The 69,090-nt window shown below is 44.2% G+C and overlaps 2 protein-coding genes across 3 annotated transcripts in view; both read right to left on the bottom strand.

Annotated features, from left to right (window-relative positions):
* The window catches only part of LOC308677960 (integrin alpha-D-like), a 57,845-nt gene extending 46,440 nt beyond the window's left edge, over positions 1 to 11,405 (bottom strand). Inside the window, exon 1 of the mRNA XM_081344688.1 lies at positions 11,345 to 11,405. Coding sequence (XP_081200814.1) covers positions 11,345 to 11,387 — 43 coding nt within the window. The 5' untranslated portion in view covers positions 11,388 to 11,405. The remainder of the gene's footprint in view (positions 1 to 11,344) is intronic.
* A 17,688-nt stretch (positions 11,406 to 29,093) lies between these two features.
* On the bottom strand, positions 29,094 to 51,411 carry LOC308677895 (tripartite motif-containing protein 72-like). 2 transcript variants are annotated; one of them, XM_081344591.1, is made up of 7 exons: positions 51,306 to 51,411; positions 38,456 to 38,883; positions 37,154 to 37,249; positions 35,324 to 35,554; positions 34,215 to 34,237; positions 31,713 to 31,831; positions 29,097 to 30,799 (listed from the first exon to the last, which is right to left on the bottom strand). In XM_081344591.1, the coding sequence occupies exons 2-7, from the start codon at positions 38,858 to 38,860 to the stop codon at positions 30,231 to 30,233; spliced, it is 1,443 nt and encodes a 480-aa protein (XP_081200717.1). In that variant the 5' UTR covers positions 38,861 to 38,883; positions 51,306 to 51,411; the 3' UTR covers positions 29,097 to 30,230. The 2 variants fall into 2 exon arrangements, with proteins under 2 accessions (XP_081200718.1, XP_081200717.1); XM_081344592.1 differs by lacking the exon at positions 35,324 to 35,554 and having other exon boundaries at positions 29,094 to 30,799.
* Positions 51,412 to 69,090: the final 17,679 nt, after the last annotated feature.

Genomic DNA, 69,090 nt, shown 5'->3' with positions numbered 1-69,090 from the left:
TGGATCTCCTTCTAAAGCTTTGTCAAGAAGGGAAAAAGAACATCAAGGAATTCTCTGGGGGGGAAAAATGCTATCACGAGAACCACCGCAAAGATGCCTTGATTGGGGTTTTTTTAATGTTTTTGTTTGGGGTAGTTTGAAGTGTGGGAAGCTATCTTTGTGGGAAGAAAAATCATTTCTGGGAGTGTTAAAAAAAGGAAGAAAATGACTCTCAGTATGTGGCAACACCAACTTTTAAATTCGCTTTAACCGTGTCATCATTGTGACAGTAGGTAAATAGAGCTGGCTTCTTCTTCCTCATTTATGGAGGGGAGGGTGTTATGTCTTTTTTAAAAAAAATACAGCTTTAATGTTTTAAATAACAAGGTATGGTTATTGGGTAGATCAGAAAAAATACAGACTACAGTCCTCATTTAGCGACTGCCTCATACAACGACTATTCACAGTTAACGATAGTGATGAAAACGTAACTTTGAGACCAATCCTGGAACGCCTGTAAAGTCTGTAAAGCAAAAGAAAGCTGAAATAAGATTGTAAGTGTTGTTGTGATTTCATTTAGCTCTCTTTCACTTAACTATCAAGATGCTTGTTCCAACTGTGGTGTCTAAACTGCAGTAAATATACCCGTGTTTGCCTGAAAATAAGACCCAATCTTATACTTTTTTGCCTCCAAAAGAGGCAGGAGGAGGCCGAGTGGCCTGACAACACCATGCTGCCACCACAAGGCCCCAAGTGTCCCATAGGCACCCAAACACTTTCCCCCCGAATAGAGATCTGACGGAGATGGGAAGCTCCTTCTGCTTGTGAATAGGGTGCTTTGAAATGGAGTTATTACCTCTGTCTCTACGCCAGGGCTTTTCAACCAGTGGTACAGGTACCACCTGTGGCACATTGGCACCTGGCAGGTGGTACATGACCATCCTAGAAAAGTGGTAGCAGGGGAGGGGAATGAGCTGAACCAGTGGCAGCACCGCCCAAGCCTGAGCGAGAGATGGCTGGAGCTGCAGGGCTGTCAGGGCTCAGTGGAAGCGCCAGGATCAGCGTTTCTTCAGGGCTGTCAGGGCTCAGCGGAAGCACCAGGATCAGCGCCAGGCTCCAGCTGGAGCTCAGCGCTGATCCTGGCGCTTCTGCTGAGCCCAGAAGTGCCGATCAGCTGGAATGTTGCAGCATCTCCAGGGTCTTGTGATTTACATTCAGATGTTTGGCAACTGATTCATATTTATGATGGTCACAGTGTCCCAGGGTCATGTGAAGTGACTAAAACCTGCTGCAACCACCCAGCAGACAGGGGGAATAAAAACCAAACACCCACCTCACCCAATCCTGCCAATCCTCAACAGAAATGCTCACAACAATGAAAACCTCGGACAGGAGGAAGAGCACCGCTGGGCAGGTAGGTAGGTGTCTTGCTCGGCTGTGGCTTGGGGGGCACTTTTTTCAGTGCCATTGTAACTTCAAACAGTCACTAATCGAACTGTTGTAAGTCGAGGACTATCTGTACTTCATCACTTTTTTCCTCTTTTTGTTTTTTGGGTCATCAGGTTTTTGACACCTTGCTAGGCGATTGGTGGTACTTGGATGTTGCCATATCCTAAAAGTGGTACAATGGGTGAAAAGGTTGAAAAGCCCTGCTCTATATGTCCCATTCACAAGCAGACAAAGCTTCCACCAGATCTCCTTTCAGGGGGAAAATAAGCACCCATGGGACGCTTGGGAACTGAGCGAATCGCTTTGTTCCCAAGTGCCCCATAGGTGCCCAAACTTCCCCCCCACCCTGCGCATGCAGACTTACCTGCTCTGCGCCAAGGGGCCAGCGGACTGCGACTGCTGCCAGACACCATTGGCCCCCACGCGCTTGCTGCCACTTGTGCTGGCCACGCCCACTCCCCGGCTTATTTTGGGGGCAGGGCTTATATTAGCCCCACCCCAAAAATATCAGGCTACGGCTTATTTTCAGGGTGGGTCTTACTTTCATGGAAACATGGTAGATGTGTTTGACTCCTCAGTCTAGGGTTGAGAGAGAAAGACTAGCCCAAAGTCGGCTAGGTCAGGGGTCCCCAACTCCAGCCTGTAGGCCACTACCAGGCCGCAGCCTGTTGGGAACCAGGCCACTGAAGTGGTGGGCAAGTGCCTGAAGCTTCATTTGCACATGTGCGGGATATAGGTTATGTGCATAAAATCATTCCCCTACACACTGCCATCACCTGTCATTGAAGCAAAAAAGGTTGGGGACTTAGCTACCCTACCTGGCTTCCATGCCTAAAGGAGAACTATACCCTGGTTCTCTATCCTTATATATATATAGATACAGTGCGTTTTTTGTAAAAGAAAAAGGTGCCGGAACTCACACATGTCATACAACCCACCTTGCCTACCCTACAAGGTTCCATTCCAAAAAGGTGCCGGAACTCCGTTCTGAGCGTTCTATGAGAAAAAAAGCCCTGTATACACACACACACACACACACACACACACACACACACACACACACAAACACCAATCTCTATTTCTGTATTTTCATATTCCCCCATCACCCATCGTTGTTGCGCTGTAGGTTTTGACCATCAGGGATGCAATGTCCAGTTTGGTTGCTGTGTGTATAGACTTTTAGCCACTCTTGTTATGACAGACAGAACTTTGCCCAGGGTGCGCCATGGCGGAAGTAGTCTATACTTCACACCTTGAATGACCTCTGTAGATGCCATATGCTAAATGAAATAAACAGAATTACCCATCATCTGCTATGCTCAGGTTAACCATTCAATTGCCCTCAGGAGTTCTGGAGAGGCGCAAGAGACCAATGAGATCACAGTTACACTCTTTCCTATGTAAAGTGTTAGTATTGCTTTATACTGCACTAGTAAGACCACACTTGGAATACTGCATCCTGTTCTGGTCACCACAATACAAAAAAAGACGCTGAGACCCTAGAAATAATGCAGAGAAAAGCCACAAAGATGATTAAGGGACTGGAGGCTAAACCGGAAGGTGAACTGTGACAGGAACTAGGTATCTAATCTAACAAGGAAAAGGACTAGAGGTGACAGGATAGCCATCTTCCAGTGTTTGAGGGGTTGTCATAGAGAAGGGTGGGGGGGGGGGTTGACCTATTCTCCAAAGCACCTGAGGGCAGGACAAGTAGTAACAGATGGAAGATTTGAATTTGAATTTGAATTTTATTGAATTTATATACCGCCCTTTCCCGAAGGACTCAGGGCGGTTTACAGGGTACTTAAAACATCGGTACAAAAATTAAAAACAATTAAAAATTAAATCCCTGAAAAAATATAAAAACCCCAATTAATCAAAGAGAGAAACAACTTAGAATTAAGAAGAAAATTTCCTCACAGTGAAAGCAATTAATCAATGGGAGGCTTGCCTCTGGAAGCTGTGAGTGTCCTCCATGGCTAGAGGTTTTCTAGAAGAGACTGGATAGCCATTTGACTGGAGTGATAGAGTGTCTCCTGCTTAAGCAGGGGGTTGGACTAGAAGACCTCCAAGGCCCCTTCCAACTCTGTTATTCTGAATGCTGATCAGAGACTCAAAGATGGGCTGGCAAAATCTCTCATTACCCCTTTGGTGTAGGACTGATGCGAACTACCAGACATGCAATGAATGCAACCATCACCCTCACCAAAACTGCAATTGGTTTGTCATTTTTGCTGTTACAGGAATGAAAAAAAAAGAGAGAGTAAGGCCTGGGGACTGGTTTTATCAAGGGTATTTAATTAAAATTATATCATTGAAACTGAAGCACAAGTTAATGATAAAATGCTTTCCACCCCTGCTTCTTATTGATGAAATGACTCCTTGGGAGTTGCCAGATGTGTCAATGAACATATGCTGCTGGCACGTCACAGCTTACACTGACAGATTGTTTACAAGAGGTTTGAAATTGAACTCAGCATGAATGTCATGTCTTAATAGAATGCAGAACATAGAATTACAGTGTTGAAAGGGACCTTAGAGGTCATTTAGTCCAACTCCCGGATTACCTACGGCAACACCTGCGGCCGGCGTCAACTTCCCTCCGTCCAGTGCGCTCCCACAGAGAGGGCCTCCTCAGGGTGCCTCCAATCAAAGAATGCCGATTGGTGACCCCCAGGGGGAGAGCGTTCTCTGTGGGCACGCCAGACCTGTGGAACCGCTTGCCGGTTGAGCTCCGGATGGCCCCCGACCTTCGCTCCTTCCGGCGCGATCTAAAAACTTATTTATTTGAGCAATCTGACCTGGTTTGATGGGTTAGGGTTGGGGTTTTAATATGTTTTTAATTACTGTTTTAAACTTGGGCATAATATTTAATCGTTTTTTAACTTTTGTATTCTGTTTTTATATTTATTGCCCTGTACACCGCCCTCAGTCCTTCGGGAGAAGGGCGGTATTAAAATATAATAAATATAAATATAATACAAACAGGAGAAACTATACCATTCCAGATAAGTGGCTGTCCGGTCTCTTCTTGAAAGCACTCACAACTTCTGGAGGCAGGTTGTTCCACTGGTTAATTGTTCTCACTCTCAAGGAAATTTCTCCCTAGTTGTAAGTTGCCTCTCTCCTTAATTAGTTTCCATCCATTGTTTCTTATCCTGCCTTCTGGTGCTTTGGAAAATAGTTTTAACCCCACCCCCCCAACTTTGTGGCAGCCCCTCAGATAGTGGAACTCTGCTATCTTATCTCCTCCAGTAATTGTAATATACGTTCCATGTTCAATAAAGCAGAATGGCCACAGCCTATTATTGGCCATCACCGGGGCTTTTCAACCAGTGGTATGCGTACCACTGGTGATACTTTGGCACCTGGCAGGTGGTTACGTGACCTAGACAAGTATAGCAGGGGGATGAGCTGAAATGGCGGCTGTGCCTCACAGGCCTGGGAGAGAGTCATCTGGAGCTGCAATGTTCCTGGGGCTCTGCTGAGGGTCCAAGATTGGCATGCGCAATTCTAGTTGATCGGCACTTCCAGTGGCCTTGGGGGTGGCCGGCAGCTGCATGCAGTCTTTGGGCGGAGAGTCAGTTGGAGCTGCGGTGTTGCTGAGACTCGCCAGAGGCCCCAGGATTGGCGCACGCAGCTCTAGCTGATCGGTACTGTGTGCAGTGGCCAGCTGGGGAGTGGGTGACTGCGTGGGGGAGTGAGACCGGGGTAGCGACTGATGCTGGTGCTCTTCCTGAGCCCCAGAGAATGGCACACCCGGAAGAGAAAAGGAGGAGGAGGGGGGGAAAGGGGAGAGGCTGGAAAAGCAGGAGATTTTGGGGGGAGAGGGAGAGGAAAAAAAGACGACGGGGAAAGAGAAAGGGATGGAGAAAGAGAGAGGGACAAGAGGAGAGGCTTCTGTGAGACAAGCACAGGGGTGAACTAAGGAGTAAAGGCTGTGAAAGAAAGAGAAAGAGGAGAGGGAGAGAGGAAGAAGAGCCGACCAGCCACCTGACCACCAAGGCAGTGGTGCATAATTAATAAACATGGATAAATTCGTCATACATTGGTCCATACAAAGGGAAAGTGATTCAGCAAAGGAACCGCCACCGAAGAAATTAAAACCAGTACTTATCCCCCCTTTTTTTTGTCATCAAGTTTTTGAGACCTTGCTAAGCACTGATGGTAGTCAAATATTGTCATGTCGTAAAAGTGGTACTAGGGACGCGGTGGCTCAGTGGGTTAGGATGCTGAGCTAGTCAATCAGAAGGTTGGCAGTTTGGCGGGTCGAATCCCGAGTGCCGTGTAACAGAGTGAGCGCCTGTTACTCGTCCCAGCTTCTGCCAACCTAGCAATTCAAAAGCACGTAAAAATGCAAGTAGAAAAATAGGGACCACTCCGGTGGGAAGGTAACAGCGTTCCGTGCGCCTTTGGTGTCTAGTCATGCCGGCCACATGACCACGGAGACGTCCTCGGACAAGCGCTGGCTCTTCGGCTTTGAAACGGAGATGAGCACCGGCCCCTAGAGGTGGAAATGACTAGCACACATGTGCGTAGGAACCTTTACCTTTACCTTTAAAAGTGGTACAATCTGTGCAAAGGTTGAAAAGGGCTGATCTAGACAACACTCTATAGCCTCTTTTCTATTTAAATTGCTTGGATGTTTAAGAATGTTACTGCTCTCTAATAATTTGCAGGGATTTTCAGAATGCTGCTTCAGATAGAGGGTTTGTTGGGTTGTGGGTTGTTGTTTTTTGGGCATTTCTTTATGTGTTTGTCAAATTTATACAGCCAACTATCTCACACACAAGTGATTCAAGCCAAGGATGACTTGAATTTTACATTTGAACCTAATTGTGTTTTAATTCCATTCTTCTTCTTTTTTAAAGTTGGCTCTGCTTACATTTTAGATCCAGCACACCACTTAAAGGTGTGTTCTTGCCTCCCCCCCCAAAAAAAGTTGCATACCTTTGAGCAAGAAAAGGAATCTTTGTGAGATCTTGCTGAAGAGGATGTTTCATGGAAATTAAAAAGTGTGATGAATCGGTGGAAAAATACTGAGTGATTGCATTGCACAAGCCTCCTCTTGAACACTTCACCATGATAAATACCGTACAACATACCCTCCCTTTTTCTGGTATAAAAAATTTGCAAAAGCAAACAAAATTGTAAAAAAAAAGTATAGAACATTAAAATATCAAAAGAAAGGCAACAGCATGCATTGTGAAGACCTACAAAGAGTCCCGGGGGGGTGCAGAGTTAAATTGCAGTATTGCAGTCAGACTCTGCCCAAAGCCTGGAGTTCAATCCTGACAGGGTTTAAGGTTGACTCAGCCTTCCATCCTTCCAGTAAAATGAGGACCCAAGTTATTGGGAGGCAATATGCAAATAATGATTACACTGTAAACTACCCAAAGAGTGCTATAAAGCCTGTCTAAATGCTATTGTTATAAAACCCTTCCTTCCTTCCTTCCTTCCTTCCTTCCTTCCTTCCTCCCTCCCTCCCTCCCTCCCTCCCTCCTGATTCTCCATTGCTTCCATGGTATTTTCTTGGCAACATTTTTTTAAAGCAGTTTGCCATTATTTTCATTCTTAGACTGGCCAAAGGATGTGTCTTTGTCTGACTCTCACTCCTAAAACTAAACTAAGCACTAGATGCAGCTTGAAATAAGATTGCTTGACCTACTTTTGAAAACCATCTTTTGTCTGAACGATATTGCAATGCAACTATGTTGGCTAGGGATTGGAAAAGAATATACCTTTCTGAAAGCATCAATTTAGAGCAAGAGGATCTTCCCTTCCCATTGTCTTCCCAGTGTCTTCGGACCTTACGTAATTCAGACAAGAGCATGTAACGGCCATAGCTTAGACAGCCATAAAAGGAAATTAGACATGCTCACCTAGGAGAGACTCATTAATGGCTCATACACATGGCTGACCAATGGACCTAGAGAGCCATATCTGTCCTACTTTAGATAGGTTAATCCTCTATTGTATATCATATACACTATACAAACCAGGGGTGTCCAACTTTGGCAACTTTAAGACCTATGGACAGCCATGCAAGATTTTGTCTATAGTGTGTAAGCAAATAAACAACTGGACTTTGGCTGAATTGTTCCACATTGTTCTAAATTGTTCCTTATATGTTATTTGGAGAAAAGATCTGAGATTACAGATTATAGAATAATGAAGTTGGAAGGGACCTTGGAGGTCTTTTAGTCCAATCCCCTACTCAAGCAGGAGATCCTATGCCGTTTCAGGCTAATGGTTGTCCAGTCTCTTCTTAAAAAACTTTCAGTGTTGGAGCGTTCACAGCTTCTGCAGACAAGCCGTTCCACTGATTAATTGTTCTCACTGTCAGGAAGTTTCTCCTTAGTTCTAGGTTGCTTCTCTCCTTGACTAGTTTCCATCCGTTGCTTCTTGTCCTGCTTCCAGGTGCTTTGGAGAATAGCTTGACTCCCTCTTCTTTGTGACACCCCCTCAAATGTTTGAACATTGCTATCATGTCACCTCTAGTCCTTTTTTACTAGACTAGACATACCCAATTCCCGTAACCATTTTTCATACGTTTTTGCCTCTAGTCCCCTAATCATCTTTTTTGCTCTTCTTTGCACCCTTTCTGGAGTCTGTACAGGAGTCGGGAAACAAATCTACAGTTGGTTTTCCACATCATTTTAAAACAAGGTTCGCTTAAACTTTGTTCATTGATTCAACTACCATTGATCAGGTTTGCAAAGCTCTAAGACATGGCTTACAAATCATTTGTAATGGGAGAACACTGCCGTAGGTATCTGCTAGAAGCCACAGTGACACCATAGAAACCACAGTGTTCTGATGCAAATCATGCGAATTATACAATTTCCTCCAGTTCTATCCTGTCTTTCCTTTTTAGTCAAAGCAACAGTATTTGTAAGCTGGGTTCCAACGTTGGGAGGTCTAAAGACATATAGCAACTTCCATATTGGTACACAATACACACACACCCTGGCCCGGTTCCCTATTTGTAATAAATACAAATTACTCCAATAAATAAATGATGAAAATCATAAATGCATATTTTATGGTACAAACCATATGTGCATGTGAGTAAACCCCTCAGGACTCAATTATACTAATCTTTGCATAATTTGCTGAATCAAGTCCCAATTCTGTATTAAATAACTGCACTGTTGTACGGATAGTCCTTGGCCCATGGCCATAATTGGGACCAAAATTTTCATTGCTAAAAAAAAGGTTAACTGAGTTACACCTGATTTGAAACCCTTTTTTTTACAGATTAGGCAATATCTGGCTCAAAAACAGTAACTGTGAGAGGGAGTCCTAGTGAACGATCGCTTAAATGTGAGCCGGCAGTGTGGTGCAGTGTGGTGCAGTAGCCAAAAAAGCTACTACAACCCTTGGTTATATAAATAGAGGCACAGAATCAAAATCGCGTGAAGTATTAGTGCCGCTTTTTATAAAGCCTTAGTAAGACCACACCTGGAATCCAGTTTTGTTCACCACATTACAAAAAGATGTTGAGAAGAGCAACTAAGATGATTAAAGGCCTAGAGACTAAAACATATGAAGAACGGTTGCAGGATTTGGGTTTGGCTAGTCTAGAGAAAAGAAGGACTTGGGGTAACATGATAGCAATATTCCAGTATTTGAGGGGCTGCCACAAAGAGGGGGGGTCCACCTATTTTCCAAAGCACATGAAGGCAAGACAAGAAACAATGGGTGGAAACAGTGATGGGATTCAGCTAGTTTGCACCGGTTCAGTAGAAGTGGTAGCTAATTTTTTGTTCAGTTCAGCAAACCGGCTGATGTCCTAGCCCTTTTTGCAAGGCCCAGAATGGGCTGCTGGAAGTGCATGGATGCCACTTCCAGAAAGACCATTCTGAGCCTGGGAAGCCTCCCCCAGATCTCCAAGGGTCAAAATGGACTTCCGGAAATGGCATCCAGGCACTTCCGGTGGGGAGTTCTGAGCCTGGGAAGCCTCACCCAGATCTCCAAGGGTCAAAACGGACTTCCAGAAGTGGCGTCCAGGCACTTCCAGTGGGGTGTTCTGGGCCTGGGAAGCCTCCCCGACTCAGAACGGATTTCCAGAAGTGGCATCCACGCAGAGAACTGGTTGCTCAGGTATTTGAATCCCACCCCTGGGTGGAAACTAATCAAAGAGAGAAGCAACCTGGAATTAAGGAGAAACTTCCTAACAGCGAGAACAACTAACCAGTGGAACAGCTTGCTTTCAGACATTGTGGGTACGTCATCACTGGAGGTTTTAAGAAGAGACTGGACTGTCACTTGTCTGAAATGGTATAGGATCTGCCTGAGCAGGGGGATGGACTAGAAGACCTCCAAGGTCCCTTCCAGCTCTATTCTGATTCTTGATTCTAGAATTTTTGCCTCACTTGTCAAGTGAATCATTGCACTTATTAAGTTAATCATGTAATCAGTAAGTGAATCCAGCTTCCTCCGTTGAGTTTGCTTGTCAAGAAGCCGGCTGGGAAAGTCACAAACAGTTATAACATGATCCTGGATGCTGCAACCATCCACAATACATGCTGATTGCCAAGTGCCTGAATTCTGATGGCCTGATCGTTGGGATGCTGTGATGATCGTAAAGGCAATGACCCATCATGTCACTTTTTTCAGTGCTGTCGTAATTTTGAATGGTCGCTAAATAAATGAACGGGAAGACTACCTGCATTTTAGGTAGTTTTCCCAAAACATTGTCTCCTGCACCCCCAGACCTTGTTTCTCTATACTTTCTTTGAGTTTCTCTTTATAAGCGAGACCACGAACTGTTCTCCTCTGAGTTTCCCTCTAGTCTGCCTCAGAATTCCCGTCTTTGCCAAATATTTGGGAAAACTTCAATTTGTTTTTCGTGCAAAACATCCAAAGTTTGCCAGCAACAGTGTAAGGCAAGAGAAGCGGATTAGAGAGAAAATAGAGAGAGAGAAACAAATAACGAAGCAGTCTAGAAAGCCAGTTGGGTCTAGTGCAGGAATCTCCACACACGGCTGGCTGAGGAATTCTGGGAGTTGAAGTCCAGAAGTCTTAAAGTTGCCAAGTTTGGAGAGCCCCCTGGTCTAGTGGTTAAGGCATCTGGTTAGAAACCACAAGAGGTGAGTTCAAATCCCTCCTTAGCCATGAAAGCCGGCTAGCTGACGTTGAACCAGTCATTTTCTTTCTCAGCCCAACCCTCCTCACAAGAAAATAGGAGAAGGAAGGATTGGTAGATATATTCACTGCCTTGAGCTACCTGGATAAAAAAAAGCTAATAAATTAATTAACTAATGAACAACTGCACCTAATAAATGCAAGAGAATAATAATAATAACTGCACCTAATAAATGCAAGAGAATAAGAATCATAAACTCCACAATAATCCCGACATATGTGTGTGTATATACACAGACATACACACACACACATATATAAATATATATATATATGTGTGTGTGTGTGTGTGTGTGTGTATATATATATATATATATATATATATATATATATATATATATATATATATATATATATATATATATATATATATATATATATATATATATATATATATATATATATATATATATATATATATATATATATATATATATATATATATATATATATATATATATATATATATATATATATATACATACACACACACATATATACATATACATATACGTCAAATGTTAACTATTTAGATTACCTTGCTAGGCCCCAAACATGGGGCAAATCTTTATTTCCTGTTTTCAGCCTATCTTGAAGGCCATCGAACAGGCAGTAGTCATACCGGACAGTTCATATATATTTGTGTAAATTACTAACAAAGAATTAGTTAGTCTCCCTTAATTCTTTGTTAGTAATTTACACAAATATACATATACATATACATATACATATACACATATACACATATAAAAAAGAAGGCACTTGCCAGCGACGGCTGAGAAATAGAAAAACAGCTGCGCAGACTCCATCCTCTGGTGTTGATGGCCGGCTGCATCCAAGCCTTGTAAAGGTCAGTGAATGGGGGGGAACCTTTTGCTTTCCAGAAGTGGGTGTTTCAGCCATGGCTTAACGTCGCTGATTCGCACAGGGCAGCTGCGATAAACGGGAAGCTGCCTCAAGAATCAGAGGGGGGAAGTGTGTGGGGAGGTGTAGAGGCCAAAATAGAAGATTAAAGCATCAATGGTAATTTCTCGAGGAAATGCCTCATCATCTTCACGTCTGCTTTTATCGTTTTTGCACATGCCATATGTACTCTTGGAAAAAGTAAACTTGGTATCGGATAGATGCTAGACTTTGGGATGCTTTGCGTCTTCGGTCTACAGAGTCCTTCTCTCATCATCTGGGATGAAGTACAAATTGGATGTTGCACCTAGCTTAAGGTGCACAGAGGCAGTCCTCAACTTACAACAGTTTGTTTAGTGACAGTTGTGTAGTGACCTACAACCATCTTTCACACTTACAGCCATTGCAGCATCCCCCGTGGTCACGTGATCAAAATTCAGATGCTTGGCAACTGACTCACACTTATGACGCTCGCAGTGTCCCGACCTTCTGACAAGCAATGGGAAAGCCAGCTTCACTTAAAAGACCATGTTACTAACTTAATGGCAGTTACTAATTTAACAACTGTGGCAAGCAAGGTCGTAAACTGGGGCAAAACTCCCTTAACGACTGTCTTGTTTAGCAACAGAAATTTTGGACTATGTTGTGGTCATACGTCGAGGACTTTGTTCCAAACAAAAATACCAAATGAGGAAACGGTGGCCGATTCATTCATTCATTCATTTTTATTTTATTTTATTTATTTAATTGATTAATTATTTTATTTATTCGTTCATTTATTTATTTATTTTCAATTTCTATAGGTGCCCCTCTCTGTCAATCATTCTGGGTGGCTTACAATTAAAAAAAAATATTTTTAAAAAAATTATTGTTAGTGGCCTGATCTGTGTTGTATATCAGGGCTTTTCAACCAGTGGTATGGGTACCACCTGTGGTACACTGGCACCTGGCAGGTGGTACGCGACCATCCTAGAAAAGTGGTAGCGAGGGAGGGGAATGGCACCACCACACAAGCCTGAGCGAGAGACGGCTGGAGCTGCAGGGCTGTCAGGGCTCAGCAGAAGCACCAGTATCAGTGCTTCTTCAGGGCTGTCAGGGCTCAGCGGAAGCAGCAGGTGGTTCTGCTGAGCCCAGAAGAAGCACCGATCAGCTGGAATGTTGCAGCATCTCCAGGGTCTTGTGATTTATATTCAGATGCTTTGCAACATATTTATGACGGTCACAGTGTCCCAGGGTCATGTGTGTTCTGTACCAGCCTGCTACTGGCCCTGCAGCAAAAGCAGGGACAACCCCTTTACAAACGGCAAGAGGCTGGAATAAAGCCTGCCAAATTTATTAACATAAAACAGAGCAAGACAAGACACCAACCATGAAACAGGAGCTATGAAACAGGAACTATCCAAGCGGTTGCCTTCAGCAAACCAGCCCTCCCACACATTCCCCTTAAATACAGTTCAGGGCGTGGCCTCTCTCTGCCTCCTTCCGAGGTGCCCCATTGCCTTCCTCTGTTTACTCCTGATTGACTGCCTCCTGCGTCGGGCATCCTTGAACAGGGCCAGCTGTGGGTCATCTTCATCCACGCTGTCAGGCTCACACAGCTGGGTCTGCGTCGTGACCAGATGAGAGGGGCCTGGCTGGGGGCTCTCATCAAGCTCTTCAACACCCCCCTCCTCCTCCTCCTCTGAGTCGTCCGACCCAACTGCCGAACCCACAGGCTGACCCTGAATCACAACAATGTGAAGTGACCAAAACCTGCTGCAATCACCCAGCAGACGGGGGGAATAAAAACCAAACACCCTACGTCACCCCACCCCCACTGCCAATCCTCAACAGAAATGCTCACAACAATGAAAACCTCGGACAGGAGGAAGAGCGCCGCCGGGCGGGCAGGCAGGTGTCTTGCTCGGCTGTGGCTTGGGGGGGGGCACTTTTTTCAGTGCCATTGTAACTTCGAATAGTCACTAAGCGAACTGTTGTAAGTTGAGGACTACCTGTACTTCATCACTTTTTTCCTTTTTGGGGGGGGGGGTAATCAGGTTTTTGACACCTTGCTAGGTGACTGGTGGTACTCAGATGTTGCCATATCCTAAAAGTGGCACAATGGGTGAAAAGGTTGAAAAGCCCTGTTGTATATGATCCACCATTCATTAGTTGCCCTCCCCTTGGCAGTCCCAAGCTCCATTGTCAGCCTTGCAATGTGCTACACACAAGAAGCACATCCAGAACTATTAGCTCCAACTTTACTGTAAGGTTACATTAACAGAATCTTGCCAGACTGAAGATACATCTCCCCTCCCTCTCTTTACAGTCAGATTCTAGCAAGGGTCCTTTCTGAGACTTTGCATCCCTGATTGTTTTGTGGGGTGAGTTTCCTCTTATCTGGCTGTTGTCTAGCTTGCGCTCTTCCTCCTGTCTCCCAAAGCCATTCTCACGTACCATTTCATCCATGGAATTTACAGATCTAAAATATGATATTGACCACTCCCTTCTCCTTCGTGTTCCAACAGACTTACAGTATTTAATAACAAAAATTTTGGAGACATAGTTCACTTCAGTGTTTTTCAAACTGGGCAACTAGAAGCTTCTGTGTTGGAGATAAATTCCTGGTGTGTCTAATCCCGCTTGGCCAAATAAAGTATTCTTTTCTATTCTGTTGAAATATTGAAGGTCCTAACTCTATTCCTAGGCTACAATATTTGTTGTTAGCTGCGAAGTCATGTCCGACCCATCGTGACCCCTTGGACAACGTTCCTCCAGGCCTTCCTGTCCTCTACCATCTTCTGGAGTCCATTGAAGCTCACGCCTACTGCTTCAGTGACTCCATCCAGCCACCTCATTCTCTGTTGGCCCCTTCTTCTCTTCCCCATAATCTTTCCCAGCATTAGGCTCTTCTCCAGTGAGTCCTTCCTTTTCATTAGGTGGCCAAAGTATTTGAGTTTCAGCTTCAGGATCTGGCCTTCTAAAGAGCAGTCAGGGTTGATCTCCTCTAGGACTGACCGGTTTGATCACCTTGCAGTCCAAGGGACTCGCAGGAGTATTCTCCAGCACCATAGTTCAAAGGCCTCCATTCTTTGGCGCTCAGCCTTTCTTATGGTCCAACTTTCACTGCCAAACATTGCAACTGGGAAGACCATAGCCTTGACTATACGCACTTTTGTTGACAGGGTGACATCTCTGCTTTTTAGTGTGCTGTCTAGATTTGTCATGGCTTTCCTTCCAGGAGCAAGCGTCTTTTAATTTCTTGGCTGCAGTCCCCGTCTGCGGTGATCTTGGAGCCCAGGAAAATAAAATCTGTCGCTACCTCCATTTCTTCCCCATCTATTTGCCAGGAATTGAGAGGGCCAGATGCCATGATTTTGGCATATATTGCCCATTTATCCTTTGCTCAAAGGGAGTGGAGAAATGGCTGGGTCTAATGAAGAAACAAATTGTGTCCTGTGTTTTGCAAGGAAGGAAGAATCAACCATGCAGAAGAAGAATGTGGTGAGGCTGTAATTCAAGAAGATAAGCAATTTCAACTTCCCTCACTTCCTCTCTGTTCGGCGCCAAGCCTTCTCTGCACCATTGCCAGCCTTCATTTGCCTTCACTTTTTTTGTGTGTCTTTCTTTCCACTTTTCCACCAAGTCATAGAGACGCCTCTTTGCATCAGCTCATCTTATGCTGGCATCTGGATAGACGAAGCATGCTTAAATTTCAGGAACTGCATATCACCATAGTATCAGTTTGGAAAGTTTATCAAGATAGTCCATTTTAAGATAGATCTGGAGTTGACATAGAGCACTGATATTCAAGGATAACCTACAGAATTGTTTAGTTATTATTTAGTTCACAGTGTTCATTATTTCACAAGATTTATATGTCCCACCCACCCCCCAATCAATGTAGATTCCAGGTATTCAAAACAATGCAAAAAAAAAGCAACAACCCCTACATGAAACACACTGCAGCAAAGCCCACATCAAACAAATCATCACACCATTGCTGGATGCCCAACCACAAATAACACTAGCAATAGACTTATGTACCACTTTATACTGCTAAATGGTTTGCAGAGTCAGCGTGGTTGGGTCTTATTTTCGGGGAAACACGGTATAGCAATAGCACTTAGACTTATATACCGCTTCACAGTGCTTTACAGCCCTCTCTAAGCGGCTCACAGTCAGCCTGTTGCCCCCCAACAATCTGGGCCCTCATTTCACTGACCTCTGAAGAATGGAAGGCTGAGTCAACTTTGAGCCAGTCAGAATCGAACTCCTGGCAGTGAGCTGTGAGTTAGCCTGCAGTACTACTGTGCCACCATGGTTCTTCACTTACTAGAAGTAATACTCACTAGACGTCAAAATCCTACTGAAAGGGGGGGGAAAGGGATCAAAACCGAGCATACATTTTTAGGCAGCATACTCCACCACCGTCTTACCATGGGGAAGTGCTCACACCTTATTTGTCGGAGTAGGGGGAGAGGAACAGACAGGATTCCCAGTATATCTTCTCTAGATGTTCAGTCTAGGGGAACAGAATCATGTAATTCTGTGATCTAGCTGGACTGTTTTCTGGGAAATAGAAATCTGATCACGTTTAAACAGGAGGGGAAAAAAATACATAGTAAACTTGGATTCTTGTTCTATCAAAGGTAGCGGATTCAGACTTTCCAGTTTCCCAGATTATGAGAAGCTCTGGAATGACTGAACATAGGTTCTGCTTGAGGCCATTGGTTCACTGCCTGGAAGACTATTTATGTATACCCATCCAGGTTGATCAGAGTGAGGAGACACAGATTAAACATTCCAAGGAAAAGCTAAAAATGATGGCTTGTCAGAGTTTAAGGATAACACTTCAACAGTCACACAGCTCAGTGTTGAATTCACTGTTCACAAAAAAAGGGCACAGGAGCCCTTGATGTATGACCACAATTCAGCCCGAAGTTTCTGCTGCTAAGCAAGGCCGTTGTTCAGTATATCATGCCCCATTTTTAATACCTTTCTTACCATGGTTTTAAGTGAACCTTTGCAGTTAAGTGAATCACATGGCCGTTAAGCAAATCCATCTTCGCCCTTCTGACTTTGCTTGTCAGAATTTGGCTGGGGGTGTATGTCTCAAATGCCGATTATATAACTCAGGGATGCTACAACCATTGTAAGAATAGAATAGAATAGAATAGAATAGAATAGAATAGAATAGAATAGAATAGAATAGAATAGAATAGAATAGAATAGAATAGAATAGAATAGAATAGAATAGAATAGAATAGAATAGAATAGAATAGAATAGAATGGAATAGAATGGAATGGAATGGAATGGAATGGAATGGAATGGAATGGAATGGAATGGAATAGAATAGAATAGAATAGAATAGAATAGAATAGAATAGAATAGAATAGAATAGAATAGAATAGAATAGAATAGAACAACAGAGTTGAAAGGGACCTTGGAGGTCTTCTAGTCCAACCCCCTGCTCAGACAAGAAACCCTATATCATTTCAGACAAATGGCTGTCCAATCTCTTTTTAAAAACTTCCAGTGTTGGAGCATTCACAACTTCTGGAGGCAAGTTACTCAACTGATTAATTGTTCTGTCAGGAAATTTCTCCTTAGTTCTAGGTTGCTTCTCTCCTTGACTAGTTTCCATCTATTCTACTGCTTCTTGTCCTGCTTAAGGAGCTGTGGAGAATGGCTGCAGGATTTAGGTTTGGCTAGATGCGGTGGCTCAGTGGGTTAGGATGCTGAGCTTGTTGACCAGATGGTCAGCAGTTTGGCGGGTCGAATCCCGAGTGCCGTGTAACAAAGTGAGCGCCTGTTACTCGTCCCAGCTTCTGCCAACCTAGCAGTTCGAAAGCACATAAAAATGCAAGTAGAAAAATAGGGACCACTACGGTGGGAAGGTAACAGCGTTCCGTGCGCCTTTGGCGTCTAGTCATGCCGGCCACATGACCACGGAGATGTCCTCAGACAAGCGCTGGCTCTTCGGCTTTGAAGCGGAGATGAGCACCGGCCCCTAGAGTTGGAAATGACTAGCATGCATGTGCGGGGGAACCTTTACCTTTACCTTTTAGCCTAAAGAAAAGAAGAAATAGGGGTGACATGATAGCAGTATTCCAGTTTTTGAGGAGCTGCCACAAAGAAGAGGGGGTCAAGTTATTCTCCAAAGCACCAGAGGGCAGGACAAGAAACTATGATTGGAAACTAATGAAAGAGACAAGCAACCTGGAATTAAAGAGAAACTTCCTAACAGTGAGGAAAGTTAAGTAGTGGAACAGCTTGCTTTCAGAAACCATGGATGCTCCATTACTGGAGGTTTTTAAAAAGAGACTACACAGTCACTTGTATGAAATGGTATATAGGTTCTCCTGCTTGAGTAGGGAGCTGGACTAGAAGACCTCTAAGGTCCCTTCCAGTTCCTATTCTATTCTATTCTATTCTATTCTATTCTATTCTATTCTATTCTATTCTATTCTATTCTATTCTATTCTATTCTATTCTATTCTATTCTATTCTATTCTAGTCTGTTCTGTTCTGTTCTGTTCTGTTCTGTTCTACTTGTAATCACATCAATATGAGAAGAAGAGAAGATTTTATTACCTATTGATGCAAAGGAGGATCTGAACATATTAGCTTGGGTTGGGAGGTGCTTATGGGCCAAGCCAGATCTATGTGAAGCACCTGGGATGAGCCCAAATTTTAAAAAAACATGGAGGTAAGACTGTTGATCACACACATCACATCTTTCTTGCCTACCACCATTATTTATTTTGGAGACACAGTAATGACTCATGCCGATTCTCTGGAAGCAAATCACTGTTTGCGTTAAACTTGAGCACTGTATTTTGTATTTCTGATGGATTCTTGACCCTTAGATGAATCATAGACGACCACACATACAGTCACTAACTAATGCAATCTTTTTCTAGCTAAGTCGGTCCAGAAGACATCAACTCTCTGTCCTATGTTAGCTGAGATTTGTTTATCGCCTAGATTAGTCATCTTTGAAAAGGCAATTTCAACATGGCTTTCCCCATTTTCAACACTTCTGGTTTTAGAAGACACTATGTTGCTGGTTTCTATCAGGTTTATCATTTTTATGACTGGATCCTAGAGATGTACAGTTGTGGTGATATAGAAATGCAGAGAATAAACAAATCGGGGAGGGGGGGCGCGGCTTTCTTCAATGCATTCAAAATGAGATTAGAAGGGCTGGTTAGTGGCATTTGGATTCTTGAAGCAGCCAAAAAAAGCATCATAATGTATGTGTCAACGCTGCTAACGTCGGATGTTTTTGCTTCGACAACAGATGGAGAAGCAACCATTTTCTTCTTGTGTTTTACTTTTAGAGTTAGAGTTAGAGTTAGATGATGCCATGGGGGAGGAATGTACATGAGAGTTTAGCTAGACATAACAATACTGGACTACAAGGCGATCAAACCGATCAGTCCTAGAGGAGATCAACCCTGACTGCTCTTTAGAAGGCCAGATCCTGAAGCTAAAACTCAAATGCTTTGGCCACCTAATGAGAAGGAAGGACTCACTGGAGAAGAGCCTCAAGCTGGGAAAGATTGAGGGCAAGAGAAGAAGGGGACGACAGAGAACGAGGTGGCTGGATGGAGTCACTGAAGCAGTAGGCGTGAGCTTAAATGGACTCCAAAAGATGGTAGAGGACAGGAAGGCCTGGAGGAACGTTGTCCATGGGGTCGCGATGGGTCTCACACGACTTTGCAACTAACAACAACAACAATACTGAACCTAGTGTGTGAACCAAGGTTATTGAAGTAAGAGATGATAAGAATTGGCGGGCTAGAGAACTGGAGGGGAAGCCTGCATTTCAAACTAATTGGAGAATGTGATTTATAACTGTTAATTGGGGGGAGGGAATTGTGCTTTGATACTATGTGCTCAGGGGAGGGGAACTCAATTTTTGGCTTCGATTATGTTACTGCCGATGCTATGCTCCTCAAATAAAGATTTTTTAAGGTAAACAATGTCTCAAGGTTCTTTGAAGAGTTTCATCTGTCGGAACCATGACAGTATGTATGTGTTAGTGTGTGTGTTAGTGTGTGTGTGTTTTCTACATTCACAGTGGTACAGCAGTGTTTGTCATGTGTGGACTTCAACTCCCATCTGGCAGTGTTTCTCACCTTTAATAGCTTGAAGATGGATGGACTTTGACTCCCAGAATTCCCCGTCAGCAGTGTTTCTCAACCCTGCAACTTGAAGAGCGGGGATGGGGGTGGGGGTGGGGATTCCCATGCTGGCTAGGGAATTCTGGGAGTTGAAGTCCACACTCTTCAAGCTGCCAGGATTTAGAACTACTGGCTTAAAGAGACATCTGGTTGAAATCCATGGGAGAGAGAATGCTAGACTAGATCACTTTGAATCTAATTAATCAATATTTTATTTATATTTCTCTGCAATATCTCATCCACCATCTTCTAAGTGCTAATAATTCAGGAGTTAAAAAAAACACAAGCGGTCAACCCTATTCCTCCATCTACCCACCCTTACCTTTAGCAGACTTTTCTGTGGGTGTTCCCTGATTAGTTTCCTTCCCTAAATGGTTTTCAGGGTAGCCAACACCAAAATTGCAAAAGACAGTTTCTCAACGAATTGTAAATAATCATCGAGCAAAATGTCAGGGGGGTGGGTGGGAGGACGGTAGCAGAGGAAGGCTGCCAGTGTTGCTATTTTTCCACTGTACAAGATGGTTACATACACATTCCACGCTTAACCAGATGGGGTAAAGAATAACAGAATAACAATTGGAAAAGACGCTGGAGGTCTTCTAGTCCAACCCCCTATACCACTTCAGACAAATGGTCTCTTCTTAAAAACTTCCAGTGTTGGAGCATTCACAGCTTCTGGAGGCAGGTTGTTCCACTGATTAATTGTTCTGACTGTCAAGAAATTTCTCCTTAGTTCTAGGTTGCTTCTCTCCTTGATTAGTTTCCATCCGTTGCTTCTTGTCCTGACTTCAGGCGCTTTGGAGAATAGCTTGGCTCTCTCTTCTTTGGGGCAGCCCCTGAGATATTGCAAGACTGCTATCATGTCACCCCTAGTTCTTCTTTCATTAAATTAGACATACCTGGCAGCCACATTTTCACAAGCTAGAAAGCTTGATTTGTACAGTTAGTTTCACCTGTCACTTAGCATTTTGCTCAGCCACAAGTCATTTAGGTAGTATATGGTCCTTCTGTGGATGTCCACACTGTGTGTGATTAAAGTTTTAGAGTGCCGCCAGGCTTTACCATCCCCATTTCCATTTTGGGGGGAACAATTAACTTTTGGACCAAAGGTTTTACAGAAAGAAATATTGTATAGTGGAGTGCTTGTCTTAAATACACAGTTAGGAAGATAGCATATCAGCCTCTAAATTCCTATCTCTGATTCTAACAAAGGTATCTATACTGCATGATATTCATTCTCTTATCTGTAAACCTCACTGAGTTGTGTTTTGTAAAATGTGATGGAACTATGGTTTTAGGAAGAACGTTTTTTTAAAATTCCACTGACACTTCTGAATAAAAAAAAAGGTGTGAAAACAGACCCTCACAACAGGATGTCATTAGAGATACAATCATGAAATACACTACCATTATCACCTTGCCTTCAGCTGGTTTTAATCTATTTTTTTTCTCTGTAAAGAAGACAATGTGTGGGTCTTTTCTTAGCAGAAATAAAATAGAACCTATTCAGGCAACAGTTGGGTTACAGCTAACTTATTTCACAAGTTATGGACTCCAGAAGATGGTAGAGGACAGGAAGGCCTGGAGGAACATTGTCCATAGGGTCGCGATGGGTCGGACACAACTTCACAACTAACAACAACAACAAACTTATTTCAAAATACTTCAGCTTCCTTTTTCAAGTGGCTAAAGTTTGGTTCCTGAAAGTAATCAAAATATTCTTCTCATTTACGTAAGGCATAGACAGAATATGCCCATGAATCTCAGTTTCTGTGAATGTTGATTAGAAAATTATATCGGTTTTATTCTACTTTTAGTTGTCATGGATTCTACCCCTCCAAAAATTATAGATATTATAAATTTGAGGAATGTATATAGCTCAGAGTGAAATCATTGGGTCCTTGGTGTTCTCTGAACTTAGTTGTTTTCCTGCAGAGGTTTCATTACAAGACTTGGTAACATTATCATTGCAGAAGGAAATGCTGGATATAAGAGGACAATCAAACCAGCCTTTCTCATATCTTAATATTTAATAATAAAAGGTAATTCTTTTATAAGTGGGGCCAGGGCTTTTTTTCTCATAGAACGCTCAGAACGGAGTTCCGGCACCTTTTTTGGATGGAACCTTGTAGGGTAGGCAAGGTGGGTTGTATGACATGTGTGAGTTCCGGCACCTTTTTCTTTTACCAAAAAAGCACTGAGTGGGGCCATTTAGAGCAGTGTTTTTCAAACCTGGCAACTTTAAAATATGTGCACTTCAGCTTCCAGAATTCGCCAGCCAGGAGGTGCGAGTTGAAATCATCCATCTTAAACGTGCCACATTTGAAAAACACCCATTTGGAAAGTTACTCTCCCATTTGATTTTGGGAGTTGAGTCAAAGAGTGTCGACTGGCGGCCCCCAGGGGGAGGGCGTTCTCTGTGGGTGCGCCAGACCTTTGGAACCGTTTACCGGTGGAGCTCTGGATGGCTCCCGACCTTCGCTCCTTCCGACGTGACCTAAAAACATATTTATTTAAACAAGCCGGCCTGGTCTGATGGGTTTAGGGGTATTTTAATGCTATTGTATTAACTTATTGAATTGGGCTGTAGTATTTAATATTTTTTTAACTTTTATATATTGTATTTTATTGAATTGCCCTGTACACCGCCCTGAGTCCTTCGGGAGAAGGGCGGTATAAAAATCAAATTATTATTATTATTATTATTATTATTATTATTATTATTATTATTATTATTATTATTATTATTATTATTATTATTATTATTATTATTATTATTATTATTATTATTATTATTATTATTCCTGGGTCTCCTGAATTTTTACCATACGTTCCTTCCTAACAAGGCTGCAGTGGCAGAGCCGTTACACTGGGTCTTAGACAAGAACACCCCGTGGAAGTGGACCAAGGTTCAGGAAAACAGTTTTAAGGCAGTAAAAGCACTACTGTCCTCAAATTCCGTGCTCTCGCAGTTTAATGAAAACTTGCCAGTTTGTATTGCGTGTGACGCATCCCCTTATGGGGTTGGGGCTGTACTAAGCCATTTGTCAGATGATGGGACTCAGTTCCCTATTGCTTACTATTCAAGGACATTGTCCTCAGCTGAGCGTAATTATGCTCAGATTGACAAAGAGGCTTTGGCCATCGTGGCCAGGGTTAAAAAAATTCCACAACTACGTATTTGTACTGCTGAAAATTCACGGTCTTCACTGACCACAAGCCATTGCTAGGGTTATTTACTACAGACAGGCAGACGCCTCAAATACTTTCCCCCAGAATGTTAAGGCGGTCCATTTTTATGTCAGCCTACAGCTACAGGCTGGTTCACAAACCCAGCAAAGACATGGGCCACGCAGATGGCCTTAGCAGGTTGCCATTGCCACACATGGAGCCAGATCCAGCTCCAGCCTCTCGCATCTTGTCAATTTAAGATTTGCCTGAAGTTCCCCTCCATGCAGGGGATGTAGCTGCGGAAACAGCTGCAGACAAAATTTTAAGCAGGGTACTGTCCTGGGTTCACACCAGATGGCTGGAAAATAGCCCGGGGCCTGAGTTTCAGAGCTATTACACACACAGACATGAGCTTTCAGCACATAAGGGGGAGCAGGGTTATTGTCCCCAGTTCATTAAGGCACAGCGTGCTCCAGTCTCTGCATGAGGGCCATCCAGGTATCATCCAGATAAAGGCGCTGGCACAGAGCTACCTTTGGTGGCCAAGGTTAGATAAGGCTATCGAGGCCCAAGTACATGGGTGTTACACATGTCAACAGTCCAGACCAGAGATGCCACAGGCCCCTGTCCACCGATGGGAGGAGACTCATACACCATGGTCAAGGAGTCACATTGACTTCACTGGGCCCTTTCAAGGACAGCTGTTTTTGATAGTGGTTGACAGACACTCTAAATGGTTGGAAGTAATTCCTATACCCACTATTTATATTTATATTTATATTTATTAAATTTTTATACCGCCCTTCTCCCGAAGGACTCAGGGCGGTGTACAGGGCAATAAATATAAAAACGATGTACAAAAGTTAAAAAACAATTAAATATTATGCCCGACTATAAACAATAATTTACTATTACTACTGCTAGGACCATCCAGGTGCTTAGGAAGCTTTGTGAGACACATGGGCTGCCGGATGTCTTGGTCTCGGACAACGGGGCCCAGTTCACAGTGTCCAAATTTCAAGCCTTTTTGAGGACCAACCTCATAAGGCACACTGCATGCCCAAAGGCACCAAGGGGGTTGCAAGTGGGTGATGGGGTGTGGGCCTGGAACTATGAGCATGGGCATTTGTGGGTGCCCACTAAAATTGTTAAGGTCTCAGGACCACTTTCCTATGAGGTGGTCCTGGAAGGGGGAGAGTCGTTCGCCGACATATTGATCAGCTGCAACAGCGGTTTGCTGAACAGTCACTAAACAAGGACTCCCCAGAGGATCCGCAATAAGAGCTGGAAGCTGGCAGTCTAACAGAGCAGTTCACACGTTCTGAGGACTCTTTCAGACATTACAATGGGGAGGTGGCCGTAGATGGACACAGTCCGGAAGTGCAAATTGGGTCGCCAGACAGGGGAGGACAACCTGAACAGTGCAGCAACTCTGCTGACCCAGCTACCACACTGGACTTTGGTTTGGACCGACCAGGAATGGCCAGCCAAAGGAACTCAAGTCAATTTGACTCACTTGAACCCAAGAGTCCCGGTCTACTCAGCCCAGCAGGCAAGCAGGTAGACCGGGAGTCGCCCGGAACCCCCAGGCATTTCAAACAGTCTCGTAGACCACCGAAATATCTCCAAGACTATGTTATTAAATAATGTGTATACATTCTAGGGGGAGGGGTGTAATGTATTGGGATTTTTACTTGTACTGATTCACGTGTCTGTTTAAATGATGCTTAAAGGTTGCTCAATGGTGTGTCTATGTAACGGTTACTGACTAAGCCAGACTTGTTGTCTCCAAGAAGATCATTGGTAGATTTGGGGGGGGGGGGGAATGGGTTCCTTTGAACATATTGGCCACCACCCAGTGGCCAACCATATAAGTAGCTGCGCAGCAGCCACTGTTTCAGTTCTGTTCCTGTTTACTTCAATAAAGCCTGTTCCTTTTGCAACCCTCCATCTCGCTTATTGCCTGCAAAAAACCGGCTACATAACAGAGCCAAGAGAAGAAGATTTGGATGGAAACAGTGGTACGATTCAAATATGTGAACAACAGGTTCTCTGTGTGGATGCCACTTCCAGAAGTCCATTCTGGGCCTGGGCAACAACAAATTAGCTACCGGTTCTGCCGAACTGGTGCGAACTGGCTGAATCCCACCACTGGATGGAAACCTGTGTACCTGCAGGGATTCCGTTGATACATTATTCCTCCTGCCCAATGCAAGTGGTTGGGGCAATGCTGGTGGAGTAAATGGTAGCTCACAACATTCATATTTAATGTTGTAAGCTGTCCAGAGCTGATGTTGTAAGCCGCCTGAGTTGCCTTGCAGAGGGATGGATGGCAAACAAATTTATGGTTCACCACATAGTCAGCCAGATGTTCAGACTTAATTTGGCATTTTTTCCTACCTATTGAGTCCTTTCCAAGAACCTAGGATAGGCAGATGTGGATGTTTGATGGTGCTACAGATTTTGTCGTAGGATGTCAGCTGTTCCGAGTAAAGCTGCCATTTGCAATTGACTGATGGTGAATTTGTCACCACTTGAACACCATCAGCCTTGACAAATTCACCAAAAGTCAATTGCAAAAGGCAGCTTTACTCGGAACAGCTTACATCCTGCGACGATATTTGTAACACCATCAAACATCCACATCTGCCTATCCCAGGTCCTCAGAAAGAACTTGCTCAGTGCACTAAAAGGCCAAATCCAATCTGAACATCTGACTGACTGTATGATGAACTGTTAAGGATTTGTTGTGCAGAGGTCTCCTTGTGCTACCAAAGAGTTGCACAGACAAGGAAGGGTACTGAGAGCAGTAAGAGTCACACAGTAAACACAGGAGTACACTGAGTTGTAAAAGCAAAAAGTAGTTTACTTTTGAGGTGGTGTAAAAACAAAAATGCACAGTCAAAAATAAACAGTCCAGGTCATACACAATAGCAACGGTCCAAGGAGTAATCCAAAATACAAAGTCTTCTTACCGGTCCAGAGGTCAATACACAGTTCAGGTAACAGCAAAAACAGTAACAGTAGAGAGCAGTGAATTCAGAGAGAGAAAGAAGCTACGTTACTAGCTCCCTTTTATGGCCATGAGAACACTTACACACCCATTGGCCAATTAACATCTTAAAGACATAATATCACGGTTAATATATTTTCAACCCAACATTGTAGGCTAACATCATATGCCTAACATGAACCATAATAACATTGATGAACGGGAAGAAGAAGATCAGCAGGGCTGGGAGAGACAGTGAGGATACATGACCTCAGAGAGTTCCCTCTACCAAATGAGGCATCAGAAGAATAATATGGGGTTCCAATTCGAGCTGGGCTTGTGCAAGAATAAAGAAAAAAATGAGATCCAGACAGCTGTGAGGAAAGAAGAAATATTTGTTCCTAAAAGCAAGGAGTTTGACTTTAGGGACAGCTGCAGAGAAATGGGGTACAGTGGCAGACTTTTACAGGGGAGCTACTCCTGGTGTGGAAGTGTCTAGCTGCTAGGGCAGGGGTCTTCAAACTTGGCCCTTTTATGACTTGTGGACTTCAACTCCCAGCTGGCTGAGGGATTCTGGGAGTTGAAGTCCACAAGTCATAAAAGGGCCAAGTTTGAAGACCCCTGTTCTAGGGTGACACTTGAGGGGGCGTGTGCATATGTGTGTAGGTATGTCTATGATCTTTATACTTGTAAACATGCAGTTCCACTGGGAGACCTAATTTAATTAACTATTTGTGTGACTTTATCCTTTGATATGTGAATTAGGTCTGGGTAACTTATTTGGGGGTTTGAGGAAGTAAAGGATTTTCCCCCATTTGCTATTTTTCCTTAATTAATTTAGTTTCAGCTTGATAATCAATTATCTAGTGGAAACGTTGATTCTCAGTCCATTGTGGATTCTGTTAATGTTTTAAGGGAAGATGGGAACAGTATAAAGAATAAAATAGATTTTGATATAAAACTTCTCACAGAGGTAGGTCATGGGAATGACAGCAATGTTGTGCTCTCTCTCCAGCCTGTCAGAATTACACTATTTCTGAAAGTGGAACGTGCAAATGCGTTTTCCCGTGCAATTGCCAAAAAAGGAAATTAAGTTTGGCTTACTACAGACTTACTCCAAAACTGGAGAAGTGCTATATCTAGCCTTTCATAGGAAGTCAAAATATTTTGCTTTCTCACTATTATTGCATACTGTATGGGTTATATCCTTCCACATTTTGAGTTTAGATAAGATAAAGAGAGTAATGCAGGATAATTCACTTTAATATTTGACCAGTGCTAAAATGATTACACACTTCCTGAACAGAAGGTTGTAGTTGTGAGTGTGAATATGATAGGGCCGTGATGGCGAACCTATGGCACTGTGCCCCAGGAGGCACGCAGAGCCCTCTCTGTGGGCACACGCGCCGTCGCCCCAGTCCTAGGCCTTCAGCTGGGTTTTATAAAACCTTTTTGCTTTAGGCCTCCGCTGCCATTTGCAAAAAAAAAAAAAGATTCAATCAATCAATCAATTTCAACTTCTCACGGGGAAAAAAAAGATCTTGCAAAGTTGGAATTGATTGATTGAACTTTTTAGTCCCAGCCAGTCTGCCGTTACCACTGCAGCCACGCCCACCCAATGGGCCACACCCACCCAATGGGCCACGCCCACCCGGCACCCAATGATACGTAAGTGGGTTTTGGATTGCAGTTTGGGCACTCGGTCTCTAAAAGGTTCGCCATCACTACGATAGGGATTTTTTTCCTTTTTTTGTGTATGAATAATTATTGTAACTTATGTGCTTATGTTTTTTAAATAGCCTTTGGACTAGGAATAGGGCTCTGGATTTGAAACACAAAAACAGAAGTTACATTTGTCTATGTCCAGGGGTTCAAACAGGAACTATAGAGAGGAGATGCTCAAAAATAAACATTTGATGGAGAAAATAGCACAGGCAAAGTCAGCAGAGAATAAAAAACAACAACAGGATGGCGTGTGAGCAAATGATTCTTGCAGAATGGGAAAAAATATCTTTTTCTTCAAATGTGGGGAAGGTTTCTACTGGAGGACTATATGACTTGGTGCATTCTCCGACTTGCATTGAGGAATACTGCTCCTTTAATTATCAGAGTCCTTGCTTGAAAACTAATGTGCATATTGGTGTTGAGTGAAGCCCCCCCCCTCTTCATTGCTGTTATTATGGTGCTTGGTGGCCATTATTATTCTGTATGTCCTATTTTCATTATGTATACAGTATGTTTTAGTATTATGTGGAGGTTTTCTTTTCAGTTCATTATCTGTTTTTGTTACTGTGCACTACCCAGAGTTGTTGTTGTTCTGTTGCTAAGTCGCATTTGACTTTTTGTGGGCCAATGGACCATAGCAAGCCAGGCTCCCCATCCTCCATTGTCTCCTAGAGTTTCCCAAATTCATGTTCATTGCATCAATGACACTATCTATCCATCTCGTCTTCTGCCATTCCCTTTCTCCTTTTGCCTTCAATCTTTCCCAGCACCAGGTTCTTTTCCAATGAGTCCTCTCTTCTCATTTGGTGGCCAAAATAATTGAGTGTCAGATTCAATATCTGTCCTTCCAAAGGACAGATATTTTACACGATGTAAAAAAGATGTCGAGACTCTAGAAAGAGTACAGAGAAGAGCAACAAAGATGATTGGGGGACTGGAGGCTAAAACATATAGGGAACGGTTGCTGGAATTGGGTATGTCTAGTTTAATGAAGAGAAGGGCGAGGGGGGACATGATAGCAGTCTTCCAATATCTCAGGGGCTGCCGCAAAGAAGAGGGAGTCAAGCTATTCTCCAAAGCCCCTGAAGGCAGGACAAGAAGCAATGGATGGAAACTAACCAAGGAGAAAAGCCACCTAGAACTAAGGAGAAACTTCCTGACAGTTAGAACAATTAACCAGTGGAACAACCTTCCTCCAGAAGCAGTGAATGCTCCCACACTGGAAGTTTTTAAGAAGAGACTGGACAGCCATTTGTCCGAAATGGTATAGGGTTTCCTGCCTGAGCAGGGGGTTGGACTAGATGACCTCCAAGGTCCCTTCCAACTTCTTTCTTCTTCTTCTTCTTCTTCTTCTTCTTCTTCTTCTTCTTCTTCTTCTTCTTATTATTATTATTATTATTATTATTATTATTATTATTATGATTATTATTATTATTATTATTATTATTCTTATTATTATTCTTATTATTATTATTATTATTATTATTATTATTATTATTATTATTATTATTATTATTTTATTACAGTGATGGTTGATTTCCTTCAGGATTGACGGATCTGATCTCTCAAGAATCTTCTCCAACATCACAATTCAAAATAACCAATTCTAATGTTTTGGGTTGGATGGCTTCCTAATTTTAGTAAGTAAATGAATCAATATTTCCCATAGAGAATGGCATTATCTTTCCCAAATATCAAAATTATTGCATTAACTTACACAAGATTTTTTTTCATTGAACAAGCTCACCAAACTATTTGCCCCTGTATTTTGCCTTTGGTTTTAAGACAGATGAGAATGGATTAAATTTGACAGGCTGCTATGAATCCACTCTGCCTGGTAGTTTCCGAGCAATCCTAATGATGTAAAGAAATGTAAATAAGTCCATCTTTGAACTCAGCCTCATCCTTAGATGTATATTTATCAAGCAACAACCAGTTTGATATTATGAAGGACGACATCGTTTGTTTAAAAAATGGAAAACTGGCATTTTTACAATGGTTGGACTTTAAGTGACAATTTCCAACGAGGACTGTAGTGATAAAAGAATAAGGACCACATAATAAAGCAGCTCTAGGCAGTGAGCTATTCAGGCTAGCAAAGTCTCCATTCTCACAGGATCTGTACTGGCTGAGGAATTCTGGGAGTTGAAATCCAGAACACTGCTAAGATTGAGAAACACTGCTCTGTCTTCCCGGAAATCGGCCAGCCCCAATCTTCCCCTCTCCTCTGCAGACATTATTGGTGTGCTTTAACTTTGCTGAACACGCTACAAGGATAATAAGCCTTTTATTTCTAAACCAAGAAAATTGTCAAGATTCCAAGTTATAGATGGCAGACCTGTGCTGATACAGTGGCATCTCTTTAATCAAATTGAATGTGGCTTTGACTTAGGAGTCTGTGTGCAACCGAGTTAAAGTTGCCAAGAATTGGGGAGAGGGGTACGATGTGCAGCTTTGGTAAGAAACAACTCCTCGGAAGACCACGGCAGGTGATAATATAGATAGGAGCTGATAATGGGTGAGCTTAGAGCAGCCTTTGCTCATTTGGTCTTCTCCAGAGCTATTGGGATTATCATTGTCTAGAATTTTAGGATGCTACACGATGCAGACGCAGCACGTAAAGAGGAATCCAGGTCTAGAAGGCTGGTCTAGAAGATACCGGATCATTTCTGCTCATGGTTAGTTATTATCACTCTTGTGACTCTGGGGTGTAGATGATTAAAGGCTGGCTGTTCTTGCCCTTATCGTGCCAGCAGACATCAAAGAAAGGGTAGACCGTGCCTGTAAAGCGCTCGTGGAAAGCAAAGATCTGGAACAGGTTGTCTTCATCACTGGCATCGTAGAAGGCCAGGAGGCCATCGTCGAAGCTGAGGTAGATACCAATTCGGTTGGGCTTTCCCTCCAGCTTCAGAGACCGGGGTTCCTTGTGCTCCACATAGGCCTCGTAGCTTTTCCCTTCCTTGCAACCCACCAGCCAGAAGCCATTGGACGGGGTGGCGTGCAGGCGGCCCTTGCGCCCGGTTTCAGCGGAAATGAGGCCCAGAGCCCAACGGGGTTTGTCATCTACTGTCACCTCCCAGTAGTGTTCTCCTTGTGAGAAACTCTGGCGTGAGACCAGGCAGTTGGATTTGTCAAACCGTTGGGGGTCATCCAAGCTCACGGCTTGCTTATGTTCGACACACTCCACTCTTTTCCCATCTTCGGACACCACTAGGTTGGCTTGCGCGGTGGCTGGGTCCAAGGTCAGGTTTTCCAAAGCTTCAGGAAAACAGAAAGACGTGAAGATTAGTCACAATGTGAAAATAAGGACTCCCCCCCTTTCTTTTCTTTCATGGAGAGGATTTAATCAGTGGATAGGCTTTCTGTACTTAAAAAAAAAGCGTAAGAGTGAACATAATCATTCTTTCTGAATTATTCATGCCTTAACTTGCAAAGATATTTAGAATACAATAACAGAGTTGGAAGGGACCTTGGAGGTCTTCTAGTCCAATCCCCCACTCAACCAAGGGTAGGCAACCTTGTGTTGTGATTCAGGGTCAGCCTGTGGGTTTGGCAGTTGGGTCGGACGATTCAGAGCAGGAGGAGGGGGGTGTTGGAGAGCCTCCAGAGGATAGCCCTGAGGCTCCGCAGAGCCCTCAGCCAGGCCCCTCCCATCTGGTTACGACGCAGACCCAGCTGTGTGAGCCTGACAGTGTGGATGAAGATGACCCACAGCTGGCCCTGTTCAAGGACGCCCGACGCAGGAGGCAGTCAATCAGGAGTAAACAGAGGAAGGCAATGGGGCACCTCGGAAGGAGGCAGAGAGAACTGTTGAACTGTTTAAAAGGGGAATGTGTGGGAGGGCTGGTTTGCTGAAGGCAACCGTTTGAATAGCTCCTGTTTCATGGTTCGTGTTACTGTTTTGCTCTGTTTTATGTCAATAAATTTGGCAGGCTTAGTTCCAGCCTCTTGCCGTTTTGTAAAGGGGTTGTCCCTGCCTTTTCTGCAGGGCCGGTAGTAGGCTGGTACAGAACACCTTGGCTCTTTTATGACTCATGGACTTCAACTCCCAGAATTCTGGGAGTTGAAGTCCACGAGTCATAAAAGAGCCAAGGTTGCCTACGAAGGATGCAAAGGGCCGACTTCTTTAAACACACACATGCAGCCTTATCCTCCAAGTGGTGGTTTCTACCTGGCATTATTGCACGGAACATCTTCCTCCATACTTGAAACTTAAACTCATCAGAAATTATGGGGAGCTGAATGTCCATGCGGGCAATGGGTGGAGATTCCCCCAGGATCTTCTGCAATCTACAGGGCAAAGGAAAGAAGAAGACACTTTATCATGGCTGGGGGTGGGGGGGAATGAGGATTCCCCCTACTATTCTTTTACACTTTCCCCTTATTAAATATAATAACCTTGTTTATTAAAAGAAGGTTCCCAAACAAAGATTCCCCCCAACATATATTGGAAGACCAGCCCCACCCTTTTGTGATGCTCTGATAAGCTAGGTCAACGGGAAAGCCAAATTCACTTCACAACTACGTTACTAACTTAACAACCACAGTGATTCACTTAATACCTGTAGCAGGAAGGGTTGCAGAATGGGGCAGAATTCACTTAACTTTCTCACTTAGCAACAGAAATTTTAGTAGTCGAGGACTACCAGTAGTACAATTAATTTTGGTAGTCGAGGGCTACCAGTAGTACAATTAATTTTGGTAGTCGAGGGCTACCAGTAGTACAATTAATAATTAGAGAAGAATCTGTGAAATCGGATAGTATGAAGATAGAATCAAGGAGAGACAGATGGAAACTGAGTGGGCTCCAGGGAAATGGAGGAACAGCTGAATGGGAAAGTGGGAAACGGAGCGGAATATCCCAAAGGAAGATATACAAGGCTGAGTAGCTAATGCCACATGTCACCGCAAAATAATGAATTAGAATAGAATAGAGCTGGAATGGACCTTGGAGGTCTTCTAGTCCAGCCCCCTGCTCAAGCAGGAGAACCTGTCCTATACCATTTCTAGTCTCTTCTTAAAAACCTCCAGTGATGGAGCGCCCAAATAAAATAGCCAAATAAAAAATTATAATACAAATCAAACTCTGGGAGTTTGATTTGTGTTATAATTTTGTATTTGTACTCTAATTCTGTATTATAATTTGTATTATAATTTTGCGTTTGTATTATAATTTCTCAAATTAAGGAGAGTAAAACATACTAAGGAAACCTGTGTATTTATTTAACTTAACATGAAGGAACGTTGGGGTTTTTGGTAAACGTCAACCAAGGAAGGTGTCCTTAATTCAGAGCATCATCCTCTTGTTTCTCTCACACACAGACAAACCTAGTTAATTGTTGAGATTCTAGTAAAGCTCTGTTTCTGTAGTTTCAGGACTACAGGTAGTCCTCGACTTATGACCACAATTGAGCCCCAAATTTCTGTTGTGAAGGGAGACATTTGTTAAGTGAGTTTTGCCCCTTTTATGACTTTCTGTGCCTCAGTTGCTAAGTGAATGAATCACTGCAATTAGTAAGTTGGTAACCTGGTTGTTAAGTGAATCCAGCTTCCCCATTGACTTTGCTTGTCACAAGGTCGCAAAAGGGGATCACATGACCTCGGGACACAGCAACCGTCATAAATATGAACCAGTTGCCAAGCATCTGAATTTTGATCACGTGACCCTGGGGATGCTGCCAAGGTTGTAACTGTGGAAAAACAGTCATAAGTCACTTTTTCCGGTGCTGTGGTAACTTTGAACGGTCACTAAATGAACTGTTGTAAGTCGAGGACTACCTGTATACAGGAACTCTGTGTTCAATGCCTTTAAATATGCAAGTAAAGTACAGGTTGCATTAAGAGCATTTTCAACAAGTAACACTGAAGTCAAAATGATGATGTGTCATCGCTGCACAAAGGACGAAATTGTGTACACCTGTCCTAATGTCTGTTGCAAGTACATAGGCAGTGTCAGTTGTGTCATATTGTCACATATGTGTCATCATTTCTCCTTCTCATCCTCTAAGAAGCCGGTTCTGGTAAGGAGGAACTTAAGTGAGGGGTCCTTGGTGCTCTCTGGGCTTGGTTGTTTTTTTTTAGACCAGGGGTAGGCAACCTTGGCTCTTTTATGACTCATGGACTTCAACTCCCAGAATTCCTGAGCCAGCATGGCTCAGCTTGGAAACCTCTCTCTTTCCCCTCAGCATGGCTGGCTCAGGAATTCTGGGAGTTGAAGTCCGTGAGTCATAAAGCGGCCTAAGGCCTAGGCCAGGGGTAGGCAACCTTGGCTCTTTTATGACTCATGGACTTCAACTCCCAGAATTCCTGAGCTAGCATGGCTCAGCTTGGAAACCTCTCTCTTTCCCCTCAGCATAGCTGGCTCAGGAATTCTGGGAGTTGAAGTCCATGAGTCATAAAAGAGTCAAGGTTGCCTACCCCTGTTTTAGACCTTTCATTACCAAACTGGGTAACATCTTCAGTACTAGTAGGGAGAGGCAGAGAGAGCAGAGAGAGCAAACCCCACCTCTTACTAGCACTGATGATGTTACCTACTTTGAGTAACGAAACGTCTACAAGAAACCAGCCAAGCTCAGACAGCAACAAGGACCCCTCATTTTGGAGATACTTAAGATATGCACAATTCAGAGAAGAGGATTGGCTGGTGGGTTGTTTTAAATGAACAGTTACTCACCTGCTGGCAACCAGACAATATTTCTGTGGAGGAAAAAAGAAAGCAGAAATTAGCAAAGTTCAGGTAGTTTTCCCTCATAGGGCAGATTTTAACAATTGAAGCCCTTCAGTTGCTGGGTTATGACTTCCAGGATTCCTACCAGCCTGGTTAGGCAATTAAAAAATGAAATACAGATATGGGTAGTCCTCGATTTACGATCGCAATTGAGGCCAAAATTTCTAATTTTTTAAGCAAGACATTTATTAAATGACTTTTGCCCCATTTTACCACTTTTCTTGCCCTGATTGTTAAGTGAGTCACTGTTAGGTTTGTAACATGGTTGTTAAGTGAAGCCGGCTTCTCCATTGACTCGGCTTGTCAGAAAGTCACAAAAGGTGATCACATGACCCAGGGACACTGCAACTGCCATAAATATGAGCCAGTTGCCAAGCGTCCGAATTTCCATCACGTGACCATGGGGATGCTGCGACGGTTGTAAGTGTGAAAAAATGGTCATAAGTCAGCTTTTTTTCAGTGCCATGGTAATTTCAAACGGTTGTAAGTCGAGGACCACCTGTACACCACATATGCCTACAGTAAGGTTGAGCACACAATGCAGAAGCGTGATCAGCTTTGACTTGGTTTTTAGTTTCAAGACCGAAAAAGATCAGAAGAAGCAACCTCGAACTAAGGAGAAACTTCCTGACAGAACAATTAACCAGTGGAACAACCTGCCTCCAGAAGCTGTGAATGCTCCAACACTGGAAGTTTTTAAGAAGAGACTAGACAGCCATTTGTCTGAAATGGTATAATGTTTCCTGCCTGAGCAGGGGGTTGGACTAGATGACCTCCAAGGTCCCTTCCAACTTTTATTATTGTTGTTGTTGTTGTTGTTGTTGTTGTTGTTATAAAACTTTTATTCATTAAACATGAACCTCAGTCAACTGAACACTCAAATTGACTAGCAGTAATGGTTGACACAGGTTGCTGCCAGCATCCTAGGTATCAACCAAGTATCTCCTTAAAATGTAAGATATTATTATTATTATTATTATTATTATTATTATTATTATTATTATTATTATTATTATTATTATTATTATTATATTATTGCAATGGAGGTGCCTCACCCTCAGGAACTCGGTCTGTGGTTCTTCTTGCACATCGCCCAGCACCATCTCCATCTGCTTGAGCTGGTCCAGGTAACGGGTCACGGTCTTGCGTTCATTTTGCAAGGCCTCGGTGGCCTGTTGTTGCACCCGCTCAGCCTCCTGGCCCAGGGTAGACTCCAGCGCTCCCAGATAGGACCGCATGACCCCCAGCTGATCTGACACTTGGTGTTTGAATCGGGATACTGTTTCCTAGTGTGGGAAGAATTCATAAATTTATATAATTGTTAGAATTATGTGTTAGAAATAGTGTATAGCAGGAGTGCCCAACCTCTGGGCTGTGCAAGCAGGGGGTGAGCATGCACATGTACACAGCTCCACTTGTGCGAGTGGCGAGCACACGCACCCGCCACTTGCACAAATGGAGTTGTGCAGACATGCACCTGCCACTCGGACAGCACCATCCCTCCTCCCCCTTGCCAGTCCACCAAGCCGAAAAGGTTGGGGACCACTGTTGTATAGGGAATCATATGTTAACTAACCAAGGTCTCCAGCGAAGTTACTGATTAGCAATCTGTAAAATCCTTTCAGTTTATAGCAAACATAAGAATGAATTAGACATTCATTTCAAATGGTAAACACATACAAGCAGACACACACAAAACTCAATTAACGCAATGTAAACATAATTATAACACTCACAGTTCAAATGAAGAGGCACAATCCACATCCTTCAATTTAATCAAGCCCTTCCCTGCATCAACACATACACAGACCCACACTCCTCAAGCCATACCAAGGACAAACTCCCCTTTAAAACAGCCCTTGTGTACCCCGTTTTCTCTACAGCTGCCCTCATAGGCAAATCTCTTTGCTTCGGGGGCAAAAATAAACCTCCTTTCCTCACAGCTGTCTGGATTTCATTTTGATTTATTCTCGCACAACCCCAATTACAGTAGGAACCCCAAATTATTCTTCAATAATACGGGAAGGACAAGAATGGACAGTTCTGGTGTGAGGGCTGGACAGCTTGTCCCTGGTATCCAGCACTTCACTGTCAACAAAGATTCCCCTCAGTATTATATTTATCTTTTGTAGCAGCAGTGCCCGACCTTTTTTGCACCAGGGACCACTTTCACGGAAGACAGTTTTTCCGTGGACCGGTATGTTTCACCCATCTCACTGTTGTAATGATTTTGGATGGCTTAAGGTAAAGGTAAAGGTTCCCCCGCACATGCGTGCTAGCCGTTTCCGACTCTAGGGGCCAGTGCTCATCTCCGTTTCAAAGCCAAAGAGCCAGCGCTTGTCCGAGGACATCTCCGTGGTCATGTGGCCGGCATGACTGGACGCCAAAGGCGCACGGAACGCTGTTACCTTCCCACCGTAGTGGTCCCTATTTTTCTACTTGCATTTTTACGTCCTTTCGAACTGCTAGCTGGGACGAGTAACAGGCACTCACTCTGTTACGCGACACTCGGGATTCGACCCGCCAAACTGCCGACCTTCTGATTGACAAAATTAAGATTAAATAAGAAAATAAAAACCAAGAGGAGAGGTGACCAGGGGGCGGGGATCTTCTCTCTAAAGATAAAGTTTGTAGAATACAATTTCTACAATACGAATTCAATGTAGATTTGTAGAATAACTCTGTAATGTGTTGGTGTATGATGTTTGTATAGACACACGCACATAAGGTAGGCATGTGCTTATTAGCATGGAGCAATACAATTGGTGAGCCAATGTTTTAATGTTGTCTCTTTATAGATCTGTTATAAACCACCATGTGGTCTTCCTACCTCCTACCTATCTGAGTCTCTCGCATACAGACCAACAAACATCCAGGGCTGGTACCTCCACTTCTGCTATTTGCCGATTCAGCAGGGCAATCGTCTTCTCCTTGCGTATTTGGGCTTCCTGGAGCTGCACCTGTTGCTGAGGAAGCTGCTTCTGCAGTTATGCCAGGTAGGGAAGGAGAGACAAAACACAGAAATTTCTGAGGACAAGAATAGGAGAGGAATACTCCATTTGACACGTGATCTGGACCAAATATTCAGTGAGATTCATAATCCCCTGCTCTATCCTGAAGTCTCAGGGAGACAGTAGTTTGTTTCATTCATTCGTTCGTTCGTTGGTTCGTTCATTCATTCACTCACTCACACACTCACTCTCTCATCCATCCATTCATCCATCTTTCCATCCACTCACCCATCCATCCATTTATCCATCCACCCACCCATTCATCCATCCATCCATCTATCCATCCATCCACCCACCCACACATACATACATTTATCCATACATACATGCATACATACATACATTTATCCACCCACCCACCCATCCATCCATCTATCCATACATACATACATTTATCCATCCATCCATCCACCCACACATACATACATACATTTATCCATCTATCCATCCATCCATCCATCCAGATGAACCTTGCCAACATGACTCAAGAGTAGCAAATAAGTTTGAAACAATGCTGGTCAGAATTCAGGTGCTTGGCAACTGGCATGTGTTTGTGACAGCTGTGTTGTCCAGGGATGACATGATCGCCATTTGTAACCTACCTAGCCGTCTTATGACAAGCAGAGTCAATGGGGAAGCCAGAGTTGCTTTATGACCACATGATTCACTTAACAACTGCAATGATTTGCTTAACAAACAAGGCAACAAAAAAGCCATAAAATCTGGCAAAACTCCCCTAACAGCTGCCTTGCAATGGAAATTTTGGACTCAGCTGAGGTTCTAAGTCTACCTGTACAAGGACTTCATAAGTGACAACCACACCTTAGTTGCCCTGGAAGCTTACTGGCAGCTAATATATTTTTCCCATAAATGTCCGTAGAATGTCATCACTTGGTAGAATCGATAAATACATGCCCATCCATACTTTGGGACAAAGGCTTTAGCTCAGAGGGAGAACATATACCTTGCAGGAATGGTACCAGGTTCAATCCCTGCTAATTTCTCTGACCGGCAAGATCCTGGCTTGCAATCCCACTGTGGCCTGTTCTTGCTGGGCTGACAAATGGCCTGACTGGATACAAGTCAGGGGTGCCTGTTGGACTGGCAGGGACGGTGGAACAAGGAGGAGAACAAGACTCCCAGCTCCTAGGGCTGTGTTCGATCTCAGCCTCTTACCTTCATCCTCTGGTGGGCCTCAGCAGCAGTGATGATGTTGTGTCCCTTGTGCTTGCCGAGCGAGGCGCAAACCCCGCAGATCACCTGGCGGTCCTGTTCGCAGTAGACGCTGAGAGGGTCGAGGTGCTCTTCACAGTGGTCACGAGGCACCTGCCGAAAGGACTCCACCAAATGCTCCATCTGCTGGTTGATCCGCAGCTGCTCCACCTTGGTGAGGGCTTGGCAGGTGGGGCACGAGGGAGCTGCTTTGCCCTCAGACTCTTCGGTGGCCACACGGGCCAAGCAGGCCTGGCAGAAAGTGTGCCCGCACTCTGTCGTCACGGGGGACTGGAAGAGCTTGAGGCAGATGGGGCAGCTGAGGTCCTGGTGCATGCCTTGCATGAGGCGTTGTTGGGAGCCGGACATGGTGATGATGGAGAGACAGGGACCTGGCAACCAAGATGGACAATTTGAACCCAGAACCTGATTTGCTGATCATAAACAATATTAGTTTTTCCAATCCATAGTCTTTTCCTTGCTAGTATATAGTCAGGTTTACATAACACATTCCTTTCTCTTTCATTCGTTTTTCTAGCCATTGATAAAATCGATTCCAAGTTCTAGAGTAAACCAAATGTTCTTTCTCTTTAATCCCTAAAGTTAGCCTATCCATTTCTGCACACTCTAATATTTTCTTAATTAATATTTCTTCAGTCGGCAAGTTTTCATTTTTACAATATTGGGCAAATACAATTCTCGCTGCTGTTAGTACATGTAATATTAGATATCATTAGATCTATTATTGTTATGTACATATATCTATCCAGACAATATGTTGTTGTTGTTGTTGTTAGCTGCGAAGTCGAGTCCGACCCATCGCAACCCCATGGACAACGTTCCTCCAGGCCTTCCTGTCCTCTACCATCTTCTGGAGTCCATTTAGGCTCACACCTACTGCTTCAGTGACTCCATCCAGCCACCTCATTCTCTGTCCTCCCCTTCTTCTCTTGCCCACCATCTTTCCCAGCATTTGGCTCTTCTCCAGTGAGTCCTTCCTTCTCATTAGGTGGCCAAAGTATTTGAGTTTCAGCTTCAGGATCTGGCCTTCTAAAGAGCAGTCAGGGTTGATCTCCTCTAGGACTGACCGGTTTGATCGCCTTGCAGTCCAAGGGACTCGCAGGAGTCTTCTCCAGCACCAGAGTTCAAAGGCCTCCATTCTTTGGCGCTCAGCCTTTCTTATGGTCCAACTTTCACTGCCATACATTGCAACTGGGAAGACCATAGCCTTGACTATACACACTTTTGTTGACAGGGTGATGTCTCTGCTTTTTAGTGTGCTGTCTAGATTTGTCATGGCTTTCCTCCCCAGGAGCAAGCGTCTTTTAATTTCTTGGCTGCAGTCCCCATCTGCGGTGATCTTGGAGCCCAGGAAAATAAAATCTGTCACTACCTCCATTTCTTCCCCATCTACTTGCCAGGAATTGAGAGGACCGGATGCCATGATCTTGGTTTTCTTAATGTTAAGTTTCAATCCAAGTTTTGCACTCTCCTTCTTCACCCGCAACAAGAGGCGATTTAGTTCGTCTTCACTTTTTGCCATTAGAGTGGTATCATCTGCATATCTTAGGTTGTTGATATTTCTCCCAGCAATCTTAATTCCAACTTTAGATTCATCTAGCCCTGCCTTTCTCATAATGTGCTCTGCATATAAGTTAAATAGGCAGGGCGACAGTATATAGCCTTGCCGGACTCCTTTCCCAATTTTGAACCAATCAGTGTTTCTGTGTCTGGTTCTCACTGTTGCTTCTTGGCCCACATATAGGTTTCTCAAGAGACAAATAAGATGGTCTGGTATGACCATCTCTTTAACAACTTGCCACAGTTTGTTGTGATGCACACAATCAAAGTCTTTAGCATAGTCAATGAAGCAGAAGACCCAGACAATATGCTGTTTGCCAAATATTGGAAATATTATTGGGGGAAACCCCAACCCTGATCCCATCCTCCCTTTGACCCCAACCCCAATCCCTATCCTTCCACTCTATTCCCAACCCTAAAAAAGCCAATAAAAACCTTTAAAAAAAGAATTTGATTTGCTTAAAGGTAAAGGTAAAGGTTCCCCCACACATGTGTGCTAGTCGTTTCCAACTCTAGGGGCCGGTGCTCATCTCCGTTTCAAAGCCGAAGAGCCAGCGCTTGTCCGAGGACGTCTCCGTGGTCATGTGGCCGGCATGACTAGATGCCAAAGGCACACGGAACGCTGTTACCTTCCCACCGTAGTGGTCCCTATTTGTCTACTTGCATTTTTACATGCTTTCAAACTGCTAGGTTGGCAGAAGCTGGGACGAGTAACAGGCGCTCACTCTGTTACGCGGCACTCGGGATTCGACCCGCCAAACTGCCGACCTTCCGATCGACAAGCTCAGCGTCCTAACCCACTGAGCCACCGCGTCCCTGTTTGATTTGCTTAGTCTCCCTCTATTGCCCCCATCAAACCAGCAGGGTCCCCTTATATTCTGGAGTACAAAAAAACCACCAAATTAAGAAATATGAATAAAGAGCTGGATTCATGATGATCCCGTGGTTATTTCCCTGCAAATCTCCTGACAACTGAAGAAGCCTCTTGAATGAGAAGCGAAATGTCTTCAAGGGAAAACAAAGGAAGTCCAACTGCCTTTTGAAAAAGCACCTTTGGAATAACCATGATCTGGATGACTGGGAATCTCCACAGAAATTAGGCAATGCTGCCCCCTACCAAGAAAGATGTAGAAAATTATAATAATGTACAAGGGTGCAGAGAAGAGCAGCAAAGATGATTAGGGGGCTGGAGGCTAAAACATATAAGGAACGGTTGCTGGAATTGGGTATGTCTAGTTTAATGAAGAGAAGGACGAGGGGGGGACATGATAGCAGTCTTCCAATATCTCAGGGGCTGCCCCCAAAAAGAGGAAGTCAAGCTATTGTCCAAAGCGCCCGAAGGCAGGACAAGAAGCAACAGATGGAAACTAGTCAAGGAGAGAAGCAACCTGGAACTAAGGAGAAACTTCCTGACAGTTAGAACAATTAATCAGTGGAACAACCTGCTTCTAGAAGCTGTGAATGCTCCAACACTGGAAGTCTTTAAGAAGAGATTGGACAACCATTTGTCTGAAGTGGTGTAGGGTTTCCTACCTGAGCAGGGTTGGACTAGATGACCTCCAGCCCCTTCCAACTTTTATTATTATTATCATCATCGTTATTGTTGTTGTTCTTATTGTTATTTTGCCCCCACCCATCTTGTGTATTCCTGTTGGAATACGAGACTAGAGGATGTTTGGTTTGAGGAAAATGATACCTAGGCTTCTAAAGAGAGTAGGGCTATCAAAACTGGCCTGCAAATATCCAAATGACCATTAGAGGGCAGGAAAGTGTTTTCAGCTCCTCTCTGAGGCTGCCATCTAATGGTCATCTGGAACTTTGCATCCTAGATCTGGTAGTCATAACATCAAGTTGTCCTAGTTCCAGGCCTTCTCCAAAAATTGGATCTCCTCAAACTTTTGAGGTCACTGGCCAAAATTAAAATTATGAAATTATAGTCAAAAATGAGGGAGCACATCCTCCAGTAAGATGATATATGCTTTAAATATTTTTATAACTTTTTAAAGGAAGTCTTTAACTTTGTAGTTCCCTTTTAGCATGAAACCTAGGTCAAATGATCTTCCAGCTCCCCCAGATCTCAATTGGCCCTGTCTAGCACCATTGGCCCTTCTATACTTTCCCTCCTTAAAGAAAAAATAGCACAAACACGAGAGGTTTATCAGAAGAAGCTGAGAATATTTCTGAGTAACAGCTCCATCAACAGAGTTGGTGGCCATATCTTCATCTCAGAACCATGTAGCCAGGAACAGGCCCATTCTGGGTTTCATCCCTCTTTAAATTAAACTATCCCCCCTCCTCAGTCATTCCCATTGTTGACTTTCAAGAAATGTAGGGCTTAGTAGACTTAAAATAACTCTGAGTAGTATTTTTGGTCCTCCACCAGCCACTCTTTCTCCTTATCCCCAGATTTCTATTGGGCTCACGTTCCTTAATTCCTTCCCTGAAGAGGGCTTTGTATTAGGGCTAATGAAGATGGTGATATTGGTGCTATTAAATTTGGGAAGCTACCAGAATGACAGCAGTGGGTTAGTTTTTTAAATTTCTTCACTGCCATCTTGGGATATGACAGCCCTAACCATATTCAACCTTTACATATTATATTGTGTCTATAGACAGTTCCACAAACATTATCTGCCTATCAAATTTGTAAAATTTGAAAGTCCAAGTTAATGCCATTTTCCTAATATTACCACCACCACCTCCTCCTCCTCCTCCTCCTCCTCCTCCTCCTCCTCCTCCTCCTCCTCCTCCTCCTCCTCCTCCTCTTTTTCTTAAGAGATCATTTGTGCAGGAAAGCTATAGATATTTGTTTAAGGTAGATAGCATTACAATGGTACCTTGATAAAGGTAAAGGTAAAGGTTCCCCCGCACATGCGTGCTAGTCGTTTCCAACTCTAGGGGCCGGTGCTCATCTCTGTTTCAAAGCCGAAGAGCCAGTGCTTGTCTGAGGACGTCTCCGTGGTCATGTGGCCGGCATGACTAGATGCCAAAGGCGCACGGAACGCTGTTACCTTCCCATCGTAGTGGTCCCTATTTTTCTACTTGCACTGAGCCACCGCATCCCTTTGGTACCTTGATACTCAGTATTAATTGGTTCTGGGAGGCAAGTTGAAAACCAAAAACGATGAGTACCAAACAAATTTTTCCCATAAGGAATAATGTAGTGAGTCACAAGGCAGCCGACACTGGCAAGTTCTAGTTTGCATGTTGAGTACCAAACAAAAAATGAGTACCGGGACAAAATTTTAATATCAAAATGTGTTGAGTACCTAATTCAATGAGTTTCAAAGCACTTGAGTAGCCTGGAAGTTAAAAACTGAAGGATAGTGTAGAACCAGGGGTGGGATTCAGCCAGTTCGCACCAGTTCGGCAGAACCGGTAGCTAATTTTTTGTTGCCCAGGCCCAGAATGGACTTCCGGAAGCGGCATCCACACAGAGAACTGGTTGTTCACATATTTGAATCCCACCACTGTGTAGAACTGTTTCAAGCAAACCCTGAGGAAAATCAATTCTCAGTAGTGGGTTCACAATAGAAAATTGGGACAAACTAAAGAAAAATAAATTTTAGAAACGTATATATTGGCTTTTAATAAAAAAAACCATTCTCAAAACAACTTAGAGGACATTGCAATAATGCCACGGCCCTTAGCATTAAGTCAGAAGATAAGGCAGAATGTGCCTTTCTTACAAGCAAAGGCCAAGTCACGACTGTTGCATTTGAGTTCTCTTTCTGGCAAGGAGCTTGGTGCAAACTCTGCTGCAGCTGCTTCTCCTTTGACTGATGGATGGGGCCAGGTTGTTTTCCCCCTTGACATGACGTTCTTGTTGTGAGAAAACAAGCTTTCAGTGGCTATTATTGACCCAAGCAAAATGATGCTTTCCTTCTATCCAGCTCCAGGTTCAGAAGATTATCAAGGCTCTAATTCTGCAGCTTATCAGTATAAAAATAATTAGATATATTTTTGGTGCCTCAAAAAAGGCCTGGGCACACACAGATCTTTGCCCTTGCCGGTTAATGTAAGTACACACAACTTTAAAGAAAGCTGCCATGAAGGAAAAGTAATCCTAGCATCGGAAAAAATGTCGTGTCAGGAATGGAAGATTCAGCCATGGCTCATGGCGAATCAAACTGCCTAAATGATTCCCAGTACAGGTAGTCCTCGACTTACGGACAGAATTGAGCCCAACATTTCTGTCGCTAAGTGAGACATTTGTGAAGTGAATTTCGCCCCATTTTACCACCTTTCCAGCCACAGTGGTTAACGCGAATCACTGCAGTTGTTAAATTGGTAACATGGTTGTTAAATGAAACTGGCTTCCCCGTTCACTTTGCTTGTCAGAAGGGTGCAAAAAGTGATCACATGACCCCGGGACACTGCAACCGTCATAAATATGAATCGGTTGTCAAGCATATGAATTTTGATCACGTGAGCATAGGGATGCTGCAACAGTTGCACGCGTAAAATACAATCGTAAGGCACTTTTCACAGTGTTAACTTTGATTATTAAATGAACTGTTGTATGTTGAGGACCAATTGTACATGGTTCTCTTACAATACATTGAGATAGCCAAGAGCAGCTTTGTGGCAGGACTCCCATCAATTTGAAGCAGTTTTTTTTACTTGGTAAGTGTGCTGTCTCATTCATGCACACACACACACATAGTGTGACCTGCAGTTCTTTGACTTCAACTCCTAGAATCCTTTTATAGAGGACCAGATTGGGGCAGTCTGGCAAAAATGGGGGATCTGAAGCAAGATTTTTGCAGAACTCAAGGCAGAACTTATTTAAGATCTGGATCACTCGGTCCTTCCAAACATTCTCTGTTCCAGATCTGCCCATCGTCACACGGAACAGTGTGATGTGTGGGAGATAAGATCACCACGGGCGATCCTGGTGATACCTCCACCTTTTTGGTGACCTGTTACTTGGGATTTTTCTGAACACGGATTGACCAAACCTCTGAAAGACCGCCATGTCCTAGAAAAACTTGTATGGCAGGATTAGAGGATGGCCCCGAAGAAGGAGTAAGAAGGAGCTCTCTTGGTGTGTCATGCAAGCTCCTTTGTGCTTCGTCTCACATCTCTTCCACACCAAATGTTCAGGTGGCCTAGTTTGGCCATGAGTTCACTAGTCTTCCAAAAGTCTTGTGTTGTAAAATAAGAAATTCACATTATCGGAGGGGAGCACTCATTTATGTCAACCTGTTACCCTGGATGTTTGAAAGCTGGCTGCAGGCTGTGTTTTAGGTTCCCACCCACAATGCTGGAAGCTGTCCCATCATGTGTTGAGAGCGACAAATAGAAGTTTTTTTGTTTTAACAGGAAATAGATTTGGAAGGGACCTTGGAGGTCTTCTAGTCCAGACACGTCAAACTCGCGACGTCATGTGACATCGCGTGACGTATTGGAGCTTTCCCCCCATTGCTGGGAATGGGGTGGGCGTGGTTTCCTCGTGACACATCTGGCCCATGGTTTGACACCCCTGTTTGACACCCCTGTTCTTATCCAAACCCTGCTTAAGCAGAATCTCTGTACCATTTCCAGTGCTTTTTTTGTAAAAGAAAAAGGTGCCGGAACTCACACATGTCATACAACCCGCCTTGCCCTACCCTACAAGTTTCCATCCAAAAAAGGTGCCGAAACTCCGTTCTGAGCGTTCTATGAGAAAAAAAGCCCTGACCATTTCAGACAAATGATTATACAATCCCTTCTTTAAAATCCCCAATGACGCAGCATCCACAACTTCTGGAGGCAAATCATTCCACTGGTTAATTGTTCTGACTGTCAGGAAATTTCTCCTTAGTTCTAGGTTGCTTCTCTCTTTGGTTAGTTTCCATCCATTGCTTCTTGTCCTGCCTTCGGGCACTTTGGAGAATAGCTTGACTCCCTCTTCTTTGTGGTAGCCCCTGAGATACTGGAACACTGCTATCATGTCACCCCTCACCCTTCTCTTCATTAAACTAGACATACCTGTTTTCTGCAACCGTTCCTTATATGTTTTAGCCTCCAGACCCCTGATCATCTTTGTCGCTCTTCTCTGCACTCTTTCAAGAGTCTTGGCATTTTGTTTTGTTTTTGTCAGCAGGTGACAACTTTTATTTTTATTTTTATTTTAATTCCATTTATATCCCGCCCTTCTCCGAAGACTCAGGGCAGCTTACAAGCTTAGCAGTAGCCTTCATTCTATGTATTTTTATTTATTTATTTATTTTAATTCCATTTATATCCCGCCCTTCTCCGAAGACTCAGGGCGGCTTACAAGCTTAGCAGTAGCCTTCATTCTATGTATATGCCTGCTTATTAGGGCTTTCACACACACCCCAAGTGGCATTATCTGGGTCCTCATTTTACCTACCTCGGAAGGATGGAAGGCTGAGTCAACCTTGAGCCTGGTGGGATGCGAACCTGCACTAATTGTGGGCAGCTGGTGTTACTTAAGGAGGCATTAGCCCACTGCTCCACCAAGGCTCTTATGCTTATTAGGGCTTTCACACACACCACAAGTGGCATTATTACAAAGTAAGCTTAATTGCCCCCAACAATCTGGGTCCTCATTTTACCTACCTCGGAAGGATGGAAGGCTGAGTCCACCTTGAGCCTGGTGGGATGCGAACCTGCACTAATTGCAGGCAGCTGGTGTTACTTAAGGAGGCATTAGCCCACTGCTCCACCAAGGCTCTTGGCGGGAGGAGAAGCAAATCTATGGAAACCCACCAACTGCTGCCCTTAAATTATGCCACCATAAAGCAATAAGGATGCAATCTTGCAATCAGCATTAGATCAGAGATCAGCTTCAGGAAATTATGCACGGCTTGATTTCCTCCATTTATACACCAGTGTGACTCTTCTGCCTCTATGACTCTGGACGTAAAGTGCCATTACTCTTCCTAACATACATGCAAAGACTCTGAGCTCTACCCTGCAGTCGTGACCGGAGCTACTGTCCGTTTGCAAAAATGCTTCTGTTGTATACCGTCCTTTCTACAACACAGCTAGCCACCTTCATCAGAACAGCAGAACACATATTTTCTTTACAGAAGGGTGATTCCCAAGTCCTCCCCCCATCAACCCAACTGCAGGTAGTCCTTGACTTACAACCACAACTGAGGGCCAAAATTTATGCCGCTAAGCAAGACAGTTGTTAAGTGACTTTTGTCCCATTTTACAACCTTTTGTGCCACCGTGTTTTAAGTAAATTGCTGCAATTAAGTTCGTAACATGGTTGTTAAGTGAATCTGACTTCCCTACTGAGGGTCGCAAAAGGCGACTGCTTGACCGTGGGACACCGCAAACGTCATAAATACATGCCAGTTGCCAGGCATCCAAATTTTGATCACGTGACCACAGGTCATAAGTCCGTGGTGGCGAACCTATGGCACGGGTGCCACAGGTGGCACACAGAGCCCTCTCTGTGGGCACACACGCCGGCGGCCCAGTCCTAGGCCTTCAGCTGGGTTTTATAAAACCTTTTCACTTTAGGCCTCCACCGCCTAAAGCACCTTAAAAAAAAGATTCAATCAATTTCAACTTCTTGTGGGGGAAAAAAAACATCTCGCAAAGTTGGAATTGATTGATTGAACTTTTTAGTCTCACCCAGTCTGCGGTTACCACTGCAGCCATGCCCACCCAATTGGCCACCCCTGTTCTGTACCAGCCTGCTACCGGCCCTGCAGAAAAGGCAACCCCTTTACAAACGGCAAGAGGCTGGAATTACGTCTGCCAAATTTATTACTACAAAAAACAAACAAGACACGAACCAAGATACAGGAGCTTTGAAACACTATCTGAGCGGTTGCTTTCAGCAAACCAGCCCTCCCCACACATTCCCTTTATAAAGAGTTCAGGGCGTGGCCTCTCTCTGCCTCCTTCCGAGAAGCCCCACAGCCTTCCTCTGTTTACTCCTACTTGACTGCCTCCTGCATCGGGCGTCCTTGAACAGGGCCAGCTGTGGGTCATCTTCATCCACACTGTCAGGCTCACACAGCTGGGTCTCCATGGTGACCAAGTGGGAGGGGCCTGCCTGAGGGCTATCATCAGCAAGGTCTTCAACACCCCCCTCCTCCTCTGAGTCGTCCGACCCAACTGCCGAACCCACAGGCTGACCCTGAATCACAACAACCCCCACCTAATTGGCCACCCCCACCCAGCCCCCAATGATACATAAGTGGGTTTTGGGTTGCAGTTTGGGCCCTCGGTCTCTAAAAGGTTCGCCATCACTGTCATAAGTTATGAAAGACGTTCATCACTCACTTTTTTTCAGTGCCGTTGTAACTTCAAACGGTCACTAAACAAATGATTGTAAATCGAGGACTACCTGTATGTATTTGCCAAGAGCCTAATTGGTAGCGGCAAACAAGATTTGGGGATTAAATATGGAATAGGGTATTTATTTTCATTCTTTTTTCTTTTCTTTTCGCATGGAAGAGGATCGGTGGGCTTTGATGTTTAGTTTGCCTTTTTTATTTTAACTTGGAAGATGACATTTGAAACATTGTCCATTTATTTATTTATTTATTTATTTATTTATTTATTTATTTATTTATTTATTTATTTCGATTTATATACCGCCCTTTCCCGAAGGACTCAGGGCGGTTTACAGGGCATTTAAAAAAGAGTCAATACAAACGTTAAAACAAATTTAAAAAGATTAAATAAAACCCTGAGAACAGTAAAAACCCAATTAAAATTAAAATTTAAAAAAATTCTCAGCCTGGGCCAGAGAGCTCGAAGAGCCAGGTCTTCAGGTCCCGGCGGAATGAACGGAGGTCTCCATGGCTTTGAAGGTTGCCTTGAAGGTGGTGCCACGCAAAAAAAAAATCACTCCAATGAGACAGGCCCTCTGACTTTGGGGAGACGTGCTTAACTTGCTTTCCGGATAGCGGTGGTTGTGTGGTGGTTGCTTTCATTGTGCAAGAAACTGACTTGGTCTGGTTGGCCTTAAGCAAGAGAGGAATGCTAAGTGTGCAAAGCAGCTGCTGCTGTCTGCAGGGAGGGTGGAAGTGCGCTATATATAGTTCAGAAGGTAACGCCACTGTGACAGCTGAAAAAACGGCTCCGTAATCAAGCGAGACGCCTGCCTCTTCTTTCTGTCCATTCTCAGCAATAGATGGATGCATTTTAATGTAGTCTGCATCTATACGGCTGAACTAGCAGTGTTTCCCACGGCATGATATTGTAAATTCAAACCATAGAATTTATTTGAAGAACTCTTCTGATTTTTTTTCTTTCTTTCTTTCTTTCTTTCTTTCTTTCTTTCTTTCTTTCTTTCTTTCTTTCTTTCTATCTTTCTTTCCCTCTCTCCCTCCCTCCCTTCCTGTTCTTCAAAGAAAATCAGGGAAGCAGGCACGGTTGCCCCACATTTTATCCCACCAAAAATGCTGTGAAATCACTTTGGTCTCACAAACAAGAATTGCTTAAAGATCCCCAGAAAGTTGCAAGTTTGGATGGAGGCTCGTATCAGGGCGTGAATTTACATTTAGACACGATTAAACATTCTGATCATTTTATCACATCCCTTAAATCCAATTTGCCACATATTTTAAAATATGCCTCACGATACCCTTTTTCTAAAATATATTAACATACATAGAAAAGGTAATTGGTATATCAAAGGGAATTTTGTTTAACACAGAATATTGTGTATATATTAAAGTTTTTCTGAAAGTCTTTCAATTTATTGAAAAGGACTCCCATAATCTTTTCTCTCTTTTTTTGGTTAAGAACTCATTTTTAAAAAACAAAGAAAACTGCAATCCACTTTTCACCTGATTAATATCCGCATGGGACCCCTTACCCAAAAATACAACAACACATTAATTATTAATGTATTGTAGAATTTCTACCAGTTTCTGCTATTCTGCCTCCCATTCTAGTTTCTATAATATATTGGCTGGGTCAACAAGCTTTTATGTACATGAATTTAGCTACTGTTAGCAGCAAGTTATAGAAAATCTTAGCATAGTAAAAAAAAAACAACCCTCCATCCAGAGATTTGAAAATCATTTGGGTTGTAACATACAACATATAATTATGATTTACCTATGCTTGCGTTATGCTGAGCCACATCATACCCGTTTCAGGGTTTTCTTTGCATGATCTCAGTGTATTTGAATTAAGAATGCAATTTAAACAAAAAATAAAATGGCAGTGACTTCTGTTTTTGTAATCAAGGAAAAACCCTGTGGAACACAAAAGTTTTATAACACAAGCCAAACAACAAACCCCTTCATACATTATCCTAAACCAAGGTTTGAATAGGGTTGAAGCTGCTCAGAGTCACCTGAATCACAAGATAGGCAGCAAATAAATTTGAGAAAGAAAGAAAAAGAAAGAAGAAAGAAGAAAGAAAGAAAGAAAGAAAGAAAGAAAGAAAGAAAGAAAGAAAGAGAGAGAGGGAGGGAGGGAGGGAGGGAGGGAGGGAGGGAGGGAGGGAGGGAGGAAGGAAGGAAGGAAGGAAGGAAGGAAGGAAGGAAGGAAAAAAAAGAAAGAAAGAAAGAAAGAAAGAAAGAAAGAAAGAAAGAAAGAAAGAAAGAAAGAAAGAAAGAAAGAAAGAAAGAAAAAGAAATTCTTCATGCTTGATAGACCTTCTTATCTACAAAGAACAGACCTACAGCTCCTCTTCTTCATGGACCTTACTCTTCTCTGCTCTACTGGACTGTTTAACAAGAGCTATCCGCTGCAAAAAGTGACATACTTCTATCTTTCCCTCAAGCATTTGAAAAAGGTGCATTTTTATTTTTCAATTTAGTCTTCAGGTCAGCCTTGACTCCTGGTGACTACATGGACAGAGCCCTGCCGTTTTCTAGACAACATTTTCAGAAGAGGTTTGTGGCTGCCTTATTCCTAGAGCTGAGAGAAAATGGCAGTCATAGAGGCCACCCAACCATCTTTGCCCAACACAGCATGACAATTCAAAACAAGGACCAGGACCTTATGATAAGGCAAAAGAGAGAGGAAGGAAGGAAGGAAGGAAGGAAGGAAGGAAGGAAGGAAGGAAGGAAGGAAGGAAGGAAGGAAGGAAGGAAGGGAGGGAGGGAGGGAGGGAGGGAGGGAGGGAGGGAGGGAGGAAAAGGAAAGGAAAGGAAAGGAAAGGAAAGGAAAGGAAAGGAAAGGAAAGGAAAGGAAAGGAAAGGAAAGGAAAGGAAAGGAAAGGAAAGGAAAGGAAAGGAAAGGAAAGGAAAGGAAAGGAAAGGAAAGGAAAGGAAAGGAAAGGAAAGGAAAGGATTCTTACTAGAGCAGAAGATGATTCAAGGCAGAGCAAATTGCCAGGACTGAAAGATCAGTGACCATCCCAGGACAGATGCAGAAGGCAAGTGAGCGGTTCTTGGTTCCGCCCCAGGTCTTCCTATATATAGCCCAGTGATACATCATAGTTCCCGGATGTCTGGAAAGGCATCCAATTTTCTATATACATCTCTCAATAGGACGACGTAGAGGTGACTATTGGTATGGCAAGGTCACTTCTTACCCCACCAGACACATTCTTGGAATGCTTAGGGTTTGGGGGGGCGGCCTTCTATTTGCTCAGAATTTCCCTTTAGGAATGAATTTTACAGTATACATCCGTACTGGGAAAATCCTGACCCTGTTCCATTGGAAGACAGCCTTTGAATTTCTGAGTACTCAGAACAGCTGGGGACGGAAGCTATCCAATTTCCCAGCCAATGACATTGGCGATGTGGGAGGATGGGTAATAACTGGAGGAAATTGAGTAGGTGGCCAATGATGGGATGAGCAATTCAGTCAGATGGCAGATGAACAGACTTGGTTTACAGGCAATGGTGGAGAAATATCCCTGCATAGCTGACTCTGGAATTCTGGGAGTTGAAGTCCATGAGTCATAAAAGAGCCGAGGTTGCCTACCCCTGTAACAAAATCAAGGCAGGGATATTTTGAGTTTCTTTCTCATTTTTCTCCTTTCTCAGGCCTGAGTAATTTTTTTTCTGAAACTCTTCATGGTTCATTCATTTCTTCCTAGTTCCCAGAGCCTGGCCTACATCGCATCCCTGTATGGATTGGGAAAACCCGTGGAGCCACCTCGCCATGGCTGCCTCTGCAGGTGAGGATTCAGCCTTCAGACACATCTTCCTTCTCCACTCATTCTGCAAGAGAGTCTTCCATCATTTCCTGTAAACCAAGTCTGTTCATCTGCCATCCGACTGAATTGCTCATCCCATCGTTGGCCACGTATTCAATTTCCTCCAGATTACCCATCCTCCCACATCGGCAATGTCATTGGCTGGGAAATTGGAGAGCTTCCTTTCCCAGCTGTTCTGAGTACTCAGAAATTCAAAGGCTGTCGTCCAACTATGATGTATCATTGGGTTTTATATATATAGGAAGCCTTGGGGCGGAACCAAAAATCGCTCACTTGCCTTCTGCATCTGTCTTGGGATGGTCACTGATCTTTCAGTCCTGGCAATTTGCTCTGTCTTGAATCATCTTCTGCTCTAGTAAGAATCCTTTCCTTCCCTTTCCTTTCCTGAGCAGCTTCAACCCTATTCAAACCTTGGTTTAGGATAACGACTGAAGGAGTTTGTTGTTTGGCTTGTGTTATAAAACTTTTGCGTTCCACGGGGTTTTTCCTTGATTACAAAAACAGAAGTCACCGCCATTTTATTTTTTGTTTAAATTGCATTCTTAATTCAAATACACTGAGATAATGCAAAGAAACCCCTGAAATGGGTATGATGTAGCTCAGCATAACGCAAGCATAGGTAAATCATAATTATATCTTGTATGTTACAACCCAAATGATTTTCAAATCTCTGGATGGAGGGTTGTTGTTTTTTTACTATGCTAAGATTTTCTATAACTTGCTGCTAACGGTAGCTAAATTCATGTACATAAAAGCTTGTTGACCCAGCCAATATATTATAGAAACTAGAATGGGAGGCAGAATACCAGAAACTGGTAGAATTTCTACAATACATTAATAATTAATATGTTGTTGTATTTTGGGTAAGGGGTCCCATGCAGATATTAATCAGGTGTAAAGTGGACTGCATTTTTTTTTCTTTTTTAAAACGAGTTCTTAACCAAAATAAGAGAAAAGATTATGGGAGTCCTTTCAATAAATTGAAAGACTTTCAGAAAGAAAACTTTAACATATGCACAATATTCTGTGTTAAGCAAAATTCCCTTTGATATACAAATTATCTTTTCTATGTGAGAACTATGAACGCTGTATGTTAATATATTTTAGAAAAAGGGTATCGTAAGGCATATTTTAAAATATGTGGCAAATTGGATTTAAGGGATGTGATAAAATGATCAGAATGTTTAATCGTGTCTAAATTTAAATTCACGCCCTGATACGAGCCTCCATTGACACTTGAAACTTTCTGGGTATCTTTAAGCAATTCTTGTTTGTGAGACCAAAGTATTTCACAGCATTTTTGGTGGGATAAAATGTGGGGCAACCGTGCCTGCTTCCCTGATTTTCTTTGAAGAATAGGAAGGGAGGGAGGGGAAAAAAGAGAAAAAGAAAGAAAAAGAAAGAAAGAACGAAAGAAAGAAAGAAAAAATCAGAAGAGGTCCTCAAATAAATTCTACGGTTTGAATTTACAATACCATGCCGTGGAAAACACTGCTAGTTCAGCCGTATAGATGCAGACTACATTAAAATGCATCCATCTATTGCTGAGAATGAACAGAAAGAAGAGGCAGGCGTCTCGCTAGATTACGCTGGCTGAGGAATTCTGGGAGTTAAACTCCACAAGTCATAAAAGAGCCATAAAAGTTTGAAGATCCCTGCCCTAGCATGATATTTCAGGATGCTCATAATATAAGCCCCACCCCCAAAATAAGGCCCAGGTAAGATCGTCAGCAAGATGGACACATCTAATGCCGTATTTGCCCGAATATAAGCCCTAAGTGGAAAATAAGCCCTATTGCATATTTTGGAGTAACAATTAATATAAGACCCGGTCTTATTTGGGGGGAAACACGGTAGAATCATAGGGCTGAAAGGAACCTTGGAGGTCTTCTAGTCCAGCCCTAATCCAAGGAAGGGGTCCTTATATCATCCCAGAGAGATGGTTGTTCAGTCTGACTGAGAATTTCCACAGACATTTATGGAGAATGAATCTAAGCCAGGGGTGTCAAACTGCAGGCCTGCAGGCCGGACATGTCATCCGGAAGCCACGCCCACCCCATTGCTGGCAATGGCAAAACTGTCCCAATACGTTGCGCGACGTCACGTGACGTCACGAGTTTGACATGTCTGATCTAAGCCCTCTGCCCTGTATCAGCCCTTCAGGTATTGAAAGACAGCTATCATGCCTCCCCAATCAATCCTTCTCTTCATTAGGCTAAAGATACTTAGTTCCTTTGGCCGTTCATCTTACAATTTAGCCTCAAGATCCCTTATCATCTTTGTCGCTCCTCCCTGCACGCTTTCTATGACTTCAACGTCTTTCCAGTTCTAATTACTCAGGGGGGGGGGGTGCGCAATCCACCGTGACACAGTCACCATTTCAAATTCAGTTCCAAAATCTCTCAAGGAGCCACAGTAATTGCAGTTTGAGGGGTTATCAACTGCTGGAAATGTCAACTCATAAGCCTGGATTGAAATCCACATTGGCCAACCAGGTTGGCTGAGACTTGTGGGTATGGTTGTGACTAACAGGTAACAGCTTAAATAAGAATTAGGTAGAGATGTTGGAGGTGTAGGTTGCACTAATGCAGTTTATCACACCATGTTTTTGGAGAAATCATAAGGGTCCGGTTCACACAAAATACTAAATTGTACAAACCATGGCTGTCTTCATACCAAACCACAGTGAAATAAAGCGTTTTACAATTTGGCATGATGGAGGAGCAGGCATTATCCACTCTGATAGGCTCATTTTCCAGGATCCTACAGTGCCATCTAGTGGCTAATTGATAATGCAAAAATGCATTCTTTTTCTTCTTGTGCCATATCCGTTATCAAACATTGGCAATCCTGTTGGCAATTCTGTTTTTATCAGCAGCCACGCGAAAAAGTGCGTCTGAGTTTTGTCCAAACCAGTCCCTTAGATTTTGAAGCCATGATATTCTTCTTCTGCCTGGACCTCGTTTGCCTTCAATCTTTCCCTGGAGGATTAAATGGAGTATGCTGTATTTTTCTGGGTGTCGCATCACATGTCCGAAATATTCTAACTTTCGTTTTTAAATTGTTTTGATGATTTCCCTTGCCTTTCCCAGGTGGCTTATCACGTCCTCATTTCTGATCTTGTCAACCCAGCTTATACGTAACAGCCGCCTGTAAATCCACATTTCAAATGTTTCTAATATCTTATGGTGGCCCTCTGTCAGAGTCCACCTCTTTACTCCATAGAGCAGGATAGAAAAAATATAATATCTGACAAGCCTGATTTTCAATCTTAATGCATTATGCATTAATGCAAATCACGTTTCCTGAGAGCTGAAAGGGACCTTGGAGGTCTTCTAGTCCAGCCCTCTGCTCAAGGCAGGAGCCTTAAAAATATGTTTATTTAACCCACGATTGTAAAGTAACATTGGGTGGTAGACACAATGGACTGTTCCTCATCTCTATTTTATACGGTTTTTTAATTTAAAGATGTAGCCAATCATCAATAAAATGGGATGCATTATTTATTTATTTATTTATTTATTTATTTATTTATTTATTTATTTATTTATTTATTTATTTATTTATTTATTTGTATACCGCCCTTCTCCCGAAGGACTCAGGGCGGTGAACAGGGCAATACATAATAAAAACAAGATACAAAAATTAAAAATTATTAAAAGTAATTAAACAGCAATGCCCGTAATAAATTAGTACAGATTAAAAATTGAGACCAATTTATAAAACCCAACCCTATCCCATAAGGCCAGGCCAGCTTGTTCAAAAAGGTGGGTTTTAAGATCGCGCCAGAAGGAGCGGAGATCAGGCGCCATCTGGAGCTCGACCGGAAGATGGTTCCATAAATCTGGCGCACCCACAGAGAACGCCCTCCCCCTAGGGGCCACCAATCGGCATTCTTTGACCGGTGGCACCCTGAGGAGGCCCTCTATGTGGGAGCGTACTGGGCGGAGGGAAGTTGACGCCGGCCGCAGGTGCTCCCCAAGGTATTCCGGACCCAAGCCATGTAGGGCTTTATAGGTCATTACTAACACCTTGAACCTCACCCGGGAGACAACTGGAAGCCAATGCAGCTCGCGGAGCAAAGGTGTGACATGGGAGTGTCGGGAAACTCCCAACACAACTCTCGCGGCTGCATTCTGTACCAGTTGGAGCCTCCGAGTGGTCTTCAAGGGTAGCCCCATGTAGAGAGCGTTGCAGTAGTCAAGACGAGAGGTCACGAGCGCATGAGTGACTGTACGTAAGGCATCCCGGTCTAGACAGGGCTGCAACTGGCGCACCAGGCGGACCTGGGCAAAGGCCCCCCTAGTCACAGCCACTATATGGTCTTCTAGGGAAAGCTGTGAATCTAGGAGGACTCCCAAGTTGCGAGCCCTATCTACAGGGGGTAATAACTCACCACCCATACAGAGGGGTGGGATATCCTGAATATCCTGAGATGCCAGTACGCACAGCCACTCAGTCTTGTCAGGGTTGAGTCGAAGCCTGTTCCTCCCCATCCAGACCCGGACCGCCTCCAGGCAATGAGACATCACGTCGAGGGCATCACTGGGGTGGTTTGGGGTCAAAATGAAAAGCTGGGTATCATCAGCATACTGATGATACCCAACTCCAAAGCCACGAATGATCTCACCCAGCGGTTTCATGTAGATGTTGAACAGGAGAGGCAAGAGGACCGACCCCTGAGGAACTCCACAAACGAGAGGCCTCGCGGTCGACCTCTGCCCCCCTGCCAACACCGACTGCGAGCGTCCCAGGAGATAGGAGGAGAACCACTGAAGGACCGTGCCTCCCACTCCCAATCTCCTTAGGCGCCGCAGCAGGATACCATGGTCGATGGTATCAAAAGCTGCTGAGAGGTCTAATAGGACTAGGACAGAGGAATATCCCCTGTCCCGAGCCCTCCAGAGATCATTCACCAGCGCGACCAATGCCGTCTCCGTGCTGTACCCGGGCCTGAAGCCCGATTGGTACGGGTCTAGATAATCCACTTCATCCAGGACCAGAGGGAGCTGATGCGCCACCACACTCTCAACAACCTTCGCAAGAAAGCGAAGGTTGGAGACTGGACAAAAGTTATTTAACACAGCCGGGTCCAAGGCGGGCTTCTTGAGGAGAGGTCTCACCACCGCCTCTTTCAAGGCGGCGGCGAAACTACCCTCACCCAAAGAGGCAGACATAACCGCCTGGAACCAGCCTCGTGTCCCTTCCCGGGCTGCATAAACCAGCCAGGAAGGGCACGGGTCCAATAAACATGTGGTGGAGCTCAGCCTCCTCATAATCCTGTCCACTTCCTCTGGAGTTACAGGATCGAACTCCTCCCAGGTAACATTGACAAGACCACCCGTGTCCTGATCGTCCGACTCTGCCCAGTCGGAGTCCAAACCGGTCCGAATCCGAGCGATTTTGTCCGACAGATGTTGACTAAACTCCTCGGCATGTCCCTGCAAGGGTTCCTCACTCACCTCCTGATTAAGGAGGGAGCGGGTCACCCTAAACAGGGCGGCCGGGCGATTATCTGTGGACGCGATGAGGGCAGCGAAGTAGTTAGACCTCGCCACCCTCATCGCTGTGAGATAAGACCTAATATGGGTTCTTAGTCACAATCGGTCGGATTCAGATCGGCTGGACCTCCAACCGCTCTCTAGGTCCCGTCTCCGACGCTTCATCTCCCGAAGCTCCGCGGAAAACCATGGAGCCCACTGGGCTCTGCGCCGGGTCAGGGGCCGCAAGGGTACAACTCGGTCAAGTGCCTCCGTGGCCGTCCTTTCCCAGGCTTCCACTAAGGCATCTGCCGAGCTGTGAGCAGAGGAGGCAGGTGGGGACCCCAGTGCTGCCTGGAACCTCTCAGGGTCCATTAAGCGCCTGGGGCGGAACCATCTAATTGGCTCAGCACCCCCACGGTGGGGAGTGGCAAAATGGAAGACCAGCCGCAGGAGATGATGATTGGTCCATGACAGGGGCATAACAATTGGAGAGCCCCCACCAAGATCATCTAACCACCATCTAGATAGGAAAACCAAATCCAGGGTGTGACCTCCCACATGAGTCGGTCCATGAATTACTTGCGTCAGGTCCATGGCCATCATGGAAGCCATGAACTCCCGAGCTAACTCAGATGCTCCTCCCAGGGATGGTAGATTGAAGTCACCCAAAACCATAAGTTTGGGGAACTCAATCACCTGCCCCGAGAGGATATCGAGAAGCTCAGGCAGGGCTGCTGCTGTGCGACTAGGCGAAAGGTACACCAGCAGCAGGCCCAACTGCAGCCTAGGACCACACCTCAGTAAGAGAGATTCACACCGGACTATCTGAAGAACGGTGGCCTCCTGCGGACATAAGGTCTCCCTCATAACCACAGCCACTCCCCCACCCCTACCCTGAGTCCGAGGCCGGTGTAGCACCCGGAAGCCTGGTGGGCAAAGATCAACCAGGGGGATACCACCCTCTGGGCCCAACCAGGTCTCCGTGATGCAGGCCAGGTCCGCATGCTCACCCTCAACCAGATCCCGGACGAGAGGAGCCTTATTAACGACAGACCTGGCGTTGAGGTACACTAGCCGGAGCTCAGGTGGCTGCATATCCTCGCTCCCGGAGCCTTGGGGTGAAGACAGAGGGTCGGAGCGCCTCACCGCTCGTAAATAGCGGAGATGCCCTCCCGGACATCGATACGGCCCTCTGTTTCTACACCTGCTGCCATTCCCTAACGTCGTGGGAATAGGAAGTCTTATTATAGCTTATTGCTTAATAAGTAATAGCTAAGATAGTAATGTGTTTCCTTATCTCAGGGGTCAGCAACCTGAAACAGTGAAAGAGCCACTCGGAACCGGTTCGCTCACAAAAGCAAAAACTGGGAGCCGCAAAAAATCTGTGCACATGTGCGTACATGCGCACATGTGCAGAACAGGGTTTGACTGAAGAGTGGAGCCAAGGCGAGATATGCACCTACCCTGCATATTTGAATTGATTGGTTGAACTTTTTTAGTCTCACTTTTTTTTTTGGACTGCACATGGCAGAGGACTGGGAGCCACAGGAGACGGCTGAAGGAGCCGCATGCGGCTCCGGAGCTGCAGGTTGCAGACCTGTGCCTTATCTAGAGCTAAAACAGATGCCTCCTTATTTACAGTAAACCATATGTCTTTATCTCTTGGTTAAAACAGATATCCCCTTAAACGAGCATTTATTTTTTTTATTTACTTGAACACCGGGCCCTATCGAACAAAATGAAATTCAGTATAAAATAAGGTTTTACACTGAGGCAGGAAAATCCAAATGTTAACATTTATTAACAGCAGTAGCTGAGAGGGATCTTGAAATCCTAGTGGACAATTACTTAAATATGAGCTAGCAGTGTGGAGCAGCAGCCAAAAAAAAATAATGAATGCCATCCAAGGTTGCATTAACAGAGGGATAGAATCAAGATCGTGTGAAGTGTTAGTACCGCTTTATAAAGCCTTAGTAAGACCGCATTTAGAATACTGCATCCAGTTTTAGTCACCATTTTATAAAAAAGATGTAGAGATAATTAGGGGGCTGGAGGCCTAAACATATGAAGAACAGTTGCAGGAATTGGGCTTATCTGGTCTAGTGAAAAGAAGGACTAGGAGGGTGACATGATACTAGTGTTCCAATATTTGCACAAAGAAGAGGGGGTCAACCTATTCTCCAAAGCACCAGAAAACAAGACAAAAAGCAAGGGATGGAAACTAATCAAGGAGAGAAGCAAACTAGAACTAAGGGAAAAGTTTCCTAACAGTGAGAACAATTAACCAGTGGAATGATTTGCCTCCAGAAGTTGTGGCACTGGAGGCTTTTAAGAAGAGACTAAACAACCACTTCTCTGGAATGGTATAGGGCAGGGGTGTCAAACTCAATTTCACTGAGGGCCGCATCAGCATTGCGGTTGCCCTCAGGGGGCCGGGTGGGTATGGCCAGGGTGGGCGTGGCCTAATGGGTGGGTGTGGCTAGAGTGCGTATGGCCTACTGGGTGGGCGTGGCCAGCTCTACATCGTTCGCATCAAGGGTGCCTATGGGGGCCTGGGCAGGAGTGGGACAGATCTGAGGGTCTCTGGCAGAAGGAGGGTCTCTGGCCAGGGCCAAGGCAGTGGGGGCCGTTCCCTCACTGTTTCCAGGATGGCTTCGCGGGCCACATGAAAGCACTTCGCAGGCCGGATCCGGCCCCCGGGGCCTTGTGTTTGACATGTCTGGTATAGGGTTTCCTGCTTGAGCAGGGGGTTGGACTAGATGACCTCCAAGGTCCCTTCTAACTCTGTTATTCTGAAATAGTATGTTATAGTAAGATACACGGTTTCTTTTATATAAATTTTGCTCTATGAGGTGCTCATTTGTTTATAATGGCTTTATAATTAGTTATTAGGTTCCCCCCCCAATGGTGCTCTGTGAACTTGGCTTTGTTGCTTGCAAATGTTTCATTACCAAATTAGGTAACATCATCGTTGCTAGTGGGTGTGACTTCCTATTTATTTGCAGTAGCTTTCTCTGCCAGTATCGGTTGGGCTGAGGTTTTCTCCTTGGTAACTCCTAGATTAGGGTATTGTTTTCTGCTTAATTAGAAAATTTCTATTTTATACCTCTATTAAATGAGGCACACTAATAAAATTGTTTTTAAAGGCATTCACTGACTGCACCAAGGGACACTTGCTTGCATGATTTTTTTTCCCCTCCAGGTTTTAAAAATTTTGCAATGAATTGTTCCAAGGACCTTGAAGTTGCAAGCTGGTGCTTTTTCCCATAAAAGAAATAAGATGCATTAAAGCTACTTTATCCAGTCGGATGTATGAAACTACACCTCTTATATTCCATCCTCTACGGCCAGGCAGGATGAGAATTTTATTTAGTTCGTAGTCGTTAAGAGAGGCCCAGAGTGCGTTTTTCCGTGGTGGCCTCACGCGTCTGAAGAGACAACGCGAGGCCAAACGAGGCGCTAACATTAAATTACGCGCGCTCTCAGACAGCCTGAAAAATTCAAGCGTCGCCCAAATGGCACGTCTGAATCCTTAACTCTGCGGCACACACACACACACACACACAGACACACACACACCCCGAAACCTCGAGGATCTGTGTGAGCAGACAGGCAAAGCACGAAGCAAAGTGACGTTCGACCCACGCACTTCGATCGAGTCCTCCCAGTTCCAAAACTTCGCGCTTTGCACCTCCACCCACGGACACGCAGGACGGACACGGCGCCCTTTTCTTCCGAAATTCAGCCTCTCGGGTTTTCGTTTTGTTTTGTTTTGTTGCAGAAGCAGCGCCATGTCCCTAAGCGTCCGCTCCTACATCAGCAGAGTCCTTCAGGACTTGACGGACGACGAGTTCCGGAGGTTCAAGGCGAACCTCCGCGACTACCAGATCAGGCCGGGCTACGAAAACCTCCTCCGAGGGCAGCTGGAGAGAGCGGACGCGCTGACACTGAGCGACCTGCTGATCAGTCACTACAACGAGCGCTACGCCACGGAGGTGGCGGCCGCGGTGTTGATGGCCGGCAACTGCATGCCCCAGGCGCAGATGCTTCTCGGCCTTCTAGAAAGGTAACGCGCAGGGGATGGGGCGGTTTCGGCAGGGGAAAGAAGACTGGACCGGTGGGGGGTGTGGGGTGTGCGGTTCTTCTCTAACCTAGCAAGCCCCGGATGGGTTGTGTGCCTCAGTTCCCCATCCCGAGCTCCTTGGAGTAGTCCAGGAGGACCGTAGCAATAGCACTTAGACTTATATACCGCTTCGTAGCGCTTTCCAGCTCTCGCTCTCTCTAGTCTAGCGAGTCTAAGCGGTTTACAGAGTCAGCATAATCTGGGTCCTCGTTTTACTGACCTTGGAAGGATGGAAGTGTAGCGTTACCCCCCCCCCCGTCAGAGGCCACCAAAGCCCAGGCCCTCCCAGCCCCGCTCTCAAGGGGTTAATTAAGTGTCTTTTCCAGCAAGGAGCTCACGCTAAGTGAGGAGGTGACAGATTCTCATCCTCAAGGGCGGGGGGGGGAAACCCGGCTTTCAGGAACAAAGATGAGCAGCCCCTAGCCCTGACAGTCAATGCGTGGCATTGTTTAACAGCTCCAGGCAGTCGTAGCAGCAATAGTCAAATGATTTTACAGCGACCCCATTTGGAAACGAGAGGGTGGGGGGGAAAAAACCCCAGGCTCCAGGCAGCAATGGAAACAAAAGGCGAAAGTAGTCAGCGTCCTGCAGTAACAGGACAACTCCCTACAATGTCTACAATTTTGCACAAGTAACCATAATCAAAGTTCGGGATGGCCGCTGGTCTCCAAAGCAATAGCGACCACCCTCTCCTTCTCTTCTTTCGTCGGCTCGCAGTCTCAGGTCTCGTTGATGTCAAAAACCCCTCCCCCCCACTTTCCTTTATTGTTAAAAAACTGAATTTAGCAACCCCAGCAACTTTCTCTCTCCTCACTCTTTCTCTTGCCTCCGCTCAGGATATTCCCCCCCCGCCCCCATGAAAGAAGCAATCAAATTCCACCTTCTCACTCTCTCCTTCCCTCTCCTTCTGAGAAAGGGATGAGCTAAAACCTTGAATCCCCCTTCGGCTTCACCGGGTCTCTCCCCGACAATAGCAACAGCAAACCTTCCCCCCCTCCGCCCTTTCTTTCCTCCTTTTTCTTTCTTTCTACCCGATCCAAGCCCCTGCGCTCAAAACCGGCAGCAGCTGTCCGAGCTTCCCTCTCCTCGGGCGGGCTCCCGCAAAGCCTTTCAGCCAGACCAGCTACAGAAGGCTGAGTCAACCTTGAGCTGATCAGAATTAGCCTGCAACAGCTCAGTCTGGGCCCCCACCATAGCTGCCACTGGCTTAAGTCAGTTTAGGGGGGGGGGTGTCTTCAAACTTGGCAACTTTAAGACTTGTGGACTTCAACTTCCAGAATTCCTCAGCTGCTGGCTGAGGAATTTTGGGAGTTGAAGTCCATAAGTCTTAAAGTTGCTAGACCCCTGGTTTACAAGAACACCTCATGTCCCAGTCACCTCCTGTCTTGGCTGCTACAGCATGCTCTGCATGGGGCTGCCCTTGAAAAGCATCCAGAAGCTCTAATTCAGGGTCCCCAACCCCCAGGTTGCAACCCACTACCGGGCCTTGAGATGTTCAAAACTGGGCCAGGGGAGTGGCGGGCAGCAGCAGGCAAGCACATGCATGTGCACTCCATTTGCACGAGTGACGGACACATGTGCCTGCCGCTCATGCAAGTAGAGGTGCACTTGTGGGCTTGCCTGCTGCTCACACAGAACCATCCCTTCTCTCCACCAGGTTGCAAAGCCAGAAAGCTTGGGGAACTCTGCTCTAATTGGTTCAAAATGCAGTGGCCCGCTGTTGCTAAGTGAGTTTTGCCCCATTTTATGACCTCTCCTGCTGCAGTTCTTAAGTGAATCACTGCAGTGTTAAGTTAGTGACATGGTTGTTAAGTGAATCTGGCTCCCCCATTGACTTTGTTTGTCAAAAGATCGCAAAAGATGATCACATGAGCCCGGGACACTGCAATCGTCATGTTGAAGGAAAAGTCTTCATCATGGTTCAGTCCAAGCCAGGAATAAACAACATGGCAACTGCTTTAGAAAGAAGGTTGTAGTTTGCTGAAGAGGAGAGCCAGATAGAAATATGGCTCTGGAAGAAAAAAGAGAGAGAGCACATGTAGAGAGTGGGTTTTTATATCCTCTTGGGCTTTTGTTTGGAGTTGTTCCCTCTTCCTGTTTGAGGCTTTGTATTTCCTGTGTGTTGCACTTTGACCTGAGTCTGAGTGTGCGCCTTTGGTATCTGTGGGTTAATTCTGTTATGTCCTGTCTTAGACTTTGGGTGGGGTATGTAGATTTTAGGTATCTTTCTCTCCTAAGCTTCTACCTGAAGGGCTATAACCTTCCTGAATGGGTTATCACATCTGCATTTCTACAGAGCTGGTTTCTGCTTGGGAGAGAGAGACTTGGGGCTATTAAGAAAAACTGGGCATGCTTTTTTACCTCTTTAAGATCCTTTGAGGAAATATAATATTCTGCCCTTTTAATATTTCCTTCTCGGGTGGCGGGGGCTGACTTCCCAGAGTCATAAATGTGAATCAGTTGCCAAGCGTCCGAGATCACATGACATGGGGATGCTGCAACAGTTGTAAATGTGAAAAATGGTCAGAAGTCACTTTTTCAAATGTTCACTACCCTGACTGTTGTAAATCAAGGACTACCTGCGCCGTTTTTCTGATGGAAGTAAAATAATTTTGCTTTTTCCCTTTAGGGCCCAAGAATGAAATATAAATCATCCAGAGTCCTTTGGAGTGGAGTGGAGTGGCTGTAATAAAGCTATAAAATAAAATATAAAGAAGTTCTAGTCAACATTACTCTTCCATCAATCAGAGTCTTTGCCTTTTACTACATAACTCCGTTTCCGAGACCACCGCTTCAACCATGTTCCATTGTTTGGACTCAAAAGCTGCCTACCAAGATGTCCTCAAATTCCAAGCCTTTGAAGATCCTCTGCTTCAAGCAACCCAGTCTGGATGGATCCAAAGCCTTCAAATTCTAGCATGGCGTGATTTTGAGTTATGGGTAGTTTGAGTGAGCTTTGTGGCCTTCAAATCCTTAACACAGGAAATACGTTGCAGTTTTCTTCTGTCTCATAATTGAGAGATGAATGTGTTAAAAAAAGGAAATACCGATTTGTGACTACATGCCATGAAGTTGTTATCCACCCTTAATGATCACATAGATCAGGGGTCTTCAAACTTGGCTCTTTTATGACTTGTGGACTTCAACTCCCAGAATTCCTCAGCCAGGCACGCTGGCTGAGGAATTCTGGGAGTTGAAGTCCACAAGTCATAAAAAGGCCAGGTTTGAAGACCCCTGACATAGATCTTCTCCAGGAGGTTCCTCCATCTAGCTCCTCCAACAAGGCAGCCACCATCATTCTAACTACATCCATCCATCTTGCTGCTTCTTGTCCTCTTTTTCTCTTCTTCTCTTCTCTGAGCTTGTTTTCTGGCAGACATTTCGTTATCCAAACTAGGCAACATCATTAGTGCTAGTGATGATCATTAGGGCTAGCACTGATGATGTTACCTAATTGGGTAATGGAATGTCTGCAAGAAAACAACTAGAAGTACGGTACCAAGTATAAGTACCTTATTTCAACCCTGAGCTTCTTCTTTCCTTCCACCTTTCCCACCATTAAAGCCTTCTCCATAGAGCTGGGTCTTCTCATTGTGTGACCAAAGTAGGATAATTTGAGCCTAGTCATTTGACTCAAATCACCTATCATGACCAAACTAAACCGCCTTTGGTTGTGCCAGCACTGTAAGATTTCCACATATGAATCTTCTTGCCAAGACTTTTTTTTCTTTAACAAAGTGTTCCTTTCCTACTGTTTCTTTGTATTTCCTGAATATTCCGATTCTCGGGGGACCAAACATGAAAAGAGTCACAGCTACCAAAAGTGATTGTTTTTAAAACCATTAATTGCAACAAGAGAACAATTGTTTGCATGACTTTTTTTTGTCTAGGTTTTAAAATTTTGTAATGAATTGCTGCAAATACCTTGAAGTTCCAAGCCGGTGCTTTTAAGTTTCATATAAAGAATTAGGATACATTAAAACTTCTTTATCCAGTCAGGTATCCTACAGGACTACCTGTATGCTAAAGTATTATGCAAGTGGGACCATTGCTGGAACAAGGAAAGGTAATGTGGTATTTTGCTTAAGCCATGGCCAAGGAAATTTGGGCAAAGGTCCAGAGGTAAAAAGTTTTATCAGTAGGTTACAGAAAACACCCGGAGCTCAAGAGCTTATCAAGTGAAGCTTCCCTTACTTATTATGGGATGTGAGTCATGCATGTTTTCAATAAATCGAACAGGTAAGTGATGAAATATCTGGAAATTCTTTATAATGTGGTTTTATGGTATTAAAAACAATTTGTTGAATGTCAACACTCATGCTTCATTTGGACTTGGGTCCTAAGCATCAATTTTACCTCTGCGCAGAAATAAAACATTAAACCCCATTTTTCTCTCTCATCGTGATTATTGACTCAAATTGTACCGGATAAAACAAACACAATATTGGACTGGGCTAATAAATAAACCGGATTTATTTGTTCCTGTTTATAGATAAGACTCAATTTGCATTACTGTCTTTTAGCTCCACACATCTGAAGATGCAATGCGATGGGTACCCGAAAGAAAGCATTAAACCCCAGTTTTCTCTTTCAGCATGACGATTGGCTTAAATTGTGCCGGATAAAATGAACACAGTGTTGGATTGGGCTGAAGCAAACAAACTGAACTTATCCCAAAGGTGCTTTTTTTCCACGAGGCAACTAGACTCAAAACGCTTGGTGCAACATAGGAGAAAAAACCCGTCAGGACAAGATGCAGCAGTCCATCTGCATTTAAAAGGCAAAGGCCACTCTTTCGAAGACAGCAAAGTCCACATTTTGGACAGTGAGGACCGCTGGTTTGAAAGAGGGGTCAAAGAGGCCATCTAGATCAAAACTGAACAGTCGTCTCTTAACAGAGGGGGAGGGACACTAAACTGTAGGAATAGCCAACACCCCAGAAGAGAAACTCAGGATCCAAAAAGAACTTGACAAACTTGAATAATGGGTCCTATCCAACAAAATGAGTTTCAGTGTGGAGAAAAGCAAAGTTTTACATTTAGGCAGGAAAAATCAAAGGTATAACTACAGATTAGGCGAGACCAGGCTCAAAAGCAGTAACTATGAGACTTCCGGTGGCGACGCGGCGCCGAAGACAGCCGTCTCCGGGCTGTCCGCTCCGCAGCTGTGTTTATCCATCTAAAACAGCGCCAATCAGCTGTTTAGGTGGATTTGAAGCCCCCTCCTCGGGAGAAGAGGAGGGGGTGAGGCCCCAGGTAGGGGTTGAGCTCTCCGGGGCCGCCTGAGCTGAAAGTTTGGGTGGCTGAAGGATTGAGCCCCCCCAAAGCCTGGGTTAACTCCGAGCTGCGCAGCGTCTCTGCTCCGTGATTTTTGGAGCAGAGCCAGGCGTTAGCAACCACCCCTGCCAGAAGGAAAGACTTTCGAATAATAAGGTGCAGGCAGAGCGGTACAGGAGGCCAAGGTGAAGTGGACTTTTATTTTTACTCCCTAGCTCAATGGATTTTACAGCTTTAAAGTGAAAGTATGCAACAAGTGAAAGTGGGGAAAGATGGCGGCTAAATCTTCCTTGAAAGTTCTTCGGAGTGCGGGAACTTCCCCGGTGCAACAGACTTCGTTGCAAGCTTTGCTTCCTCCTGCACCTCCTCTGGCATTGACGCTTAAGGATTTACAAGATGCCTTTGCAAAGCAATCCCAGGTAATGTCAGATATGATGGATGATAAGATGGCAAAGCTGGAGGAGAAATTGGAGAAATTGGAGGAGAGGATGGAAGAGAAGTTTAGTGCAATGAGGGTAGACATTTTGTCTACAATTGAAAGCGTGGCTGAATGTGTGCAACGTTTGGATGAAAAAGTGGAGGATCTTAGTCAAAAGAACTCTATATTAGAAGTAAAGGTACTAGAGAATGAAAATATAAGGGATAAAATGGACGGAGAATTGAGCCTTGTCCAGTACCATCAGATGCAGTATGCTATTAGAATCAGGGGCTTAAAAGAGAATCCTAAAGAAGATTTAAAGCAGCTGATCTCTGAGGCTTTGGAAGCAGTACTGGGCCAGCCAGCATCTGAAATAGAGGGAAGCATGGATAAAATCTTTCGTGTAAATTCATGGATTGCAAGGCAGAGGAAGCTACCTAGAGATGTGGTGGTCTATTTTACAAAGAGAGCAACTAGAGATGAAGTTATTCAAGCTGCTTATGATACTAAATTTGTGGTTGCTGAGCAAGAAGTTCTGGTTCTAAAAGAGATTCCTCCAAAGATTTTAAGGAGAAGGAAAGATTTTGCATTCCTTGCACAGGAACTTAAGAAACGTGATATTAAGTTTAGATGGGAGATTCCAGTCGGAATGGTGGTGATGCATGAAGGTAAAAGATATCGTCTGGTTACCGTGACTCAGGCACGTGATTTCTACAGCAATGTTTTAAAAGCAACCCCTCTATCACTCCTGGAAGCTGCAAAGGGATTTGGAGAGGGAAAACCTCAAGAGGCTGAAGGTGGACAGACAGAGGAGAATGGTGCTGGAGGGGATCAAATTACAGCTTCATCGGCTGCTGTTGGAGAGCAGAGGTTGACGCGTGCCGCCTTAAGACGAGCAAGACAAGTACAAGAGCAAGACCAGCAGAAATTTATGGAACTCTCAAAGCGTACTTACAGTGAAGCTGTGGGAGGGGCGCGGCCCAAGGAAATTACAGGGGCCATTGAAGATGTGCTCCAAAAGCTTCGGGACGCCAAGCATGGCGACTAAATTTCTAACCTGGAATGTCAATGGATTAAACTCACCACAGAAGAGAAAGAAAGTTTTTCAATATTTAAAACAATTTAAGACTGATGTTATTTGCTTGCAAGAAACGCATATTAGGGTTATGGACCAAAAGTACTTATCGAACTCAAGGTTGGGTACGCAATTTGTTGCCTCTGCGATGAACAAGAAAAATGGAGTGGTTGTCTACGTTAAAAGTACTCTAACAGCGGAACTAATTGAAGTAGATAAGCAAGGAAGATATGTCATGATAGATTTGCTGTTAGAAAGTAAAAAAAACGCTTCTAATTGGATTGTATGCTCCTAATCAACAACAAGCTGATTTTTTTAGTTTACTTCACACAAAGGTTACCCAATTGGATTATAAATCGTTTATTTTTATGGGGGACTGGAATGGTGTTTTAGACGTACAGATGGATAAGGCTGGTTCTTTTAAGCGGGTTCCAAGCCATGCTAGATTGCCTAAATCTTTTTTTGAAATGAAGGACGATTTGGAACTGCGAGATATTTGGCGCGATACACATCTACACGAAAAGGATTATACTTTTTTCTCTG

The sequence above is a fragment of the Vipera berus genome (assembly GCF_964194415.1).
Source record: "Vipera berus genome assembly, chromosome: Z".
NCBI lineage: Eukaryota > Metazoa > Chordata > Lepidosauria > Squamata > Viperidae > Vipera > Vipera berus.
Note: the sequence above shows the minus strand (reverse complement) of the source record. Positions and strands in the feature narration are given on the sequence as shown.

Coding starts and splice junctions, on each gene's coding strand:
- LOC308677895 (XM_081344591.1), bottom strand. CDS start 38,860: ATGTCCGGCTCCCAACAACGCCTCATGCAAGGCATGCACCAGGACCTC. Junction 34,238..35,323: donor CACAGACCGAGTTCCTGAGG/GTGAGGCACCTC, acceptor TTTCCTCCACAG/AAATATTGTCTGGTTGCCAG. Junction 31,832..34,214: donor TATTGTCTGGTTGCCAGCAG/GTGAGTAACTGT, acceptor TTTGCCCTGTAG/ATTGCAGAAGATCCTGGGGG.